Here is a 72,089-nt window from a genome sequence, read left to right on the forward strand (position 1 = left end):
TATGTGTTTAAATCGACGGTTAGGATCTCGTCAACAAGTAATGACAAGGTATTATATGCCGGCAGATTCGATATGACCGTTCGAACCCATACGTGCGAATCAATCATCCATGGAGTACCACCATCGACCCATCAAATAGCTCGGATAACAAGCACCATGGATATAATGGTGGGAAATTCTCGGATGCACGGACACGCAACTCGTACGTGCGTTGCCAACCCATCAAGTAGCTCAGAGGAAAGGCTTCATAGATATCGAAAATTAATGTAGGTCGGTAAGACGAATCTGACAGATGTACCATCAACTGACTGATATGACAACCCATATCGTAGCAGATCAGTTCTGATTACTCCAGGATTGTCAAAGTAGTTGCAACCACCCCTGCAACTGACAAACCATAGAGTAAGTTAACCACTCTGAGTCACCTCAGGGGAAAGCTCAGAAAACGATGATAGAGGCTCCTATAAAGGGAGGGGGACAACTCATGAGTAGGGGTTCTTCTTCTTTTTTCTTTCGAAGATTAAAAGAAAAGATCTAAAAAAGAAATCAATACAATTTTTAACTTGATCGTCGGAGTGGACTCATTTGCAGGTCCGAGCAGGCAACGAAAGGGAGGTAGAGCTTCTCGAAGTAGAGCGAATTTTAGCATCTACAGCATGCAATTCAATTTTATTTTTTTTCTTTTTTGATGAATAGGTGCCACATGTATACCATATTTTATTTTAGGAATGGGATCGCAACTCTTTTTCTTGTAGCTCTCTATAACTATTGTCAACAGTTGAAAGTGTGTCACATTAAGGTGTTTAGTGTGCATTCATTTTCAAACACTTGATTAGAGCCCCCAAAAAAAACATAAGTCTCAGTCCTGTAGTATTCAAGGTTTAGATTCGATTTGAAAATATTTTATATATATATATATATATAATAGGAAAAAGGGGCTTCAACTACGAGTGATTTTTTGCTCACATTGTCACATCAGTGTAACATGTGACCCAAAAAAGTCAAAAATAAATATGGAAAATTTCTCCCTTGCACATATGGATTACTACATCGACAATCTTGTTGGAATAATGAATGATAAATTATAGTTTGAGTTTATCTCAAATTATAGAATTTGGATTCATACGAACAGTCACATGGGTAGTTATAAAACTTGTTCATAACAGTCATGTGGACAAAAAATTGTTATGAGTTGCAATATTTTTTTCAAGAGTTATATACCTCTACAAAAAGGTCGTAGGAATACTTTTTAAGGGCAATGACCATGAAGGACTGTTTATTGAGAATATGTACCGAATAGTCCCCTAACAAACAATACGGGCCATTTAAGTCTTACTTAACAAAATATTAACCTATTAAGAATCTTTCGATAATCCTTTTATGAAAAACACCTGAAATACCCTTTTAAATACAACTTCACAAAGTGGTTTAATCTAAAAACATACCGAGTCAAATAAAAAATTTGACCAATTTATTTGGTTATTAATATTCTGTGAAAAATAAAAAATAAAGTTTTTTATTTATTAAAAGTTATTCATAAATTCAATATAATTTTATTTGACTCATTTAAGTTGACTAGCTAATTTTTGAGTTGAATCAATTTGATGCACATTCAAGTGGAGTTTTAAAATTATGTTTTAACTATTAAAAATTATTTATATATTTTAATACATCTATAAGAGACATAGATCAAATCAGTTTGATGGTCACAATGACCATACTCATCTCCATCATCATCTTTGTTGTAGTCAGCGTCATCATCTATGTGAGTTAATGATTATTAATTTTGGGAAGAGAAAACAAGGATTTATTTATTTATTTATTTATATCTTTTCTTTATTGTTATGCAAGAGATGATCATAATCAAAGGGTTTCTCATTAATTTTAAAACATATGAGTACCTAAAATATTCTCAAATAAACACATTTCTTTAAATCTCATAAAAATTGTCAAAAGGGTAATTACCATATTTTTACTTCAAAAGTCATTTAAGACTAATATTTGATAAAAAGAATATTAAAGTGTCTATATGTTTTTAAAAGGGATTTTTTGGTACATATTTTCAAAAAATAAGTCTTTACTGTTATTGTCCCTATTTTTAATGTACCTTCCCATTGTTTAAATATTGAAGTGGTCTAGTTGCCCAAAAAGGCGCCCGTTGAAAGCGTCGAAATCGCCCTTCCCAAGCATGATTTCTTTCATGTATCACACACTGCACAGTCATAACAGAAACTTTATTTCTGTTGGTTGGATCCAACACCCCATCCTATCACAGGATTATCTTTTTAGGTCATTTCCAATTAGTATGCCCAGTCAATAGGCAATGTCATCAACAAAAAATTTGTGCGGGAGGGGCAATGTCTGCCCCTACTTAGTTTCCCCCGCGTAGACAAAATCCTAGCTCTGCTCCTGTTTGATTTGGTTGGTCGATGGATTTGTGAAAAGTAGGTTTCCTTGGGACTTGGTTTGCTTACTGGTTGTCACATGACATTTATGGTGCAAATGGTCTACTAATGGTAAGCCCTCTTTCTTGTTTCTCCTATTTATCTCGTACCTCTCAACTTTAATGTTTGAATTTGTTTAGTAGGTTGTGTTTGGACTTTCAGCTTTCAAGAATTAGGATCATATGATCAATAGTATTTTTAGTTTGTTCATCACAGGTGCATGTTTGTTCCATGTATTTCATTGTCATTTGTTTTTTTTGTAAATGAGTTCTACTGGAGGTTTTTTGTTATTCTTCCATTGTTGAGGTCCTGCTCTCACTATGTGAAAAAGGCTCATATTTGACGGTCTTAGCCCATCAAATTTTGAGAAATTTGACGGACCCTCCCGTCAAATATGCCGGTCAAATATTCTCTTGTAGAATTTTTTTTTTTTGACGGCCCTGGACTATCAAATTATTGGAGAATGGATTTAAAAAAAAAAAAAAAAATCCATAGAGTATGATCATCAAATTTGGAGGTTTAACAAACAATAGCACGGTCCTCTAATTCACCAATAACAATGAACGAAATAATATAAAATAAAAAAAATCAGAAAAAGAAAAAACAAAAGAAAAATCATAAAACAAGCTCCAAATTAAATTAAATAACCCAAAATTAATATACATGTAAACCTCTTTGTTAAGATCGAAAATTCTGTCGAAGCTACAAATAACTGACAATAATTAAACTAAATAAGACCAAATGATATTGAAATTACTGGATCGGCAACATCTTTGGTGGAGGTCGGTGTTGTTATCGTTGTAGATTGGGGAATGAACCCTTGTGCTTCACGTGCCGTTTTTTCCTTGGTCTTTTTCGCCCTTTCCAACACATCCTCCTGCATGTAGCATTTCATTAATTATTTTTCCTATATTGCATCCATCGATAAGTAAAAACCATTCAAAGGGGAATCTGAAGACTAGACTGTATAAGAACAAAGCCTTCAATGCCAAATTAGTAGACTAACGTTCAAAAATATGCCTTAAATAGGAGTGTCCCTATTTTTGTCTTCTGCAACTGTTTTGAGTGTTTGCTTTGGTCCTTAACTCATAATCTCTTTATACCACAACAACAACAACAACAACTACAACAAAGACTGTTGTCTGCACCGTCGGTCCTATTTTCAACAACAATGGTTGTAGCTCCTCATAAACAACTGCAAACAAGTTTATACAAGCAAGAGAAAGGTTTGCCTTTCCCTACTACTAGGCTTCCCTACATCTTGGCGTGTGGTTTTCTATTTTGATTTGGTGAATTATAAAGAGTCCTAACTGGAACCATAAGGTCCCCTCCACTTGATATGTTTGGGACTGTAACTTCCATTGTTACTTTCTTTCTTGTAATAAAAAATTCAATGAAGTCTGCTTTATGGGTTCGGTAAAAGCTGATGTGATATTCTCAGTCCTTATCTTTTTCTTGTTTTGATGGCAGTATCATACAAATCACTGAATAGTGAGTACTCAGTACTCACTCATTTATGTCTCTTTTTTTTTTTCCTCTGTTTTGGGTTTTCTTGGTGACAACATTTTCCATGGCACGTTTGGAAGTATCCTCCTGTTTGTTTGTTAAGAGTTGAGACCAAAAAGAATCACCCATCTCAGATTTCAGTATAAGTGCTTCTATGGAATTATTTCTATTTGAATCACTCCAAACTTATTAGCAACCATATTTTACTCTTTTCTCACGCTTATTAACCTAACAGAACCTTCATGTAGTTTGGAATCATCAATGTAAAAGCCAATTTGCAGTAATTCACATGAATCTAAGTTTTATAGAAAACTAAATGAAGTTGGTGTAAAACAACCAAGGAAGTCTAACAATAACAATAACAATGTGTTGATTCATCAAATAATAAGTTGTGAGGAACAGAGACAGATTTAGCAAAAAGAACAAAATTATATTAGATAGAGAAACTCATAATGAAATAGTACTAGTAACGAATTAGATTTAATTCTTACTACCTGAAGGTGCATGGGTAACTCGAGGCTTTATCGCACGGAAAGTATCAAGGCGAAATCCAGCTAGCTCAATATGCTAAAGCATGCTCTCTACAATTTAACTCCAAATACACCTAGTCATTGGAGAACAAGAAATTAGATGATTAGATCTGTTCTTGGGACTGCACCATAAATTTATAACTAGGAATCATATTTTACTTAGCAAACTACACCCACAATCTTGTATATAAAGGTTCCCACTTTATGGAGCATAATTGGACATCTTAGGCTAAATTATGTCAATATACAGGATATATTTACATGGTTTTTACACAGATTTGCTGTGGCCAGATTGACCACACCAAAAAAAGCTCCAACCCAAAAACGTTTAACATATCAAAAGTGGTTTTCAAGTAGAACAATATGGGTCGTTCATTTAACCATCAACTTTGAGTCCTTTTTTCATAGGGTTCGAACATTCCAATAGGCTGATTTTTTGTAATTAAGTGATCCTTAAAAACTCAAAGGCCTCAATGAAGATTTTTAATCTGCACTTTATTTGTTACACTTGGATGTGTAACTGTTTACCAATTCCCTAATAAGTAAATAAATAGTCCAAGTATTATGCAAATGTGTGGAAATGTTAAATTGTTTTGTAGAAATCTTAAATTGTTGGAGAACAAGTGTGGATAACAGCTATGAAGTAACAGAATAACTTTTAACAGATATATCCAATTCAGCAGCAGTATACCTCTGCAAAATTTTGCCGAAGTGCAAGCAACTTCCCTTCTTCACTTCCATCAAAAACCAATTTTTGCTTTATCAATTCTGAAGCAGAGTTCCTGTACAAAATATTTTGATTGAGAAGAGATTTAACGATAGATATTTGGATTTTTTTTAATTGAGTAAATGTAAGATGCTCTCAGAACCCAAACCTAAGATCTATCAACCAAAACACATAGTACATGTGATGGACATGCAGAGAAATGGAACCCATTACCAAAATAGGTTCCATGTTCAAGATTTGTTCTAGGCAACTTGGATGGATGGGTGTATGGGTGGTGTGTATGAAGAGATGCATATATTCAGAATGGTCCAACCAAATGGGTATTAAAACAGAAGGAATTAAAGGATAAACACAGATTTTGTACTATTTTAATAGCCAACTTGCATACCTTCCCTTCGGATTTGTTCCTTTACGGAACCAGAGGAGAATATTGCTGCATCAACTTCGTTCACTGTATCATTTTTAATCTCTCTACCAGCTCCCAGCACAACTTCTTTGTTAGTTCAGCCATTTCTACAATACATTTCATGAGAAGAAACATTGTTAGATATTTACCCAAAGAAATCCCTCTCTTAAACACAAAGTGACTAGGTAAGGATGTATATACCTTTCGGGTGGAAACCACAAAATCAGATGTCATCACCATATTGTTGGTCATCAGATGCATGTCTACCCTCTCCAGCTATTTGATCACCATCTGAGCCTTCTCCCCTTCCTCCACCCATCTCTTCAAACTCTACTGCGTGCTGGTTCCCACCATAAGGCCGATTTCTCCACCCTTGTTCTTGGCCCATGGATTGCCCATGCGAGAATTGATGCTCATTGTCGTCTGCACCAAGGCAAATAGACCACACATTCATTAAGATAGCTAGAAAAATTAAAATAGTGATGTCTTCCATGTTATAATTAGTATATGAAGGATATACAAAAATTTAACGAAACCTGCTTCCCCATGCAGCTAATTAGGTTTGGAAAAATGAATCTTATTTCACCATTTATCTCTATTGGGCAATATAATCTGTCAAGGCATGACTTCTTTTCATATTATCTTAGTCCACATCTTTTATATACTTGAAAACTACAATAACTCTACATAAATTACATGTGTCTGACACACGAAGTGATTTCCAGCAATTAGACAACAGACTTCGCACTTCAAATAATATACATAAGAGCATGTATTAGGCTTTATAACTCCAGCGTCAACAGTTAAACAATTTCTTTAATAAAGACTGTACTAAGACAGAATGTGGGACGATTTGAGAAAGAAAACTGACGAATCTGTTTCCAGATGTCTGATTTAACTTGAAGCAATATCAAGTACAAAGACATATCTTTTCTTTCCTTTTTTTTTTCCTTTTCCTTGGTCTCGAGATTAATTGATATAACACAATTCATAAAAAGACAATATGGATTTTAACCTTGGAGATAACAGAAGATGCAAAGGACAACATAAAGCAGAAGGGTCTTATATATATTTATTACCACTTTCACCATCAGACACATCTGCAAGCCTTGCAATCGTATCAATCAACGCTTGTTCATGCTCCTGCCATTACAATCAATCAAGTTTGCTTTGCAAATAAAGTATGCAAGATTCATAATATTGTAAAATGTATTGTGGTTCTTACTTTCAGTGCTTTCTTTGCCTTCTCAATCTCAAGAGGATCAGGATGACTTGCACCAAAGACTCTCTACCTGCTCAAAATCAACAAAAAGAAAATAAGAAAAACACTCAAAATGTTTGCAGTTCATAAATGGGCTCAAGTTGCTCAAATATACCTCCTTGATTAGAGTATCCATGTGAAGTAATTCGATATCATCCGAAACCTTCTTCCCAATGCCATTCTGTGATGATGGGAATTCTTTCTTGGACTGACCCTTTGTAGCCCCCCTTCCTCTTCCTGTACCCGGAGCAGCACCTCCATGGCTAACAGACTTCTTAATCCCATGACCTTGTCCACCACGGCCCCCTCGATGAGAGATTCATAGATCAACACCTTCCCATTGAATGTCTTCAGGAGAAATCTACCATAAATTTGTAAAATCAGTCACAAGTGGACGTACCACAATTTGAAAATATAAGTATTGATCCCCCAAACAAATGTCTAGTGAGTGCTATACTAGAAGCTAGGAAATGATCAGCCCCAGCATATCTCTATGCATGAAATAGAGCAAGACATTCCAGGTTATAGTCTACAAAGGCTGCTGTTATATTTTAACGAAGTCCGTAGTTTCCCATCAAAGATCCTACAAATATTAAGATATCCGATAACAATGATTCACTGTCAAGGAGAAAACTTTAGGTGAACCACATGAAGATAAAACCTTGAGTAAGATATATCACCCACGTATATGATCCCTTAACTCATCATCTGAAATCTTGGTTCTTGCATAACCAAAAATGTGAAATTCACTTAGGACCCACATACATAATAAATTTAACTAATAAAGTATGTGGGACCCACATACATAACATAAGGTGGGCCCCATTACATAAATGTCCACTAAGAAATTCAAAAAAGACTTCCTAGGGGCTGTTTTGTATGAACAGAATTCTAACACAGTCAATGGCCTGGGTTTTGGCCCAGTCCAACTCATCATGGGCTGGTTTTTGGTAGTGTTACTTGTCCCGTTTAGTTATTGGGATGGGCTAGGTCTGACTCATGTTGATGGCCAAGCTCAGGCTTGGGAGCTAGGCTGGTCGAGCAACTAATGTTAATGCCGATTCCTAATTTTATTGTCTAATGCCAATGCATTTGCCTAATGTCATTCCTTAAAGCCTAAGGAAATAGGAAAGAAACAGAAATAAGGAAAGACAAAAATCAACTTCCAAAGAATTCACTACTTCAACACTTACACAATAACATTCACAACTACTTCAACACCTACAATTTGTGAGTCTAAGGTCTCCTCAAAATACAAATTTGAACTTGAATAATAACTTCTTTATACTAGAAGGTATGAAGAAAAATGATTCTTCTCTTGTTTTGTCACCCATTAAAGTTACTCCCCTACACATCAGGGTTAGAGATAGATCTCAAAAAAAATATCTTAATGTGGCCTAGTATGGGAAGTAACTTGGTAGTTCTCTTGAATTTAAAACTTAAAGATAGAAAAGTCCTAATGAACCAGTTATGGGGGACCATTAATTGTCCCAAACCTACTCAAGTCAGAATCTGCAGAAACCATTCATTGATAGATAAATCGATCACCATGTGCTAAGCCATTACCTCTCTTGGTTGAATCATAGAAAGTATATGCTCAAAGTCGTCAACAGATTCACTATAAGATTTCCTCGCTGAGCTTTCTCTAGATGTTACCTCACCAACCCCAAATATTGATGAAATGGCCCAAACTTTATTTAGTTTGAAGAATAAAAATCAGCTGAACTTAATTCCTATCGATTCAAACATATAATATATAACTTGAAGAATAAAGTACAAAAATAAAAAAAAGCAAGCAGATTCAAACCCTGAGGCCACTCTGTTGCTAGCCTTTCCTTCAGTGTTGCAACAGTAGTTGATGGGGCATAGCTACCATGACTGATATCTGTACCATCATAGATACGGAATTTAAGTTCGATACTCTCCCGTCTATCTTCCATTATATCTATTATTCTCAATCACCGAGATTTTAGATCCTTCCAAAACCACAAGAAGACTCTCCCTGTCGCCTAAAGAAACATCAACAAATCTCAAATTAAATTCTTGAAAATTTTCGTTTGCCAAAATCTAGAAATTAATTTCCCAAATTTATACCTTTTCACACATTTGGACATCAAATCCTTACTAAAACCTATAATCCAATAATGAATCTGCCATCTCCAAGACTCCTAAAACCAAAGCTTCGATCTAAAGAGAATCAAAACGAAAACAAAACAATCAAACAAGAATTTTGAAATTCTTTCTGATTCAAACTAACTACGAAAGTTAGATCTGCGAGAATCTTTCTGTTATGTGCCAAGAAATTTATTATCTTGTATCAAGATTTGATGCATCTTGATGTATTTTATTTTAATTATTTCTATTAGTTAAGGAGTCTTAGGTAATGGGTAAGGGTAGTTACGAATTGTGTAGGAGTTATGGAGTTATGGAGTTATGGAGGTATGGAGTTATGGTTATGGGGGTAGTTACTTGAATAAATAGGAGAGTGGGTAGTTTGGATAAGTGGGTAGTTATTGTAGTAATTCTTTGTATTTAAATTCATTATTAAACTAATGAAAGATATGCAGAGAAATTATTATTAAGATCCTATTGGATTTTTGGAGATTCACCATCTCGAATTGGTGGCCTAGGAGGTCCGATCTCCCTCGAACGAGATCAATCTCAATCTCTTTCTTCTTTTTATTATTTTTCTGATCCGATTTAAGTGGGTACGTAACACTTTCCTATTTTTAATTTCTTTGTAAATTACATCGATCAAATACAACTCCATAAAAGAAAAACGAGATAGAGAGGTCGATCGATCAAGAGAGCGAATGAAAAACGAGGTCGATCGATCGAGAGAACCACTATGAGAAAGCGAGAGACCGTTAGAGGCGATCGATCGATCGATTGAAAACTGAGAGAGAGAGAGAGACCGTGAGAGAGGCGATCAATCGATGAGAGGCACAGAAATAGTGAGAGAGTGAGGTTATAATTTGGGTTTTAAAAAGTGGTCCATGGGCCGCGGATTTTGGGTTTTAAAATTCGACGGGCCAGGCCCAACAAATTTTTTAATGCAAATTTTAGATTTCCACGTAGTGTCTCCTTTGAGAGGGTCATATAAAAAAAAAAAAAATAATTACTAAAATATCATCTTACATAACAGGGTACTAAAAATATCATTATGCCTTTAATGATTGTTCATGTTGTTGATGGGAATAATTATATTTGATAAGATGTTAACTGTAATGCTTTGTATTTAATTTAATTTCAATGTAGGATTGTATGTAATATTTGCACAACTGATTAAATCTTAGGAGATTGATTAAGATTGAGTTGTTTCATATAGGGGTGTACATTTTTGCCAAATGAAGTTGGCTTATGAATAAAGCACATCACATAGGACACCCCCCACCACTATCATTGTTCTATGCAATGTTTTAAAAATAAGATCGAACCAGTGAGTTTATCGAGTCTTATCAGATTTTGTAATAAAATCGATTTGATTAATTATTAGACTGTAATTTTTGTAAGTCCTCTCTTATTAGAATATAAAACAGTAGGTAGCATGCCCAATCGCACATTTATTATGCAAAACAGGATTTCTGTCCTTGTAATAAACATAATCCACGGTGTAAGATCTCTTTGGGAAGATCCAACGGTGGAGAACATTCCCTTCTAAACCCAACACGACCGTCTGAACTCATTCAAACTCCCAATAATCACCCCTCTCCATCTGAACTCATTTGCTTTACAGTGGAAAACACTTCCCACTAAAATAAAAAAAAAAACTATCTAAAACTACCTCCATCTCTCTCTCTTTTAATTGCCCACCTCTTCACACACGCTCATATCCTCATCATCTTTCCCTAAACCTATTCAACTCGCAAAATATCTGTTCCTACCCCTCCTATGTATCACCCGTGCTCTCAGATCGTTGGACTGTTTTACAAAATCTCTGTTTATTTAGATGCCTTTGTGTGCGTGTTCGTGTTCGTGTGTCTTTTATTTTCCCAACAAATAACTAGGCAAAAGAGGTCCTTTAATGGAAGATCTTCTAATTTCAAGGGAACTAAAAGGCTTCAAAGAAAGCAAAACCAAGAGTACCCATGATTTTTTAACTCGGTATCGCGTCTGTTCAGCTCCGATATCGAGCTGACTCGGATGATACGTCTCGTCTCGTTCCACATTGAGACAATAGTTTTTAACTATTTAAAAAATCTGAAAAAATTCAGAAATGATTCCTATTAAAAAATGAACCCAAAAAAATATATAATTAAAAAAAATCAATTTGAGAGTGAAAGAATAGAGAGTTGAGGCTTTAACTCATTTGTCTCGGTTAACTCGGATGATATTTTGAAAATCTCTTCCGATACATCTCATTTAACTCGTGAATTAATCATTTTTTAGACTGTCTCATTTGTATTGTCAAAGATATTGGAAAATATCATTCAAGACGACTCGTTTATCTCACGATATGCAGTCATCTCAAAATACTTTATGAGTTGATCTCGTTCAACTCTAATACCGAGTTAACTCAAGTGGTACGTCTCGGTCTCAGACGAGTTTAAAAACCGTGAGAGTACCCAATTGCCTAGATCTGCTCCACAAGAAATATGACTTTTACTTCTACTTTTTTACTTTTTTTTTTTTTTTCTTTTTCTTTTTTTTGAAATTTTGGAAAAAATTTAACCCAAACACCTACCGTTTTCATTATTTTGAAATATTTTGTAATTTATCGAAGAAAACAATCGTACTTTAGTCGTACTCAAAGATGATGAAATTTCTGCTGGGCCTAATTCATGTTATTGGGCTAGGACTGAAGTAACCCATTGTCTGTTTTAATCGTACCATGCAATCAGCTTGGACTGATCCGAACCGACCTTATAACCACCTCAATCACACGACCATCTGTGTAAGATTTTTTTCTGGCCTCCGAATAATTTTGCAAGATCCAAAAGACCACACTGACCTAGGAAATCTGTGTTTTTTTCCTTTCATCTCAAATGTATGTGTGATGGAGGTTAGTAAAAGTCTGGTTGTAGTTATTATTTGTTTTGCTAAGCAAGCAAAAGATTTTATATTAGAAATATTCATAATGTCAAACTGATGTTTATGTGATAGCCATAGACATGTTTCCTTGAGATATGAGTAAAAAGTATTTACGATTATGTGCGCACCTCCACGTAAAAAATGTGAGAATCGTAGTAAATCCCAATGTCACCCCAGCATTACTCTTTGAACCGTGATAATACAACTAGGGGTGGCAATGGGTTGGGTCAAGTTGTGTTCGTGTCGTGTTGAGGAAAAGGTATTATGAAATTTTACCAAACCCAAATCTAACCTATTTAATAATTGTTTCAAAATCTTAAAACCCAAATCCAACCCATTTATAAATTGGTATACCTGTCCCAAACCACATATATAACCTATTTAATAAAATTATAATCTTTATTGAAAAAAATAAATTCAATTTCCACCATAAAAAATAAAATATCATTATCTAAAATAAAATCACACAACCGTAAATAAAATTCAATGGTGAAAAGTAATTTTCTTTTGAATTTTTTTTTTCAAAGTTCGTAGAATATTCTTGTTTACAATTATGTGACATCAAATAATGTTTTTGGATGCCATAAGGTGGTCAGAAAACGTAAGGAAAGTGTTTTTCAATATTATTATTATTATTAACTAAGTAAACTGTATTTCACTATCACATTAGACATACTAGTCTTACTTGGTAAAATCTTAAATCTTACTAAGGTTCATTTTGCTCAATGTATTTTGTCAATATTAGAAATCAAATATTACATACCTCTAGATTTTAATGAAAAAAAATGAAGTAAAAAATTATAAATATAAATAAATAACTTATTAGGAAAACTGTTTTTTTCTTTCTCAAACTAAAGCTTAACCATATATTAATTTAAAAATATCTTAAAGCACCATTTATATTTTATAGAATTTGATTAAAAAAAATTATGAAAAAATTCCAAGAAATTTTAGAAAGAAACGAGTAGTTTAAAAAATTATTAAGTAATTGTTAATATATTTAAAATTACACGTTAATGACAGAATAACTAAACATATCTAAACGAGTTAGGCGGGTTGGTGCCCGGAACCCAAACCCAAACCCAACCCATTTAATAATCGTGTTAGACAGGTTGATACTATTCTGACCCAAACGCAATTAGGCTTGAATCAAACCCATTAATTTTGTGTCGTTTTCGAGTTGTGTTGAGATTGCCACCCTTAAATATGATGCTCTCCTCTAACAAAAGCCACCCTACGCCCCTATGACAAAATCGTAGATCATTTGCCTTGGGATACACCAAAAAAACATTTATAATTCTACATATCCCAAGGCAAATGATTTACAATTCTTTAATGGGGGCATTTGTAAAAAGGGGGCGTCATATTATCATGATGCTTACTCTTTATATTAATGCATCAATGGTAATCCCTTATAAAACAATCAAAAGAAGAGTTAGGATCTGGTATTCCGTTTCTATAATAAAGCTAAGGTGTCTACATGTCTTGTTAGAGTTTGAAACACTTAGGGCTCTTAACCCAGCCTTGTACGCAGCCCAATGCGTTTGAAATCCAATATACATCTGTCACGTGGACACCTAACATTGCTCTAGGAATGTGACTATGTTCTATATCACGACTCTAAAAAACTCAGGAACCAATACGGTGTCTCGTTCCTATAAAATATGTTAGCTGTCTAAATGGCACGCTTTAATTTGTCTTTAAAACACCTTGGGCTACTAGCAGGGCAAGAGCTAGTAAGAAGCTGGTGGGGGCAATTGCCCCCACAGAACTTTGAGATACCCCTATATTTTCAACTAATTACAAGCCTCATTTGTCCCTACTCCCTCACCTCTCTCCCCATTTGCCCCCCACACCCTCACCTCCCTCCAATTTTTGCCCTCCCACCCCTCAATTTTTTTGTTGATGACTGTACCTCTTGACGAGCCTTCTCATATATTAATTGGAAATGACCTAAATATAATTTTCTTCAACTTCTAACTGAAAACACCTGAATTTCTCCTTAAAATCATTCATCTTCAAGTTCTTCAACTATACAACTAAACATAATTTGGCCCCACTACAAGAAAATCCTAGCTCCGCCTTGACTACTAGTCAAGCCGTTCACGCAACTCAATGTATTCAAATTCTAACTAAAATATGTTACATAGACACTTAACATTATTATAGAAATGGGACACTGTTCTGGATCATCACTCATAGTAGAAAAGCTGATCACTTTGATTCAATTGTTAAGTTTCAGTCTAATTAACTACAACGGATAAGTTGTTGGACTAGCATTCATGGATATTGGACGAACGCGTGCAGCCTGCAACGGATGCATGAACGTGAGCAAAAGTTTGCCTTGTCTGGGTTCATTTTCCAAAACATTAGTGGTCCCAAATATAGTACATAGGCTAGTATAGGTTTCTAGCGAACTATGAACTGATTGGTTTCACATTTACACAAATTAAAACCAAAACAGAAAATGCGTCTAAAACAATTGAGAGTTACTATTGGCACCCAACTTTTAGTTATTACACCTCAAGTATAAAAAAATAAAAATAAATAAGTAAATACTTGAGAATAAGTAAAATTGGGGTGCTAATAGAAACTCTTTTTATTGGTGCTAGATTTATACTTTTTGGATTTAAAAGTTTACACGAGCCTAACCATAATTCTTTTCCCAATGATAATGGCTATATTAAGATAACTATTGTATTTAGATAAGGGAGAATCTGGTAATTATGATCTAAGGAAGATTTTGATTCAGTTTTAGAAGTAGGGGGTTTCTTTTCTATTTAAAGGTGTAAAACTAATGTAAGAATGGAGAGAATGAGAGATGTGAAAAAGTTATGTAACATGAAATTGATTATGGTTGAATTGCCCTCCGAACCTATGGATGTAGGCGTTTTCGCTGAATCACGTAAAATATCGTGCTCCTCTTCTCCACTTTTATGTTATATTATTCAAACCAAGGCAGATCGTGCATTTTTGCATCCACAATTATCATCATCAGATTATTTCCCTTTTTCCCTGTTATAAATGAGTTTTATTGAATTAAATCCAAATACATTAGTCCTAGTATGATTTACATATAAATTCAAGAAAATTCCCTAAAAAGTCAAGAAAACATTGAGGAATAAAATTATGTTTTTTTATTATTTTTTTTTTTACCAAAACCCACCATCTTCGATCTCATAGAATTCCTATCTTATTCTTTTACTGGAATGTTGAAGAAAAAGAAATTTTGGGTGAGGGAAAAATGTTATCATATTCTACTATTAATAGATAAATCACCGATTAATTCATTGACTAAATCCGCTAGTTCTTTTTCCAGAGAATTTGTAACTTTGATGCTACCAACCTACCATTTATGTTTCATAAATCATTGATGATAAGATCTACCTAATATTTTATAATTATAAACATGAATGCATGCAATTAGCATAAAATATAATTATAATTTCTCAACATGGATAATAAAAAAATGTTTCATTTTTGTTCACAAAATATATTTCCACCTCATGACTACTTAATAATTCTAATATAAAAAATAATCAAACATAAATTTGAAGGGGGAAACATGTGATGATATCGATCCCAACTTCTAGAATAAAAAATAGACGAGATTACGAGAAGATGAATTTAAAAATAAAAATGTGTGAAAGTAAATCTTTTCTCCTGTGCATCATTCATGTTCTACTATTTCTTGAATAATTGTACCTTAAATTGAGAAAGTTCGATAGCCCCATGACTTTGCTTGGTCTCTCTGTCTTAAGAACGAACATAATTTTTCACCAAACCATCTCAAACGATGCAATTCTCAAATAAGAAAAATAAAATAACTAATAATAAAAGTCCTCCGCCCTAGATAGATAGTTTGACGAAAAAGTACGTCCATACTTTTGATTATTTTTCTTAAGGTGGAGAAACCAAGCAAAGTCATGGAGTTTTTGAACTTTCTCAATTTAGGATACAATTATGCAAGAAATAGTAGAACATGAATGACGTACAAGAGAAAAGATTTACTTTCACATTTTTATTTTTATTTTTTAAATTCACTTTCTCGTAATCTCTCATCTATGTTTTATTCTACCTAATCTTTTATGTTTGATAAATCATTGATGATAAGATTTACCTAATCGTTTATAATTATAAACATGAATGCATGCAATTAACATAAAATATAACTATAATTTCTCAACATGGATAATAAAAAAATGTTTCATTTTTGTTCACAAAATGTATTGTTGTCTCATGACTATTTAATAATTCTAATATAAAAAATAATCAAACATAAATTTGAATGGGGAAACATGTGATGATGTCGATCCCAACTTCTAGAATAAAACATAGATGAGATTGCGAGAAGGTGAATTTAAAATATTAAAAAATGTGAAAGTAAATCTTTTCTCTAGTATGTCATTCACGTTCTACTATTTTTGGCATAATTGGACCCTAAATTAAGAAAGTTCAAAAGCCCCATGACTTTGCCTGGTCTCTCTGCCTTTAGGAAAAAGAAGCAAAAGTATAGACATAATTCTTCACCAAACCATCTCAAATGATGCAATTCTCAAATAAGAAAAATAAAAGAATTAATAATAAAAGTTCTCTGCCCTGAGTGGATAGTTTGGCAAAGAATTATGTCCATACTTTTGATTCCTTTTTCTTAAGGCAGAGAGAGCAGGCAAAGTCGTGGAGCTTTTGAACTTTCTCAATTTATGATACAATTATGCAAGAAATAGTAGAACATGAATGATGTACAAGAGAAAAGATTTACTTTCACGTTTTTTTATTCTAATTCACCTTCTCGTAATCTCCGTCTATGTTTTATTCTACCTAATCATTTATGTTTGATAAATCATTGATGATAAGATTTCCTAATCTTTTATAATTATAAACATGAATGCATGCAACTAACATAAAATATAACTATAATTTCTCAACATGGATAATAAAAAAATGTTTCATTTTTGTTCGTAAAATGTATTTCTGCCTCATGGCTATTTAATAATTCTAATATAAATAATAATCAAAAATAAATTTGAATGGGAAAATGTGTCATGATGTCGATCCCGACTTATAGAATAAATATAGATGAGATTACAAGAAGGTGAATTAAAAAAAGAAAATGTGAAAGTAAATATTTTCTCCTATACGTCATTCATGTTCTACTATTTCATGCATAAGTGTACCCTATATAGATTGAGAAAGTTCAAACACCCATGACTTTGCCTGGTCTCTCCGCCTTAAGAAAGAAGAAGCAAAAGTATGGACATAATTCTTCACCAAACCATCTCAAACAATGCAATTCTCAAATTAGAAAAATAAAAGAACTAATAATAAAAGTCATCCGCCCTGGGTGGATAGTTTGGCGAATAATTGTCCATACTTTTGATTTTTTTTTTTTCTTAAGGCAGAGAGACCAGGCAAACTCGTGGAGCTTTTGAACTTTCACAATTTAGGATATAATTGTGCATGAAATAGTAGAACATGAATGACATATAAGAGAAAAGATTTGCTTTCACATTTTTTTTTTTTTTTTTAATTCACCTTCTCGTAATCTCTCGTCTATGTTTTTATTTTAGAAGTTGGGATCAACATCATGACATGTTTTCCCCATTCAAATTTATGTTTGATTAATATTAGAATTATTAAGTAGTCATGAGGCGAAAATACATTTTGTGAACAAAAATGAAACATTTTTTTATTATCCATGTTAAGAAAATATAGTTATATTTTATGTTAATTGCATGAATTCATGTTTATAATTATAAAAGATTAGGTAGATCTTATCATCAATGATTTATCAAACATGAATGGTAGGTTGGTAGCACCAAAGTTACAAATTCTCTAATTTTTTTTTTTTAATTCATAAAATTCTCTGACAAAAGAATTAGTCGATTAAATTAATGAATTAATCGATGATTTATCTATTAATCGTAAAATATGATAATATTTTTGCATCACCCTAAAATTTCATTTTCTTCAACATTCCAATCTAAGAATAAGATAGGAATTTTAAGGAGATTGAAGATGGTGGATTTTGATGAAAAAAAAAAGGGAAAACATCATTTTATCTCTCGCACATGCCACTTAAGCCACAAATCAAGGGATTGATCTCAAAAACATACCTTTTTTAAAATTCCATTGATTTATGCCTTACGTGGCATGTGTTGAGGTGTGGGAGGAGTGTTTCAATCCTCCACCCCCGTGCATATAAGCTGGACTCTTATACCATAATAGGTTCCACACCAAAAGTTTTAACGGAAAAAACTTTGAAGCGGGCAGCACGCTCCAAAATTTTGAAGGAACCCTTTTCACTGTATTAATACACAAGGCATTTTTAAGGAGGTAATTCAAATTTTAATAAAAATGTAGGGATATATAATAAATTTAAGAAGCCATGTGCCTTGTAACAGGAGGTTCCTTCAAAATTTGAAGTGGGTTGTCTGCTTCAAAGTCGGACTCAATGTTAACTTGTGTAAAAATATAATGAAGAGAAAAAGATAAATCCATGCCACGTGAAACATTTCATCTAAATTCTAGTGGGCAACCAACCGACAAATTGCACTTGCATTCACCCCTTTAAAATATAATTGAGGAAATTAAATTGTAATTTATTTTGTTTTAAGAGATTTAATTTAATCATTAGGTCTCTTCTAAAATAATTGAAGAAATTTAAAAACACCCCCTACAAAATTGATTATATTAAATTTAATTATCTACCTTTAAATGCTAGATTAGGCTTATCTCTTGATTCAAAGTCAGTGTCCCATTTTTGTTAATGAATTAAGAATATAATTTTTATTTTATTCAATTAATCAAAAAAGATGTTGACTTTTTGTCAAGGATAAACCTAATCTTATTTTACAGGAGGTAAATCTAATATCACCAATTTTTGTAGAGGTATTACTAATATTTTCAATAATTAATTGTTGAAAAGTATCACCACTTTAAAATCATTTAATCGATATGACTAAAGCTTTGGTACAAGGTAAAGTAAAACAATGAGAAAAAGATTCTTCGTAAGCAGTGTGGAATACGGTAAATATATGATATGGGAAAAATTCGAGTTCCATTTAATTTTGGATTGCAAAAATTTGATCAAAAATTTAATAAATGAAAAATATGCGATATATACATTATACGTCTCATTTCAAAATTTTGATATTATGACAATAATATTAATAATGAGGGTGATGATGAAATTGGTGAAGGTGATGATGATGGTAATAATGATGGTGGTGATAATTGAGGTAGTAAGATTATTATTTTATTGATTTATAAAAATAAAAGTCAAGGAATAAATTATCAATTTGAAAAATTAAGATAGTATTATAAATAAAAATAAAAGGGTATGTCATTATTATTTTTTTAAATGAAAAAGAACATGTGTCACCTAAAAGTAAGATTCGTCCAAAATTTTAAAACATGACCACTTCAAAGTTGGACTTGTGTTATGACTTACAAATTTGTACTTTACAATATCGGCTGAAGGTTTGCTAAGATGATAAGGAGCCATTGAGTTTGCTCCCCAAGTCGTGTCTTCGAATCTCTACATGTCCCTCCACATAAATGTGACTACTTAGATGCTGTAATACGTGACAGGGTGTTAAATAGTGCGTGCGGTCCTAGGTAGATTAGTCTCACCAAAGGTGAGGATACTCCCTGGGTTACAAAAAAAAAATTGTACTTTCGAACATACAAGTTACAGTAGCATTTTTGTTTCAACCAAATTTTATAAGAATTAGTAAAAATTGTAAAATTCATTATTAAAAAAAATGTGTTTTATTCTTTTATAACTTAAGATATGAGAATTATCCATAATAGCTCAATAATTCAAAGAATAACACCTTTGAAGAAAAAAAAATTCAAGAAATAGCTAACATGACTTGGGACCAATAACATATGCAGCTACAACTATCGGCCACTATATCATCACTATTTCATACTCAAATTATTTTTCTCCAAAACTCTAAATTCTTCCCAAATCATTCTCATCATATATTTCAGTTTGTTCATATCTGCAAACGATTATTATTTATATAGATTTTTTACGTTTACAATGCAAAGGGATTCTACATGTTCCATAGAAAACATCCTATTACTGGTTCTCATATTAGTTAGGATTCCCATTAAGTGATTTTATTAATGGGAGTCTTTGGTTGTCCTAAACAAATACACTTTAAATCGTCTCTATTAAACTAATCATCTTTAAACTTTTCAACCTTACTATAACTTAAAAAGCAAGTGATTGATTAGTGGAGAAAAAATTGGGAGAAAATTTCAGAGGAGTTTAAGAGATAGGATTTCTCTCTTTTTAATATACATGGCGCCATGCTATTGGTTCATCAGTTTAGCACACACATTTCGAAACAGTAAATCTTTGTTACCATTAAGTCGATCCGGTGCTCTGCCCCTGCCCAGTGAGCATGATTGGGTTTATCGAACCTACAAAAACAAGGGCCTATATGTCAAATCTAAAATGGAAAAAAAAAAATCATTTAAAAAGGAAAAAATGATTTATATTAAAGAATCTTCGTAGTAAAAATTAAACCCATGAAATTGATTAGCAGATTTTTGAAACCATCAGCTTCAACCTCTTGAAAAACACCCTTTTTAATCCAAACCCTGTTTAAGTTTTTTCAAAGATCTTATTTTCATCGTGAGTTAGGAAGCTTTGCGTGAGAGAGACCTTAAGGTTGATAAAAAGGGTAGTTGAAGATGGTTTGGAGGATTAAAAAATGTAAGGGAATTATACCAGAGATTGAAGATAAGGGAATTTTAACGAATTAACTATTTTAATTTGACTAATCGGCTCCTAGCATTTGACTTGACTTGGATTGTCGGGTATTTTAGTTGTAAAATGAGTAAGACTAGCCTTACTAACTCAGTAGCATTTCAAATCTTACTAAGGGTCGTTGAGCTCAACTTGAGGCATCCATAAGCATGATTCGATGGCATAGGGATAGTGTAGAGGAAAAAATTCTATGAACAAAAAAAAAAAAACTTAGAAAGGATATTTGTCAATGTTAAATTTTAATTTTAAATTTGGAGTTCAATAGAAGTTTAGTAGCCATCCATTTTTACAAAAATTTATTTTTTTAAATATTTTTCTTTGGATCTGAGTTTTTCCATGAAATCTAAAAGGCTGTGGTGTTGGATTGCCAATTTGGTAATCCATTTGAGCTCACCGACCCTAAGTAAGATTTCACAAATTAGGTTAGTAAGGAAAATGTTTTTCTTTCAAATTTGCAGTCAAGAGTAACTCATTAATGGAGAGAGAGAGAGAGAGAGAGAGAGAGAGTAAAAACACTCAAATTTTTTAATCCAGATCCTATACTCCCAGGTCCTCCTTCCACACCTCGGTACATCCCACGTAAGCCACAATCCAAGGAAATGATAAAAATGAGATATTTTAGACTTTAATTTATGTGATTATGACTTCAATTTGATTATGGTTTCCATGGCATGTATTGAGGTGTGGGAGGAAGGTCTCAATTTGAATTTAATTAGTTTAGAAATCAAAACAAAGAGTAAACTCTAAAACTAGAAGTTGAGCAATCCCCTCTAATTAAATGACATTTTGATTAAAAATGAGACATTCATTTTGATTGTGTGCACAGAACTATAGATGTGTTTCCTCGAGATATGCATATGATACACTCAAGGAAAATTGATGGTCCTCTGCAAACGATCACATTGGGAGTCATATATACATGGGAAAGCGTTCGGAGGATCTAAAAAGAGTCAAATATTGTGTCAAACATTTTTCAAAATCGGGGTTAGAAGTTTCAAAATGCGCTAATTTTTTGTAAATCACTTTGATGGGGTTAGAAGTTTCGGAATGAGCTGATTTTTTATTAGATTGATCTCCTCTGGCTGATTTTTGGTAAGGATGCTCTCCTCATCATAAAGATCATCCTCACAAAAAATCAGCCCATTCCAAAACTTCTAACCCATACATTGAAAAAATGATTGGCTCTCTTTAGGGCCTCTCAAGGCCACCCTATGTATATATATTCGAGACTATGCAGCAGGTCTCCCTTGAAATTAAATTGAGCTCAATCAGTATAATCAATCGAGTTTGGAGTCAACTGAACGAGTTCTAAAAGCACCAGCAAAACGAAAATACAAATGGATTATCTATGATCTATACCGAAATCTAACAGTTTTATTGACTTAAACAAGAAGAAAAGAAGAGAACCAAATCATATCATAGAAGATTGGTCTCCTCAAGATCCAACATCAAAAGAAGAAAACACGTGACAAAAGATCAGTACCTCTCTACAACATGCACATCACACACACATAATAAGTAGTAATAGAAAGAAAGAAAACCTTCTTCTCCTCTTTCTAATCTGAATTACACAGCTCAATGGTAACCCCACCAATTGTCACCTCTCCACGTCGAGGAACAAAACTCACCACCAAATTTTCGGATGTATCGGCATCAACATCCTCCACCAAGAGCGTTATACCCAGCTTTAGATCATATTTGATGGTAGTGATGGATGATTTCTTGTGGTGCACATGTGGGACCTTCACATAGCTCCCAGCTAACTCCCCGAGATCCTCAGTTGCAAACTTGTCCTCAATCGGTTTAGAGATGTACACATCGAACCTTGCTGGCTCAACGTGGTCAAGTACGATGTCGTCGATGTACAGGACCTCTATTGCATCTTCTTTCTCGTCTTTGGAGCGAGAAATTTTGGGTCGTCGGACTAAGACACGTATGGTTTTATCAAGGACCTTAGGATCTTTTCCAAATTCCTCCACCTGAATCAACGAGTACTTCCCTACTTTTTCCATTTTTTTATTAGCTTTCTTTTTCTTCATGTAGGTTTTACGACTGTCTGGCCATTCTAGCTTCTCAGTTTTGTAGGTATACCCGAGATCATGAGGATCCAGACAATCTTTCACCTGTCATTAATTGATAACTCATAAATATTATTTGCAAAAAATGCATTGCACCGATTTCATACAACTCTTTCTTTTAGTACTATAATCTACTATTTAAGATCCATTTATTAATCAGCAAAAAAACAATAGGAGAAAATGTGAAAAAGACATATTTTATAGAAGTTGCTAACATAGTAAACCAAAGTAAATAGTTTTTCCTTTTTAATGATAATATATTAATTTGATGATTGTGGATTTGAAAAAAAAAATTATATATTATGAAAGAGTCGCAATCCAGAGTAGTGTCCCGTTCCCATAACAATATGCCGTGGCGACGTGGCACATTTTGGTTGAAGATTAAACACATCAGGCTGCCTACCACGTAGAAGGGTTAGGGAATGCAATTTTGGAAACTAACAAAGACAACTCATTCTTATTGGTCCATATGTATTGAAAGGAATGTAAAAATTAAAAAAATTAAAAAAAAAAAAAACATTTAGGTTCCCTTCAACACGTTTGAATGGGAGTGTGCTATCTCCGATGGGTTCCATCTCCAAGTTATTGGTCCCCAAAATCGCACATGAAGTTAGGAGTCCAATGTGTTTTTATTACTCCTACCAAAACGGGACACCTTACTTGATCCTGTTTCTTATGAAAAATATCAGCCTTAACCCTAACGTTTACCTCTCCATCAAACTAACAGTTGGGATGCTAGTATTTAGCAGCGTATGTTTGATAGAGAGCCTCAACCGTGGGTTGGACTAGAAAAGTCCATTTGTTGTCATCTCACCCATAAGACCTTACCAACTTCATTATTGCTGGCACCTCTCACGAAGGAAAATGTTGGACTGACTGCGCTACACACTACGTTTCACACTGCTGGTGTGAATCTGTGCATGGAACCATACATGCTTTTCCTTGAGATACGAGCAAAAAGCATCTATGGTTCTGTGCACACCTCCACCACAGCGGAATCTGTAATGCAGTCACTCCAACACGGCTCACATACAGCTCCCACCCTGAATGTAACACTTTTGGGTGCCTCAGGTGGGATAATTAATCATCAATTAGATTTTAATATATGGGAGCCAGTTTAAAAGCTGTAGTCTTACTAGGGCTTCTAGGCACGCCATGTGCAGGGAAAACAGATGATTGCCAGTTATTCCACATGGGTAACCGGCAATTTTTCCTATAGGGGTGACGTGTCCAAGGTCTTAGTATAAAACTGGGAGTCACAATGCATGTCAGTCAAGCTGACCCTACTCCTGCCGGTTTTTAAAATCATTAACTAGAAATTAATCACCAATAAATATAACTTGATTCATCTAGAATATAATAGACTCACCTTACACTTGACCACCTTCCGGTTCTCATCGTAGAAGATGAATGAGGTCTCGAGCCAATCATCATCCTTGAACTCAATCTTACCACCTCGTAATGAATGGTAGACGTCCCACATCCGATCCACATTGGCATGGTGACCGAAGAAGATAGTGTCTCGCGCTGCAGTGTAGAAGTTACCCATGTCATAGTAAGGTTTCACAGTTGGACCAGTCCACATATGGTGTACATTGTGAAGATTCTCCAAACTACCAGAAGCCTGACTTGGTACCGCCTCACCAGCAACAATAGGTTTCCCCATAAATAGAGAAGGACAAGGCACACCCTCCTTAAACATGTTGTAAAGGTATCTCAAGTTGTTCATAATAACATCTTTTTCTTGATCAGGAGTAGGGTTTGGTTGGCCAAAGCTGTATTGGTAGTCCAGCAATGCATCATAATGGTTATGATCTCGATTATCATCGTACAAAGGCGACGATTTATTCAAGTATATCTTAGGCATGTTCATGCCTTCAGGAGTGTCCCAATCCCAGAAAGGAAGAGCAAAGGTAGGATCACCGATGAGTTTTCCGAGGATTCTCTCCCAAAAGTAGAGATAATATCGATGCCACGGAAGGAAAAGCCAGCTTCCGTGGACTTGCAGGATAACCGGTGGGTTGGTCCCCACCTGATTATAGGCACCATTGCAGTAGGTGCAGTGAATGGTGGCTTGTTGCATGTAGTTTAGACTTTAGGATTTTTCTTGCTCCAAAGTCCTTACAACGTTCGAATAGAAAAATGTTGGAGTGCCTTTATAATTCCCATCATTTCGCACATTCCTAACGTGGATATGTGTATGAAACCGTAGATACCTTTCATCGAGATACGAAGGGAAAAGCATCTACGGTTATCTGTTCGTCTCCACGTCAGCAATGTGAACAAGGATGTAAATTTTAAATCCCTCCAAGACGAATTCTAGAAGACCTTTCCAACCACGTTGAGTAACTAAAATAAATAAATAAATAAGAACTATTTAGACTTTGGTAGATAAGATTTAGCAACAAACGTAAAAGAACAACATTGGAAGACTTCCCTAACCCAAACAGATTTGATGATTTGCATCAAACATACCTTCCCAGGGTTGGGAAAATCATTCCATCTAATTTTTTAGAAACACTGAGGAGTATCCTTCCAAATCCTTTGATGGAAACCTTGGTCAATAAAAGTTGAGGCCGAAACACTAAATTGCCTTTTGATATTTAATAAATATATTTTTAAATATATAAATAATATTAAGTAATTATCTATATAATAAAAATAATGGGGATTTTTCTTTCTTTCTTTTGTTAAAATTATCTTTTATATTTTTCATTGTAGTAAGAGATTCCACTAAAAGTTATTTATAATCTAAAATCTTACACATGAAACTTTGAGGTGTCTATGAAGGAATCTTTATTTTTTTTTAAGCTCTAAATTTCAACGTGGGTTGGGATTTGGATGTAATGAATTTTGATTTTTTTTTTAAACTATTAATTTCCTATTAGTTAATCTCGGTCTAAGAGATCTTCATTAACATCTATTTTAACAAGGAGGTAAGAACTTATTAAAAAATCAGAGTAAGTCTAGCCTTACTAACTTAGTAAGATCTAAAATCTCACTAAAGGTCATTGAGCTCATCTTGCAGCATCAAAAACATGATCCAATGCCACATGGATGTAGAGGATAGAACTATAAGAACTTTGATAATAATAAATAATAAGAAAAAAGAAGAAGTTATTTTCACCATTGAATATTCATTGTAAATTTGAGAGTTCGACGGAAGTTCAATACATGTCCATTTTCAAAACCTTAGATCAAATTCAAAAAGAAATTTTTTTTGAATTTATTTTTAGATATAAGTTTTTCCATAAAATCTAGAGGGATTGAGGTGTTGGATTGCCAATTTGATAATCCATTTGAGCTCAACTTCTCTTAGTAAGATTTGAAATTTTACTAAGTTGGTAAGAAAATTCTTTTCAGGATTGATCTATTACAACTCTCTTTGTCTCTCATTTTGATTTCTTAGCTTTTGTTCTTAAATCGTCTTCCACTGATTTCGGATTCATTATTTTAAACTTTTGACCTGGGATTTGTTGTATCAGCCTCTGCGTTTTGTATCAAACAACTTTTTTTTGAGTAAGTTTGATTTGATCCTTGTTTTTAGATGGATGAACTAGAGAGGATTTGTATGGCATAGTTTAATCTAAGTTTGATCTATCTATATGGAAATTTGATGTCTTGTTGATTTAAAAATTTAAGAAAAGTGTTGTTTCTGTTTGTGGTAATGGGAAAATCTTAGGCCCTTTATGGTTGTTGAGATTTTTTTTTCAAAAAATATTTTTTTTCTTCAAATAATAAAACTCTTGAGTATTTTCTACTAATCAGGGCCAACCTAGAAATTATCCAAGAGTCTTCTAGGTGGAACCTTAGATTCTTTGAATAATTATTGGGAATTTTTTTGTAGTTGATCTATTAGCTAGTTTTAAGAACATATCAATTGAATCCCCGTAGGAATTAGTTTTATACTTCATTTTCATTATCTAATTCTTTGATTTACTATTGAATTATTAACCTGTTTAGTGGTATTGGTTGTCAACTTAGGCTAGTTTTATGTAATTTCACAAAGTTGCGATGAATCCTCAAGAGGATTGAACCAAATTGCCAATTAGTGATTTCTTTTTTTTTTTTTGTAATTTAATAATTTTTTATTTCAAACTGAACCAAAAAGAAAGTGGATTGAGGTAATGAGAATTAATGGATATGATCACACTTGAATTAACAAAAAGACATGGTTTTAGACAAAATTGAAAGAAACTTTGATGATAATGACGATCATACAAGACATTAGCCCCCCTTATGTATAACAACATGCTCTAAATATTCTATGCTCGTACTTCATTTCTTACATAGGCAATTGTAATTTACTTGGGTTGTTATGGTTAGATTATGTTGCTTGGAAGATCAAATATTATCCATAACCATTCTTCCCCTTGCTATTATAGTGAGATTTCTTAAACTTTGCACCTCATGAATTATCGTTGTAGGAAGGTTTCATTGAATAAAAATAGGAGAAAAGGCTGCCAATATTTCCCTTGACAATCTAAGTAAGCTCATGTCCTCTATTTTTATTATATTTATAATGTTTTATTTATTCTTTACTTGTTTGATAGTCTTAATGCACTCATCTGTTACTAGCAGAGGATGGATTATTCTAATCACAGAGAGCATTAGCACATTGTGATTATTCTAATCATAGAGTATTACCCCATGTTAGAACCACCATAATGGATAAAAATAGTTTAGATAGTTTAATGGTAGTGGCACTGAGATCATAAAAAAGTTGAACGTGACTCGTAAACAGTGTTTGTTGCATCACATTGGAAGCTGTGTGTTGATGAGGTTGAGGTAATTTTTTGCTGGAGTTTTAGTTCTGACCCCTTGATCTAACTTTGGCTAAACAATCCTTCAATTTTTTGTTTGTTGAAGAAGTTTTTATGAGAATTTTTTTTTTTTTTTCTTTGTTTGTTTTTGATAAGTAAGCTTTAAGGTTTGCAAGGTGTGCATCTCAATAATTCAGACTGTAGATATACTTGCTCGAGAATGGCTTACCGTCATTTTCACGCATGAGATCTGACGTACAGTATGGACCTATGTTTTCTTTTTTATCCTTTTTATTTATTTATAAATGTATATGAAAAATAAAGTATAAACTCCTATTTTCAATGTCGTCTTCATAGAGTGGTTGAACAATTTTATTTAGATTGGACAAGGGTTTTATTTTAGTTTGAAATTGATTACTTGATTGTTCTTTCATCTTGGTTTTATTAGTTTTGATTAGTTTTGCTGTTGTTTGTAGTCTACCTTTTGAGACCTTTCTTAAAGCTTGATTGATTATCTATATGCTTGTTTTAATTGTTATTTAATTATGGAGTTGACTTGTGCTGCTACTTCAAGTTCATTTTGAAACGTCAATTTTTAGTGGTTGGGGGGATGCTCTTGGGTATTTAAATTAGGCGTGGCAATGGGTGGGATTTTAGACATTCCATCTCTCTAGTAGTTGGGTTTGACTATTTTTCCATATTGGTGTCTTAGAAGCACTTACGGGCTTGTCTTGATCAAGGCCATTATGAAAAAAATCATGTTTCAACTAACTAAGTTGGCTGGTTTTTTTACTTTCTTCGTGCATCCACAAAAAAGTGGGCCAAACTTTCCACAGAAATGTCTATGATAGGATTGGAATGATCATATTTGGTGGAAGGAGGGAGGGAGGGGGGGGGGGGAGGGAGTATTATTTTTCTAGCTTGTATTATATATAAAGTTCTTTAATATGAGATTTTAGCATTACTTAATTTGATTTTAGCATTACTTAATTTGAATATAGGTATCTAATTGGATTTAAATACGGAGACCAGTGATATTTTTTTTTTCTTTTTTCCGGATTTGAATTCATGTAATTCATTTTACTTATAAAAAAAACTACAGCATGTTTGGTGAACTAAATCATTATTTTTCTATTGAAGTATCAGTTCATAGTGTAATGAAACTTATCTCTCTTTTGTTGTTTTAAGTTTACTATAGCACATTTAGTGATACTTTATAAATATGGCTAGCCTCAGGTATCTTCTGTTAGTATCAATCTTGCAATAGAGACAACACTTGTATTGCCTGTATCTGAAGCCAAGGCTACACCGAATTAAGAGAGAGAATTGCAAAGCACTTGACGAATTGTGGATTTAAATCTTTCAAGGTCAGACTTTTGTACGATATTAACATTTTTATGACCATCCATCCTTAACACATTAATATGTGCCTTAGTTGGCTACACTTTTTATTTTTGTGGTTGTGATTTATGTTCTTCGTAGCCTCTAATTATAATATGAATAGAACTTTCGAAATTATTATGGACAAAAAAAAAAAAAAAATCAGCTTAATGTAATTTCTAGTAGTTGGATTCGACTATTTTTCCATATCAGTGTCTTAGAAGCACTTACGGGCTTGTCTTGATCAAGGCCATCATATTAGAGGTTCTGCACAACACCATCTTATTTTGAATCACAACACATCTCATACACTGGATGCCACCACCAATATCAGTAACTAGGGAAGGTTGGCAGCCAATGTAACATTATGGCACCACCACCAATCTCAAAAACTCTTGGTTTATTAATCTTATAGTTTCTCATTGTTCTCAGCACCTAATATAACATCAATTAGATGTTGTTTAATGGCAACTAGGTCAATTCAATCTTGTTGTAACCTTATCAAAATTGCAGTCAAAGCTCTTTCAATAGAGATTACTATATCCATATAAAATTTGTAGTCAAAGCTCTTTCAGTTGCTATGATCACCATATCCACACATAGTTAAGTAGTCATAACAGCCCATTTGAAAAACTGCCATCTATGATAACACCCCACTCCCACCAATATCAGACCACTGCCCAACAATCCCACCTTTGCATATTCTTCTTTACCATAAAGTCAGGAAGAGCTTTACCACTCTACACACCCACACAACATTTCAACTTATCCAACTCACAAGAACTCCTCTTTTGTATACTATTTTATTTTAACATTATAAACAATTCATTTTATGTGAATCTAGTATAAAATGATATTTTGAGAAAAATATACATTTGTATGCATGAAAAATATAAATTTTTCATCTCATTCAACATAAATTTTCACAAATGCTTTCAATTGTAATTTTATTATCTTTTTGGTTTTTCCACTCATCCATCTCAATATCCTCATCTTTGCCATGTTCAATCTATTTACATTGTTTCTTCTTGACAAGCAACATTTTTATATTGTCCAAGTCATCAAGTTAACTTGCTGAATATTTAGCATAGGTAAGTAGCTTTAAATTGTGATAAAAATTTTGTAAGAAATACAAAATAAACCTACTCCAATGAACAATATTCAGATCCAACCAAAACTTAACCATCTCACATGCTAGAGGACAGCACAGCTAGTTACCAAATTAATTTAATCATGTACAAGGGCAGATGCAAGGAATTTGCTTCATACTGTAGGCAGTCCACCAGCCATGCATATTGGCTGATTTGGTAATGTCCATGACACCACGAGTTTTTTTTGTCATCCTTGTGTTTCCCTTTATAAACAACTCTTTATAAAGAAACATGATAATTCAAAGCATATATATTACTGGCATAAAAATTTACAGCATACTTCAAAGCATATAAAGATTTAAAGACTTCTACAATAAGTATACTTCAAAGCAAATATACCACACAATGGTATGCTAGAGCAACTAATAAAGTTCTTCATATAACAAATTATATTAATACTTAATTTATCACCCATCACTGTCAATATAACAAAATTGTTTAATATCTTGTTTTGTGCATTTCGGGGTAAAGATACGTATTTGTTATCACAAATAAGAAAGTGTTAACTTACGCAAGTTGAATTATCTAATGAAGAAAAAAGAACTTAAAAACCTTAAATTCTTGACAATAGACTCTTAACATATAACTATAATATATTAATGCTTCATGGTGATGAGGTGTATCTGAAATTCCTCTGACATAGCTCTTCTCCATTCTTGATGTTTAACAGCAACTGTGATAGAGAAGGAAGTTGTGTGGTTGATGTACAAGGTGAAAAGACATGATGTAGATGATTATTGGGTGATGTGTTGGTTTGTAGACTCGTGAGCATATTCATTGTTGGCTATTGCATAGTCATCTACTAACCATAGATCCAACTGAAAATTACTTAACAATTGTAGAAAACCCAATCTTTCTTCTTCTATTCTCCTTGTAAAATTCCTCTTTTCTGGAGCTGAAAAAAGGGTTTTGAGGACATCAGTTGGTTTGTAGAGATGATTTCTTGGAGATAAGAGGGTTAGGTGGCCTTGTGATTCAATTGGAATCTTGGGTCAGCAAATAAATGCTGCAAAGTGCAATATCAGGGACACCCATATCTGGAAATTTTGCTTCACTCAAGATCAGGTTGTTGTCAGGTAGTTTGCTCAAGACTTCATCTTTAGTACTCAGCAAAAAATTAGTCTTTTTTTAGTTTTAGTTTTATTAACAGAGATGATACTTTTATGCTTATTTCAATATTCTCATTTTAGACTTTGTTTTGATGGGTTTGATCTTGTTTTCTAATTCCTATCTATTTTAGTGGTATGTTCATGTATCTATGACATAGGTTTTAGCTATGGAAGTCTTTATTGGAATGGGAATGTGATATTCTTTTGCTCTTGATCCCTTCTGTGAGAATAAATAATGGGTATTTATATTTTTATTGAAATGGGTATGATAAATTTTTGCTCTCGATCCCTTTTGTGAGAATAAATGATGGGTTTTTGTATATTTTATTTGGTGTACGCGTAAGTTTACAGCTCCATCTATCTAGACTTGGCCTCATGCGTCGGTTGGGTTGTCCCCATTTCTCTCTTTCATAGAAGAAACTCTCTTTCCATTCCACATTGCACAATTGACTCCCCAATCCTATATTATATATAATAATTTTTTTTTTAAAAAAAAAGCGTATAGCAGCGGATTTTAATATCCGCCGCTATATGTGTTATATTTTTTTTTTAAAAAAATTGACCTATTGCAACGGATCTTAATATCCGCCGCTATATGTATTATATTCTATTTATTAAAAAATTGACCTATTACAGCGGATCTTAATATCCGCTGCTATATGTATTATATTTTATTTGTTAAAAATTTGACCTATTGCAACGGATATTAATATCCGCCGCTAAAGGTACTACTTGCAACAGCGGAATACATTATCCGTTGCTATACTTAGCGACGGAGGAAACTACAACGGATCTTTGGTTCCGCTGCTCATCGCCGCAATAGCTTTTACCGACGGAAAAATTACCTTGTAGCGGCGGAAAAATCCGCCGCTGTAGATCAAAAATGTTGTGGTGGTGGCACTAATAATAAAAAAAAAAAGAGGGATGGCGCTGTAAAAAATCATAAATTATAACTTAAACGCACCATGCAATCTCGACCGTCCGATTCAACAATATCCAACGGTCGGATTTCTTTTGTTAAAACGACTGATAAAACAGAGGCATCCAAACGCCTCCCATACTATAAATACTAAATATATACCCATCAAGTATCCATTAAAATAGATATAATTTCTTTAATAAGAGCAGATAAGTACCTGATAAAAGAGACAATTATTTTTTATTGAGAAAAAAATCTAACTTATAATTTCTGACAACACGATTATCAGATAAGTAGTTTTGTTACTTTATCAAAGGGTGGGGTCTCTTATTCCTCAGCTTACTCAAAATGGAAAAAAATTGACAAGAAAATTGGAGAATTATGATATATAGAGTATTTGTTTGTACTTGAAAATTTGAAGGAATGAAGAATAAGAATGGCTGTTTATGTATAAAAAAAAAAAAAAACCTATATGATCTTTATATTTTAATTTCAATTGACGAGCATTTACTTCAAGACACCTCTTGGTAAATACTTAATTAATATAATTATAGATATAATGAATTTACTAGTCAAGTAAACATTAGATATTCAAGGAGGCCTGATTCTTTTGACGCCCCTAAGATGGTTACCCAAAATCAGATCTAAAAATGACTAGGTCCACGATGATGGAGCCCAAAACCTACTAATTAGTTTCAGGTAAGTTAGGACTTTGGGTTCTGTAAAACTCCTTATGTGTATCATATTATTAGTTAGCTTAGAATTGATGAGTTTCATAACATGAAAAAAAATTCTATATTTGATGGCCCAAGCCATTGAATTTCAGAATATTTTCCTACTTTATCAAGTTGGCCACGTGAATAAACCTTACTTTATTTATCCTTCTATGATGACTATCTTAGTAAGATTTCAAATCTTACTAAGAGTCGTTGGGCTCTCATGAATTATCAAATTAACAATCTAATAGCAGAATCTTTCATGTTTCATGGAAAAGTGCAGATTAAAAATATAAAAAAAATAAAAAATCAAACTTTTTAGACTTAATTGTAAGTATTGAAAATGGATTGCTGCTAAACTCTAAATTTTAAAATTAAAATTGAAAGGTGAAAATTAACTGTTTTTTTGAAATTTAATTTTTGGAATTCTTAGAATTTTGTCCTTTATAATCTTGTGACATCAGTTTATGTTTTTGTATGATACAAATTAATTCCGTTGGAATCCACTCCAAGTAATGTTAAATAACAGATTAACCACATAAATTTGGATTGTATGACCTGGATCCCCATTCCAGGGTTTGATCCGTAACAAACTTGATAAAATGAGGTTTGGTGGGTTCGTAGAGTTGTTTTAATAAAAATGCAACAGTTGGATCTGCCCGGTAAATTTCTCTTTTAAATAGGATTTACGTCGACCACGTGCCTTAATAATGGAGCCAGCTTGACTCTTTCCTTATCTCTATATAAACCATCACGTTCCCAAAATACACTCACAATACTCAGTACTCCCTCTCGTTCAAAACCCCCAATATTATTGAAACAATGTCATCTTTCCCTCTGTTGGCCTTACCCACCACCATCATCCCCTCAACTACTCCTGAAAATCGTCTAAGAAAGAGAGCAAAAAAGGATCGTGTAGGCTGCAAACGCATAGCTTATAATACAACAAGCTGTGATCTTAAACAAAGAAAAGAAGGAGAAAACCGATATGGGACGACGATAGACAGAAGAAATGTTCTTCTTGGTTTGGGTGGGTTGTATGGTGCCATAACCAGTACTATTGGTACCCAAGAAGGAGGCAACATGACAGCCATTGCCGAGCCAGTGCAACCACCTGACATAACTAAGTGCAATCTTATACCACCTGGCGAGAATGATCCACTGTTCAAGGAGTGTTGCCCCCCTTATAGCAAAATTCCCGGCGTTACAATCAAGGATTTCGTACCCCCAAGCAAAGATGAGTCATTACGTGTAAGAAAACCAGCTCACATGTTAACCAAAGAGGAGTTAGACAAGTTTAAAGAAGCCATAGCTAAAATGAAGGCTCTCGCACCTGATGATCCGTGGAACTTCTACCAGCAGGCCAAAATGCACTGCACATTCTGTGATGATGCTTATAAGCAGGTAAACTCATCGGAGGCTCTGCAAGTCCATGGAAACTGGCTGTTTGCCCCATGGCATCGATACTACATCTACTTCTGGGAGAGGAAACTAGGTAAACTCATCGGTGATCCAACTTTCACGATTCCTTACTGGAATTATGATACAGCCAAAGGCATGTATATGCCAGAGATATACTTGGATAAATGCTCTCCTTTGTACAACTATAATCGCAACCAAAATCACAGTCATTTACTGCTGGATTACCAGTATGATATTAAAGAAGGAGACATTGGCGGAGACATTGATGAGGTGATCGCATGCAATTATAGTTATTTGGCAAACAAAGTGTATGATAGAGAAGCAATAGCCCAACCCTCCCTTTTCATGGGAATACCTGTGAAGGCTGGAGGATCAGACTCCACATACGGTAGTTTGGAGAGTCTACACAACACAGTACACAGTTGGACAGGCACAGATAAGGAGCCTTACTATGACATGGGCGTCCTCTACACAGCTGCACGTGACCCTATTTTCTTTGGAGTCCATGCAAATGTGGATCGAATGTGGAACATTTTCAGTCGTATGAGAAATCAAAATAAAAAGTCTAAAAATTACATTCCTGAATTCAACGACCGTGATTGGCTCGATGCTGCTTTCATCTTCTATGACGAGAACTGCAATGTGGTTAAGGTTAAGGTTTGTCTCTCTCTCTCTCTCTCTCTCTCTCGTTTGTGTTTGACTCTTCGAGCTTTTTACTGTCCAACAAAGGGTAAAGGGTAAGAAGTAAGGCTACCCTTACTAACTTATAACATTTTAAATCTTATTAAGGATTGTTGAGCTCACCTTGTGACTTCCAAAAATATGATCCGATCCCACAAGGATGTAGAAGAAGAATTTTATGAAGTTGTCTACAAAATAAATGACGATTTACGGTTGTTGAACTTGTTTTGATGGGATTAGAAGTTTTAGAATGAGCTGATTTTTGAGGATGATCTTGTGATAGAGATCATCCTCACAAAAATTTAGCTCATTCTGAAACTTTTAACGGCAAAAACAATTCGGCTATGGCGTGGGTTGCTTTTATTAATTCGTTGGGGTGCTTTTATAACTACCCTTATTTTTATTTCCTTTTAAAAAAAATATAAAATAAAATATAGGTAAAGGACTGTCTCACACCGGAACAACTCCGATACACCTACTACGATCTGAAGACCCCCCTACCCAAGAAGTTCATACGTAAGATACCAGCTAAAAGAGCGGCTGAAGCACTGAAACGCTCCTCAGGTTCCGAATTTGGATCAAAGCCACGATTTCTCACTGAGCCCATTCGAGCTGTTGTTTCGAGGCAAAAGATATCTCGTAGCATGTCTGAGAAAGATAAAGAAGTTGAGGTTCTCCTCATCGAAGGCATCGAGTATCAAAAAGGGAAACCTGCAAGAGTTGACATTTATGTCACGGCCAAGGGTAATGTTGGTGACATTGGAGAACTAGCTGGTAGCTTTATAAATGTTCCGCACGGACACCATAAGGAAGAAACCTCACAGGCGAGCCTTGAGTTGGGTATAACGACTTTGCTGGAAGATATTGACGCCCAAGGCTCGGAAGAATTGATCGTGACATTATTGCCTCGATCGGGAGACATAACTGTGGGAGGGGTTCGTGTGAAGCTGGTCCCTATTAAAGATGATGGTGATATTGGTTATGAGCTGGAAGGTGGACTTGTTGAAGCTTACTGAGACCAACTCATCATATAGATCTCAGTTTTCTTCTATGTTTGTATACTGAGACATCTATCTATCTATTATCTAAATAAAGATGTCGTTTGGTTTCTCTATGTTATCAGGTTTCCTTGACACATCGTTTTGGTTTGGATTTGTAGGCAAGTATTGATTCGAATTTGGAATCAATGTTTTAGAAACCAAACCAATAATTAAATCTATTTTGCTCAATTGGTTGGACCGGGTCCTATTCCGTCGAACCAATTTTGTTTGTTACACGGGTCCTTTGTTTTCTCATAACATCTTCATAAAATATTCATGATGAATAAATAAAATATACGATTTAAAAAATTAAATTTCACTTTGTAAATCGACAATAGTACTAAATACTAACATATTTTGTAAACAAATATTGATGAACAACCTCCATGAAATCTAAGTAAAATATAAACAAAAATTTTAAAATTCTTGATGATGAAATTAACAAAATAAATAATTAATAAACAAAATATTTGAAAATTTTCTTTTTCCTCAAATCTTTCATTTTCTGTGAAGTTTCGTAGTATTTCAATGTTTTATCTTTATTTTATGAAAAATAAAAAATCCTAAAAAATATTTTGATTTAATTAAGGATATTTTTTTTAGTTATTTGAAGATCCATAATATTTGGTTGAGTAAATTGATAGATTTTATTTTTTAGAATTTTAATTATGGTTGGTTTCTATATTTATTTGGTGCTCAAAATTCTTGATTGATATATATTTTTTTGTTAGAAATTTTATTTATAGTAGATTTTTATAATTATTTGATACTAACAAATCTAGATTTTATTTGTTAGAATTTTGGTTATGGTAGGTTTTTATATTTATTTGGCATTAAAAATCCAAACATGTAAATTACGGATTAGATTTTCAGATTTTATAATTTTGCAAGAGAGAGAATTACTAGAAACTTTTCAATTTTTCAAGAACCAGTTCTTGGAAACCGATGGTTGGTTAAACCGCCGGTTTTCAGAATTGAACTGATTTTTATAGGAAATCCCCCGACGAACTGTCGGTCCAATTCAAATTTTAAAATACTGATTGGAATCATATATGTAGGGGCTTAAAGGATTTGATGATTTGCATCGAACATACCTTCCCAGGGTTGGGAAAATTATTCCATCTAATTTTTAGAAGCACTGAAAACCAAATCCTTTGATAAGGCTTGTATTCTCTGAAAACCAGGGACGGGTCAATACAAGTTGAGGCCGAAACACTAAATTGCCTTTTTGATATTTAATATATATATTTTTAAATATATAAATGATATTAAGTAATTATCTATATAATAAAAATAATGAGGATTTTTCTTTCTTTCTTTTGTTAAAATTATCTTTTATATTTTTCATGGTAGTAAGAGATTCCACTAAAAGTTATTTATAATCTAAAATCTTACAAAATTTTAATTAAAGTATGATTTATCATAGCATTATCATACACATGAAACTTTGAGGTGTCTATGAAGGAATCTTTAATTTTTTTTTAACCTCTAAATTTCAACGTGGGTTGGGATTTGGATGTAATGAATTTTGATTTTTTTTTTTTTTTAACTATTAATTTCCTATTAGTTAATCTCGGTCTAAGAGATCTTCATTAACATCTATTTTAACAAGGAGGTAAGAACTTATTAAAAAATCAGAGTAAGTCTAGTCTTACTAACTTAGTAAGATCTAAAATCTCACTAAAGGTCATTGAGCTCATCTTGCGGCATCAAAAACATGATCCAATGCCACATGGATGTAGAGGATAGAACTGTAAGAACTTTGATAATAATAATAATAATAATAAAGAAGTTATTTTCACCATTGAATATTCATTGTAAATTTGAGAGTTCGACGGAAGTTCAATACACGTCCATTTTCAAAACCTTAGATCAAATCCAAAAAGAATTTTTTTTTTTTTAATTTGTTTTTAGATATAAGTTTTTCCATGAAATCTAGAGGGATTGAGGTGTTAGATTGCCAATTTGATAATCCATTTGAACTCAACTTCTCTTAGTAAGATTTGAAATCTTACGAAGTTGGTAAGAAAATTCTTTTCCTAAAAATAACAATGGGTGGTAGGTGGGACGCAGTTTTACGTTAACAAATTTTTGTTGAGGCTTTGGGCAAGGGTATATCAAGAATCCTTAAACAATTGCCTAAGTGACCTTTTTCTTCAGCCTGCCCTGTAGATAACCCTTGATTAACTTAAGATGACCCAAATACAACCTTCTTCTATTACCAAGAATCCATCTTTGTCAATCTCTTTGGCGTTAGTATTGTTCATGAATTAATTTTATTTTAAATTCACAAGAGAGGGATAATTTAAAAAGCCTTTATTTATCTTCATCCTTTCAAATTAGAAGCTATATTGTATAGAAATTTGAGTTGTTATTAAATCGTGTCAACAGCAAATAACAATCCCGTAATGCAATTAAGGTTGAATTCAGGCTTTTCTTTTCTTTTCTTGTCGGTATGGAAAAACTTGAAGATAAAAGGCAATTTCAATTATTTTATACTAGGTATGGGCAACAAGGTTGGGTATATCCTAAGTGATTCGATAATTATAAAAAAAAATATAAATAAAAAAAACACAAGTGGGTACTCTCGCTAATAATTTAATGGTTGTTTAATTTATTTAGCTTTGAAGACTGGGGAGTGATGTCCACGTTTCACCAACTTATTGAAACAAGTTTAATATCACGTGCTTATCTTTTGATTAACTAGCTGTCAAATATCCACCATTTTTTGTATTTTATTACACAATTTCACTTTCTGTGAATTGATAGGCGAAAGAGTGGTCCAAAAAATAGTATATATTTGATAATCATACATTATAAAACCCATTTGCCATTTAATAATACTCTCTTCCCACGCTCACGATATCCTCGTGTATTAATTATGCTTTCAACCACAAACATGAATTATTTGCAATAAGTGTACCCATTGCTTGGAGGAGGGAGCAGATCCTCATCCCATTTTTCTTAAGAGTTATGATCCACAACAACAGTGTCCCATTCCTTAACATAGGGATGGTGTCTACGTGGCCTGTTTTAGTAAGAATTTAAGACGCATTGGACTCTTAACTAAGCCGTTCTGCCATATGGCATGCAGTTCAATTTTTTTTCTTTTTCGAGAAATAAGTGCCACATACATACTATATTTTGTTTTAGGAATGGGATCGTGGCTCTTTTTCTTGTAGCTCTCTATAACTATTGTCAACGGTTGAAAGTGTGCCACATCATTAAGATGATTACCATTCAATCAATTAAATTTATATTTTTTTTCAAATCGTAACTAAACCTTGAGTGCTAGAGGACTGAGTTGTTATTTTTTTTTTCAATATGATGTTCTATGGAGTGTTGGACAAGAGAATAGGAAAAAGGTCTACAATTATGAGTGATTTTTTGCTCACATCCTTGTGATATGTGATTCAAAATAGTCAAAAATCAATATGAAAAATTTCTCCCTTGCACAAATGGATTATCACATCAACAATCTTGTTGGAATAATGAATGATAAATTTTAAGTTGGTTTTGTCTCAATTATAAAATCTGGGTTCATACCAACAGTCATTTGGGTAGTTACAAAACTTGTTCATAACAGTCATGTGGATAGAAAATCATTATGAGTTGCGATAATTTTTCCAAGAGTTATGTACCTCTACAAAGAGGTGTAAATATATATTTTTCATCATAACAGTCACGTGGATAGAAAATTGTTAAGAGTTGGAAAATGTTGCAATACCTTTTCCAAGAGTTTTGTACCTCTACAAAGAGGTGTATTAAATGTATCTCTTTCAAGAAATGTATATCTCTCCAAAAAGAAAATTAATATTTTTTAAATAAATAATATTTATATGTAAATATATAGCATCGGGTTTAGGTTGAATCAGGTTGCCCGTAACTTCAACCCGAATTCAATTCGAATTGAGATTTCCTAACCCAGGCTCAATTCATTTTCCATATAACCTAACCCATGCTCGCCCATCAATCAGGTTGAGTTTGGGCTAGCCCACCCAAGTTGCAGCCCTAACTGCAAATATACATATACATGGAAATCGAAGTTTGGACATACTACAAACAACTACGGACACCCCCCTTCAAAATGGATTTGCGTCCCAAATAAAACATGATGATTCATATTTCATACATATATTATTTAGTAATATCGAACTCAAGTTTTTGTAGCGTCACATTTTACACTACTTTATCCGTTCCACACTTGGATAAAGGAGAAGAGGCATTCATTTTTGTAAATAATTTGATAAAAGAAGAATTATGAAATTTAAAGAAAAATACCAAAGTGATATGGGATAAATTAATTGAACGTTTTAAAAGAATAGTGAAAAAATAATTAAAAATATTATGTGTACATGTGGCATCATCCCATTTAATTATCAGCTCAGAACAATATTTTATTAACAACGAATCTAGACTCTTGGATGAGGATCTATTTGCATCGTATAACTTAGTTCTTGAATCAAGGATTTGGATTTTGATAACCTAATGATTGGTAAAATAACCATTCCTAAATCTAATACGAATCTGATTTGATAATATATGCATGTGTATATATATAGGGTTATCAATGGGTCAATTTCAGTTTCTACCCCTTTTCCAGTTTCGATTATCAAATTAATGGAATTAAACTTCTGTTCTGTCAAAAAATTTCTCCTTAAATGGTTTTGATTAATCTTGAGCTATCGGATTTTATTGTTTTGGTTCTAAGAGATCTGATTCTACTCAGTTCCAATATATAAAAAAAAGTTTCAGAACCACACGTTTTTTCGGGTTGGGAGCAAGTTACCCAAACAGCACGTTCAATTGATAGCATTTTTTGGGGTTTCTCATCTTGATACATCCCATTTTTTTTGTACTTTTTCTTTCTTTTTTTCTTGTTTTTATAAAATTCACTCCAAACCTTATCTACTCCTTTGATGATAAAGGAAAATTGTACCCTCAAACAAAGAAATTCTTTTACAAAGAAATTGATCCGATATTTCACATAATCTCGGATCAACCAGTCAAGTGAATCCATGTATATTGACAGCATCCGGTCCAATTTAAAAAAATTATCCTCTTTGGGTTTCATGCAACCCGTTGTCCAATACTTAACTGAATTTAAAAATTAAAAAAAAAGAGACACTCAAAATACGTTCAATTGATATGGAATGCTCATAGAACAAAAAAATTTTCCTTGTGAGTCGTGATGAAGGCACTTGGTAAATCATACACAGTAGACGTGGAAAAGTCGCATAATTATAGAGTTTTTTTTTTTTGGGATACACAAGGAAAACGATCTATGGTTCTGTTCCCTTGGCATGTCAATCACGTACAAACTGCGTATGATTTACAGTGTGCATTCATCATTATTCTTTTCCTTTTGAATCTTGAGGGGGAAAAAAAATCTGTGGTTCTGTACAATTCCACATCAATTGAGTGTTTGGTTTTTTTTAGTCAGTTTAGCAATCCATATTGACTTTTCTGAGCATCAACTGGTGGAATGATATTCTTAGGGATTCTCTCAGTAAATGAATCCCTAGAAAATCTATACCAAGACTTAGAGATAATCCTTTTAAAAATAAGTAAAGATAAAATTCAATAGCCCAACCGAACCTTTAAATTGGATGTAAATGATTAAAAAAGGGACTTTTCTATCCTCAAATCACGTTTGTCGAACATGAAAGCTGACATGACATGGGAGAAAAAACACAGATTTCCTAGAGATTAGTAATAATTTTAAAGCTTATTACAATTTGCCAGGGATCCGTTACTATTATGATTATCATGCCATTTGACCTCTTGTTCAATAAGAACATGTAGTTTGTTGAAGATTAACTGTTATCTAGGTGCCCAGATATATACTATTATTATTATCTGAATGCCAGCTTTGAATGATCATGGACAAATAATTAGAATAGACAAAGAGCTCTCCATAACTTTTTTAAAAAGAAAAATTTAAAAGTATAATTTGTTAGGGATATGAAACCATTAACTCGTCTTATCTCCTTTTATCTTTAAACTAAGTTGAAGATATCATATCTTATTGGTTACCTATGTCATTGTTGTCATGCTTTTAAAATTTGTCCGAGACCATAACATCTAAATTCGAGTTTCACGTGAGAGAAAGCAAGATTGAAAACCATAGTTTTTTACCTAGAGAGCTGATTTTTTAACTCAAATCAATAGAATAACTCCAAAACTCACTGACGTGGCAAGTGCAAAAATCATGGATTATTTTCCTCAGGATACACAACTACTCATGTTTTATGAGGATTGCAATTGCATATCTTGAGGGGAGAATCTACAGTTCTTGCACATGTCACATTAGTGAGTTTTTGAGTTAGAAAATCATTACACTTTTACCTACAAGGATTGACGGTAAAAACACACACCAGAGAAAAAACAAAACAATGTGATTAAATCAATTTACCATATGACTGTAGGCATTAAAAATTTAAAGAGATTTTGCAAATTTCTAAATTATCAAAAAGTCCTTAAAATCATATTTAGGCCTATGTATTTTTATTAAGGACCCAATGACTGACCTTCTAAAGATTGGATCTTGGGTTGTCATAGATAAAGCTTATGTTCCAAAATAAATCTAAGTGATCCACATATTAAGTATTTGGTCCTACAATGAAAAAAGGAGTTTGGCCCACAACAATCAATAGAATCTTCTAAATCAGATTTGGACGAATTTGACTTTTAGACAAATCAATCAAAACCCTTTAAGTTTGGGCATAATTGAAAAGTTAAAATTCTCTTTAAATTTATAAATATCAAAACATTTTTCATTTGAAAAGGATTTGGATCACTTTCTCTATAAATAAAAAAAACAGAAGATTTCTCTTTAAAGAAGAAGAAGCCCTCAACCCCTCCTTTAGAAATAAAGGAAAGCTCTTTAAGAGACTCGAACTCTGATTAAATAGAAAATTAGGTCAAAAGTCTTTTTCCAAAAGTCAAGAAATACTTCTCAGCCAATAAAGCACAAGGCCCGAAGAGAAGAAATCCATAGAAACCTCTACAAAAATCAAGCACAAACAAAATCATTGTTAAAGCAATCTTGTTCAGCCAATCATGCGTGAAATCCAGAGAAAAGAAAACTACGCACGTCATCTTTTTTTTTGTACTTGACTATTAATCAGAAGAAAACATTGAGATTTATCCTCTCATTTTTATCAAATCAATAAAATCATTTGTGGTCTTATTTCACGAATCTCAAGGTAAATCTATGAAATTTATTGTCAATAGTAACCAATGGCTAAATGTCACGAATCACTATCATCTTTACTACTATAATGAGAGGGGTGGAGTAGGAGTAGTGGGATTGCAATTTGGGTCATTTGGAGTGTAAACCCAGGCTCAATCCAAGTAATAGTTCCCTCAACCTGATATCAACTCAAGCCAACCATTGGGCTTAAGTTCACTAAGGGTATGTTTAATTGCACATGGAAAATAGGGTGGAAAATCAATTTTTCATGAAAAATGATATTTTTCAAGTGTTTGATTGCACATGGAAATGAAAATTCATTTTTCACCTCAATCAAAAAGTCCATCAAAACATGGATTTCACTTTTCCACTCATATGGGTAGGAAAGTGAAATCCATGTTTGGGAAAGTGAAATCCACCCATATTTTCCATCTCCAATTTTTTTACACTCATATCTTCTTCTTCACCACCACCACTACCACCACCATTACACTAACCTCGCCATCGTCACCATCACCATCGTCGTTGCCTTTACCGTCGCCGTCGCTATCACCATCACCGTCATCACCATCTCCGACCAAATTTCTTCTCTCTCTCTTCTTCTTCTTCTCCATCCCTCACCTCCGTCACCACCTCCACCACCATGTTCTCTCCTCATCTTCTTCCTCATTTACCTCCGTCGTCATCGTCATCGTCACCGCCACCACCACCGTCGCCACCGCCGCCACCGCCACTTGTCTTCTTCCTCTCCCCCTTCTCTCAACTTTCTTTCTCCTCCTCCTCCTCTCTTTCTTTTTCTTTTTTCTCATTTAATTTTTCCATGATTTTATCCAAGTAAAATCAACCAATAGAATTTGATTTTCCAACCTTAACTATTTTCCATCACAATTTTTCCATGGATTTCAAATTCCATGGAAAGTCACTTTCCATGCAATCAAACATACCCTAACTAAAATCTTTTAAAATTGGGTTGAGCTCAGGTTAGCCACAATTCAATAATTTTGGGTGATTTGGTCAGGTTGGCTTATTGAATAACCCTAATATTATTTCGATTATCAAATAAATTTTATAACTTAAAGATATGCAACATCAAAAAGAAAATCACTAGTAAATAAAATCGCATACAACCTTCAAATCCATCATCAAGAGAATATTTAGACAAACTATACAAAACCAAAACCTAAATTAATAATATCCAATTCTCCACAAGCCATAATAATAAAATGGAATACAAAAGCTAAATTAAAAAAAAATTCTATAACTAATATTAAAATATTTTATGTATTAGTGCATAGCATTGGGTGCAAGTTGAGTTGGGCCGGCCAAACCCTCAACCTGAATTGAGTTTGGCTTGAAATATTCTAACCTAGCTCAACCCATTTTCTACATAACTTGGCCCAGTATCACCCATAAATTGGGTTGAGTTTGGTTTAGCCATCCCAAGTGGTTGGACACCAAAAATTTGAGTTACCATAAATACCTCTACTTTTATAGTTAAATTTAGAGTTTTGTTATGTGTCCTAAAGGCACACGTTAAAGTGCAATAAATACACCATAAGAATAAGCATCTGGGGGTATTTTGATAAATTAAAAAAAAAAAAAAAAAAACTATTTTTTGAGGATATTTTCAATACAAAATTCAATTTCTCATTGAAAAAGAGAAGTCAAGAAAATTGCTACAACTCAAGATTTGGATGTGTGTTGGAAGAGTGGTAGCAAAAAAAATGAAGGTTTCTTGGTGAGGAAGAAGAAAGAGACGAAAATTTTTAGAAGGTATGGACGTATCAGTATCTATTTTATATTTTTATTTTTTATTTTTTTAATAGTCCTTATACTTGGCAAATCGTTTTCCAATGGGGGTAAGAAAATGATTTGCCACCCAAGACGGCAAATCATAGCTTGTGGGCAAATTCTCTTTCCAATGAATTTGTAATTTTTGTTGCATCAAATCCCCCTGGTCCATGGCAAATCCTTTTCCTTATCATTTTCCTCACAAACAAACAAATGTACTCTTAAATTTAATATAGTTGATAAAATAACAAGAAAATTGGAGTCGTTTTTTACTCACAGTACTCACAAAATCCTCAATGCTTGCCACATCAAACATATGAGGGTAGTTTTGTAACTAATAAGGGTATTTCTGTAAATTAGGAATGCCATTCAATACACATGGGTACATGTGATCGGTGGATCTCAAGTTTCTGTGAGCAATTGCAAATTATAAAAATATCATTTTTAAGTATGTAATGTAATCTTTAAAAACCTGTAAATCAATATTTTAAATTATAAATGAGTTCTTTTGAAAAATGTGCAATGAGTCACCTTGCAAGGTAATAAAATAAATAAAAATAAATTAATAATAACGTGGAGTGCCATTAAAATATATAATTTACAATATCTTCTTAGGAGAAATCGTTGATTGGGGGTGTTTCCCCCTAACAAATAAATATTATAAGGGAAAAAAAAAATTCCAAGAACCATGTGATCAAATATGTTGAATATGCAACCGACCTGTCACATCTGGATCATAAAATACGAATCGATTGGGACGTACAATTGAATTTTTAATAGGAGTTTTTAAACGGGGTATGTCTACCAAACAAAGATCAAAGGGACAAATTAGATTCCAAGAACAACGTGATTAAACAAATTGAGTACACGACAAACCAAAAGATGACAAGTGTCACTATCACAAAAAGATGAAAGGATTCGCTATAATATAATAATGGTTTAGAAGTAGAGAGATTTACTGGGCAGACCTCACTCTTGCCTTTTTATTATAAAAATTCCCTTGGAGTTCTGACAACTCCAAGAGATCTTTGTTTTATGAAATTTGTTACTCATCAAACCTCACTTTTCCAACTTTGTTATCCAACAAATATTTTAGTCGGATCCATGTCATCTTACACTTTTAAATGTCCATTCTACCTTCATTTTTCAAGAGTGTGTCTATTGACACTCCAACTTTTACGTTTTACACCCACATTTCTTAAATCATTTATCACACTCCAATTAACTATCAAACAACACCACGCAAAATTACACACAGAAACAAATTTAACATTTGTTTACAATAAGGATGAAGCCCATATAAAATTCTAAATCTAAGTCATAGAAGTCCTTAGAAAATAAAGATTGTTTCTATTGGCACTCTATCTTTTATTTATTCTCAATCATTGAATTTTTGTTTTATTTGAATTGGGGTGTCATAAGGAGAAGTTTGGTGCTCTATTTCAACACACTCAAAATTACACATTAAAACAAATTTAACATTTGTTTACAATTAGGATCAAGCCATATAAAAATATAAATCTAAGATATAGAAGCCCAAAAAAATATGAAGAGTTTCTATTGGCACCCTAACTTTTACTTATTCTCAATCATTAAATATGTATTTTATTTTACTTGGAATGCAATAAATAGAAGTTGGGTACTCTATTTCAACACTAATGATAAGGCATGAAAAGAAGTCTAAAATCAAAAATTGAAAGTAAACATAAAATTACTTCAAGTCTTCCTAAGCATTAATTAGGGTTTTAACTTGGGCAAGCAAAACTCAAACCCAATGAGTTGAACCCGACCTTGGGTCATGTTTGGACATATAGTTGGCTTGGGTTCAGCCCCGGGTTTGAACAACAAAAACAATGTTAGACTGAAATCGGGTTGGGCACGGGCATAGGTGTCGGCCAATCTGATTTGCCCAAATCCAAACTTAATATGATTATAATTTAAAAATATTTCTTATCTTGATTTCTTTCACTTGTAAATCATATTTCAATATATATGCTTTTGTTTATCTATATATCCAAATTAATGTGTGATTATTTTCATTAGATAAATAATCATCTTTGTTATTAATGCTTTATTTTAAGTGTAATTTTATATTGTCATACATTGATTATATTACAACTTTAAATATTTTTATTTTCTTACAAATTGTGATTATTAATAAAAATAATTGTTTTAGATAATCTTATTATTTTTCTTCTCTCTTTAAATTGGCTTATAATTTTATGTATATAAATTTTGAAGCACATTTTTTATGATAAAAATTATAAATTTTACGTTGTTTTAATTTACACGCCACTTATCTTCATATAAACCCTTATTGGTAGTAAATTACCTAGTATTAATGAAGAATGTATTAATCCGACTTGGGTCAGATTAGGGTTGAGCATTTCATGTCCGAGGTCGAGATGGGCAAGGGTGCAGGTTGGTGTTTGTCAAGTTAGGGTTGAACGTGTGTTGATCCCTAACTTGTCCGAGTTGCAGTCCTAGCATTAATCATTAGATGTAAACATAAATTTGAACAAAAAATACCAGTGTGGAAAACTACATCTTCTCCATTTTGTTTACACTCAAAAATGCATCTACTCCTACTTGTTAACACCCTAAAAATACGACCTTCCCTTGTATGTCTTTACCCAAAAATTATATTTTCCCTATCTATTTTTATTCAAAAAAAAAAAAAAAAAAACATCTTTTTCCATGCCTTATCATTAGTGTTGAATAGAGTACCCAACTTCTACTTATTGCACACTAATTAAAATAAAATAAAAATTCAATGATTGAGAATAAGTAAAAGTTGGGGTGCTAATAGAAACTCTCTATATTTTCATAGGACTTCCATGGCTTAGATTTAGAATTTTATATGGGCTTGATCCTTATTGTAAACAAATTTTAAATTTGTTTCAATGTGTAATTTTGAGTGGTGTTATTTAATAATTAATTGGAGTGTGAAAAATAATTTAAGAAATGTGGGTGTAATAAGTAACAGTTGAAGTGCTAATAGCCACTCTCTAGATTTTACCCTGGCGTGTCAGGCGGAAGGAGAGTGCAGAGTGTTCGATATAGAAAAGTGAGGGTAGAATGGACATTTAAAAGTATATGATGACGTGGATCCGATTGAAAGGTTTGTTGGGTAACGAACTTGAAAACGTGAGGTTTGGTGAGTAACAGCTCTAAAAGGAGTATTTGTAATAAAAAGACAATAAAAGGAGTTTTTGTAATAAAAAGACAACAGTGAGGTCTGCCCAATAAATCTCACTTAGAATTATCTTACATTTGGTTTTGATTGTGGCGCTTGTATTTATTTATTTATAATGGAGTGTCTCTTAAAATATTAACTGTGATTTAGAGATATCCCTCTGCATTTTGGTAATTATCACACATACCCCTAGTTTTTCCAAGTGATGACATGCTTTGTTTGGCCTAGGTTTTGTCTTTAGACGAGATTGATGTGCCCTTGTCTTCAACTTCTTGCCAAAAATCTTTGATATATTTTTTTCATAAAGTTTTGTCATTTTTCAATATGGTAATAAAAAATCCTTGGTGTTCTCCAAAGAATCCATCATATTCAACCACTTCAACATTTGTGAGAAATTATTTTTAATCTATTTATCTTCGCTCCCAATCCATCTATTTTAATTTCTTGTAGAAAATCCTTGATTTTTCTATCCAAAATCATTCATTATGTTTTATTTAATTTTTCAAGAATTCCATCTCATTCTTGAGATTCGCAGGTGGAATTTTCAGGTTAAAGATAAAGGTAAAAGATTTTACCACCAAAAAATTGAAGATGATTGATTTTGAGTAATACATCCTTATACTTCTCCAAAACTTCTATTTTATCTTTTAAATTTAAAGATTGAAGACGATAAAATCTTAAGATTGAAGATTGAGTATATATAAAAATTTTACCCTAAAGTTGAAGATGACATATATGGAGAAATCAAGCATTGTTCTACTAGAGGTTGAAGGAGGGTATTTAGTTCATTTATTTTTACTCTCTCAACCGATACCGGGGGGGCATGTTCTTCATTTGAAAACATGGGTACCTCTTATATTGTTCAAATCGTCGAGGGGTATATCTTAATTACCAAAATATTTAATTACTTGTACAGAGGTTACCGGTTTGAATTCTAAAACGATTTAATGAATAATGTAACAAAATATGTCAACTTTGGCATAGAAGTTCGTGCAAATATTTGAATTTGAGATGAGATTAAAGCAAAGAGTTCAAACTTTTGAGGATTTCTTTTTGCCAATGAGATTATGATTGCTTTTGAGTCATGATTTGATGTGGCATCAACAATGTATGATCAATATTAACTTTTTAAAAAGAAAAGTCGTGATAATGTTGTTAGATTAATGTGAGATTTATCTTAATGTTTGAATAAAAATAAAAATAAAAGTAAAAGTAAAAGTAAAAGTAAAATGACTAATTGACTTAAATCTTTACTATTATAAATTATAACGAGAGAAGGCTGAATAATAGTGGCTAGACGTCAAAATTTGTATTTCACAAATACCCCCATATTTACATTTAAACATATTCTAATCATTGGCATTTTAGTTAAAAATTAAGAAAATACATTGATAAATTTTTAAAATTATAAAAACATCCTTTTTAATATGTAATCTCCAAAAATCCATTAATTACTATTTTAAATTACAAAAAGTAAGCCCTTTGATTCAAGTGCATTTGCATGTGCCACCTTCTAATCATTCATTGTGGTGTTAAAAGTATTGGACCTATCAAATTTCTCATGTCATCTCTTCTTTTCATCAAATTCAAAGGGAGGGATAAAAGCCACCACTAATGCAGTTTATACAAAACTTCATTAAACCTTGTTGGAAAACTGGGAAAAATTTTACTCACCGAAAAGTCAATCATACGCACCCGGTTGTATTTAGGCATTCCCAATGTACAAAACTATCATTGTAAGATTTCGTGCAATTGATCATTAGGGATTGGAATTATTTAAAATCCTAAATTAACTTTTTTATGAGAAAATAATCGCTTAAAAAGCCGAAGAAAAAAAAAAAAGAGGAGACAGGAAGATAATCAATGTATATAGAATAGTTTTGAGGCTTTGAGATCACTTGGCTGCCTATTCCAATAGAAAAGAAACGTGTAATTGAGTTACGTTGAATCGGTCTTCAGTGTCCAATTTGCCTAGAATTATATGTTTTATCAAAGTTGACAATTGATCCTGAGGCACAAAAGAAATATTATTTATCTTTGAGTTTATATTTTCCCCAAAACACTGAAAACGTGATTGATAATAGGTCGTCAAGAAAGTTTGACCAAGGATGCAATGATTTGAATGTAAATTTTTGTAATAGATAAAATTCTATAACAACCTTCAACGTTTTTTAAATTTTATAAGTATTACCCACATACCGTCAAAAACTATATTGTTAGCACATTTTAGGCATTATGATAAGACCCTATTTTTTTTTTTTTATAATTGTTTATGAGATAGAGTTATTTCTTTATGAGATGAAGTCATTTTCCATTGAAAAAGTCGATTCTTTCACACTTTAGGTTGATTTATATATAAAAAAAAAATGTTTCTATACTTTAAAGATCTTTATGCGAAATCAATGTTTTAAAAATCGGATCGGTTGTTGATCCGTATAACTGACCGGGTTTATCTAAATTGGTTCAATCGATGGGTCAAATAAATTGAATCTAAAATGAAATATTAAGTTATTTTTGTTTCTTCCCCAAATCAGATTATTTCAACTTAAAAACGTGATCTAATGTTTAAATGATAATTTTCCACTGTTGGCCTTGAATTTGAAATTTAAGAGTTTAATCGTGGTCCATTTTTCAAAGCATGGATAAAAAAATATATATTTGCTTCATTTTAAATGTTAGCATTAATTTTAGAGGGTTGCTGTGTTATTTGCCAACGTGGCAATCCATGTGAGTTCAACAATTATAATCTTATTAAATTAGATCATTTTCTATTAGTTTATTAGAGAAGACCTTATGTAAAGGGAACATGTAATTAATTTCTAAACGTTAGAGAAATCTCAACTATTCACCAAATCATGGAGGGATATGTTAAAAAATCACCCAAATATTGGATAGGTCCTTTCACCGATTCGGATGAGTAATTGGTCAAACCAGTTGGACCGGACGGTCCAATTGGGTTTTCTTTATTGACTCGACCAATAGAAGCTGTCGGATTTGGGTCGATTGGATTAGATCCGATTTTTACAAACTGTGCAAAATGTTAAATTTACTAAAACAATGTGAACAATTATCCATCATATAACTTAAAAAGTTATTTTTTTATTTAATTTAAATATTAAACAAATTAATATTAGGTTCGGTTCTTGTTGAAAGTTGAAAGTGATCATTTTGGTAATTGACTTTAAATCCATTCATTTAAAGTCTTATACACATATAATTTTTTTTTTCAATATTTTTTTTAGATGGATCAGCTAGTTATAACCTGACCTAACTCCAATTATAGATGCTATTGAATCTCTTTATAATTATTTTGCATAAATATATCTTCTATTATTCTTTACATTTTTTTTTATTATATGTTTTACTGTTGAATTTTGATAAAATAACGCATTTTTTGGCGCACACCTTGACGCACCTTGGCATGTTTACTTACAACCCAACAGTCTTTGACATGTGGCGTGAATGACATCAGCAATAGAGAGAAAGCTTCTCTCTTGCCCGCATGTCCTTTACCCACAAATTTAGTTTTTAAGATTTCAAATCATAAAAATGGTTGTTGGGCCCACATTGATAATCCAACAACACAACCTTCTAAATTTCATGAAAATATTCATATTAAAAAAATATATATTTAAATTATTTTTTGAGTTTGATCCAAGGTGTTGAAAACAGACAGCTACCAAATTTACAAACAGCTACCAAACACCCAAATTTAAAAATAAATTTCAATGATGAAAAATAACATTTTTTTTTTTTTTTTTTTTTTTTAAGTTTATATAATTTTATCCTCTACAACCACATTTCGTGGGATTATGTTTTTGAATGTCACAAGATGATCAGATAAGAAAGTTTCTTTTTTTCACTATGGGTAGGAGAGAAAAAAACCATCAAGAGATTGCGTCAAAAAGGCGTTATATTATCAGCATTCTTTACCATAAACCTTTAAAAGTGTTACTTCACTATCATAATGCATATGTATATATGTGGTTATTATAGTTTAACCATTAGCAATATTTATGATAATAAATTTGTAGCCTCCCTTGATCGGTCTTTTCCACATGCTATTGAGGGAAAAAATTCTCATCCACGATTGAATGTGTGATGAAAATTTAGTTCTTTGATCATCATGTATCGTACCACCTCCAAAAGTGAATATCCACCTGTGGAGGTACAAATCCCTCAGCCACGCAATAAGGCATCTGGATCGGATCATGGGTCGGTAGATCGGGTAATCAGGATGTGATTGCTCGAGTACCAGTGATGATCGGGTAAAATCTGGAGAAATAACTACCCAAGGAGGATAATGTGCTGAGATCCCAGAGTTCTCAGGATTCGAGCGTGATATCATGGGAAAATCCTTGATTTCAAGGGATTAGGCATTGACTTCTTCAAAGGAATAAAAGGAAAGCGAAAAGGGAGGAAAGGAAAAATTCTATAAAAAGGAGGAGGCCCCATATGAAAGGTACGCATTTTTCTTCTTCTTTTCTAAATAAAATCAGAGAGAAAAGAGAGGTTTTCTTTTGTTTTGAGCTAACTTTGGCATCGGAGATTCTTCTTAATAGGGAAGAAGGTCAAATCGAAGGGAGGACAACCAGGTCAAGACCCAGCGTCAACTTGGAAACGAGCCAATCAAAAGGCCGCTACACCACCCATTAGTAAACTTTGATTTTCATGGATCACTTATTCAATTTGTATCACTATATCTTTCTAATGCATTGAAATATTTAGAATAGTGCAAAGCAAACTATAATTTATTTATCGAATATTAAAAGTATGAATTAATTTATTCCAATGATCAAAACTTAGGTAACTCGTATATCTATTAAATTTTCTATTTGCATATCAACATCAAATGTAATATAACACATGACATCATGGGCTGATTTATAGTGGGAATAGTGAGAGCACCTGCCCACTAGAATTTTCAAAGTCTAAGGATTTAGGAGTTATTGCGACAGATTAAACAAAGGTGGATAAAAAAATTCGTCATTATTGCATCCACATAAAAAAATAAAAAAAATTGACTCTTAGTTACCCTCATAAAAAAATTTCTATTCTTAGCTACCTCAACGTGGGAAAAATCCTGACTAAGCCACTCTATGACATATATTAAATTACCAATTACTCTTATATAATCTAATTGAGAAACAATTCTCCTGTCATTCTTAGATAATTTTGCATTAACTGGGAAAGGAATATTAATAAGTTTCTCATTAAAGTAGTTACAATTCTTTAATACATTTCCAAAAAACTGGGATTGAGTTTAAATCAATTCATTATCATGTTTACATTGGAATTTCTTAGTTCTGTAATAAATAAATAAATAAACCTCAAATTTTTTTTTGTCTATTTAATAATTGCTAAATATGTTCATTTATATAAAGATAGTTAATTACACTTTGTTTATTGTTAAATTTATAATATGTTCATTAGTACTAAATTCAAATATAACCTCTATGAGGATTTGAAGTCGTCACCATTCTTTTTTTTATTTATAAAAAGGTGTGAATGGTCACTCAAAGTATATTTAAAAAAAAAAGTCATTTTGACATCTTAATGACTTTTGTACGGATTAAGACACCAATCTACCTAAGATCTAGGTAAGAGTTCTGTTAGAGAGAAAAAAATGTGTTAGGAACCCCTCTTTCTCTCCATAAAGTGATGATAACCTCGAAAAACATTGATCATTTTTTATGGAAAGAGTAAAAATAATATAAACAAGTGGCCAACCACTTGTACCCTTAGAAGTTACTCTCAGCTCGAATTATAGGGATCATCTCATTGAAAGAGATGATCCTTATCGAAATCTAGCTTTAGGAACATGATTTTTAAAATTGTTGACTAATGATTATGGGTCCATTCTCATAGGTTGAGAATGGTCAAATTATTGATTACCTCAAAACATATTGAGTAAGGTGTTTGCAAATTGTGTTTAGAGGCTTAAAATCATTTTCTTTTTCAAGTGGTAACAACTCCTACACTTTCGACCTAATCAAAGTCCGATCTGTGAAGATAGCAGAGGGTGAACACAACATCTTAGAGGTTTTCTAAATAAAATTAAAGAAGTGAATGGAGGTAGAAGATGGAAATGGAGAGGGGAAAGAGGGGGGATGTGGTAACTTTATCTAACCTACCTTAAGGTCATGATTTCTTCTTTTCTTCCTCCTTTCATTCTTCTTCTTTTTAAGTCCTTAGTAGAATTATGTCAGTTTTCTTTTAAAGGGGAGTTGAGTAGATAGAAGTTGAGACTTTTTGAGTTTTTAAGAATTTGAAAGCATGAATCCTTTTTGAAAGGTAAAAAGGATATTTATAAGATGTTTGGGGTTACTTTTAGGGTTAGAAATGTCAAAGGAGAAACATTAAAAGGTAATGACATGATGTGTAGGTATGTGAGAGATGTTATTTTGATGTTGGGGAGTGGTATATATGGAAGGTAATATAGATGAATCACTTTTGACCCAAGTGGGCTGGATCTTTCAACCCCTATGGATTGAGTGCTAGGTGGGGTTAAGGGGTGTGGGTGTTAGTTGAGAGAATGGTTGTGTAAGGAGGGGCAATTGTGGATATTTTAGGATGGGAGAGGAGATGGTGACATGTGTCCAATGGTATGAGGTAAGTGGTTTAGGTGAGTTGATTAAGAAAATTGGGGTATGAGGGGTATGAAGCTGGCTTTATAAAGTATTTTGAGGAGAATGTGATGGGGTTAGATTATGTCATGAGGTGTGGGTTATGGTATGGATTGTGTAGGTTTTAGACGTGATGATAAGATTATGTAGAATGATTTTGGGAGGTGGGTTGTCATGATGACAAGTGTCCCCCTTAATGATTAAGGATTGCATGGATTTTGAATGGTGGTGATCATGAGTATATGTATGGATTTTAGGTTGGGCTTGATTGGGTTGAGTTTTTGACTTGATAAGGGCTTAGGTTTTAAAATTAGCTTGAGTCTGGGGTTTAGGCTAAAGTTGAGTTGCATTGGTTTAGGATTAAGTTAGGTTAAGATATTGGCTAGGGTCAGACTTGTTTTAGAATGAGACTAAACTAAGATTTAGTCGATTGAAGATTGGTGGACCTTACATGGGCTTAAAATGTACTCGAGTTTTGGGTTTAAGGGGTGAAATGTTGAGAAGGTGGTGGGTTTAGAAGTCTTTATTGTGAATCCAACAGATCTTTAAGGGTTTTAAGATCTTTTGATTTGATTAAAATGTCCATTTTCGGAGATTTGGATTTTTTAGGCTTGTTGATGGATTTTGGTAGAAAAAATCGATTTTTTGGGATCCTTTCGAGTGTGGGCCATTCAAATTGGAGTGTCTACAATAATGATATCATCAAAATTTTCATTCTATTGTTTGTGTATTTGTTTTAAACCGTATACAGTAAGTTTACACCAATTACTACTTTGACCGAAAATTGATGTTTTCGTAAATGAATTAGCAAAATTTCACATTTAATTCATCAACAAAAAGAAATGTTGACTTTTGATCAAGTGGTTAATCTAATCTTGCATTTGGCAAGGGTAAACCTAATAAAGTAAATTTCACAGGGTATTACGAAAATTTCCAGATAAATTTCCTACTTTGTATTGTTTTGGGCCTTGAATCTTCTACAAGTTACAATTACCTCACAGGTTCACACCTCGGTCTCTTCGACTATTTTAATTGTGATTCTGTACACCAGGAAGATAGTTAGCTATCAACCTCCAATCTAACACTTGCAAATTAAGAATGAGCCTATGAGGCCTATATTTAGAGTTAGGTCCACCTAAAATTTGGCCAATTAATACGTTGTGTGCCACATGGTGCACAAAGAAGATGTATATTTAGGTTTTCTTTCCATCTAATAGGGGTGGGAGTAGGTATATTAGGCCGGGTTGAGGAAGGTATTATGAAAATTTATCAAACACAATCTCGACCCATTTAATAATTATGTCAAAAATTAAAATCCAAACTTGACACATTTATTAGATAGATAACTTGACCGACCCTTGTAACATATTTAATAAAATTCTGATTATAATTTTAAAAAAAAATTATATTTTCAACATCAAAAATACAATATCATCCCTAAAATAAAATCACACAATCATATATCAATATCTACCAACATAAATCAAGTATCATAAGACACAAACTGAATTTCATCACCTAAAATGCATCACAACCTATTAAAGAGGATAGAAAAGAAGAAAAATAAAATGGGTAGTTATTTGAAAAATATCTTAAAACATTCTCTTAATTTTATAAAATAAAATAAAAAATGTATTAAGAAAAACTTCTACAAAATTTTAGCAATTTTTTTTTCCTTTTTTAAACTAAAGTAATTGTTGATATTTGAGATACTTCTTATGTTTCATGATTTAAAATGACATGTTAATGGCATAATAAATAAACATGTCAAAACGAGATAAGGGGGTTGGCGTCCCTAACTCAGACTTGACCCATGTAGAGCAACTTCAACACAAATCTCTACTCTCTTTTTTCTCTATATTGGCATCTTCTCTGATTTTAGAGAAGATACTCTCCTTGAAACTAAATTGAACTACCCTCTAAATCACTATTCATGTCTCTAATTCACAATTCACATAATTAGGAAATAATAACGTTGTTATTAGCAAACCCAACTTTAACTTAAATATAAAAGATCATATAAAATAATTTAAAATTAATTTTAATAGAAATTAATTTTTTTTTATTTGTTTAGATTTCTATTGATTGAACTTGTTTGGACATTAAAATATTGAATAATAATAATTGAAAATAAGTAGTGGACAAAAATTATATTTAAAAAAAAAATTTGAAGTCAAGAATGGCATTTATGTAAAAAAAAGTAGGGATACAATTGGTATTTACATGTGATGAATAGTAAAATAGAGACCATCTCTAAATTTTTGCTTCATCACCAAATCTAGATATGTGAATAGTGAAATAGAGGGTTTGTCAGAAATATAGAAATCGGTTGTAGTTAGGTTTGAAGGTCTTTATCTCTATACTTAGAGACATAGAGACTAGTTGGAATTGCTCTTATTCAAGGTAAGAAATAAGATTTCAAGGAAACCCTTCTAAAACACTATTCATTATTTCAAATAAGAAGGGGAGAGAGAAAATTTGAAGCTCCACCTCTATCACTATTCACCTTTTCCAATAAACCTATTGCATCCCTTTTTTGTGTAAATGTCAATTTTAGCTTCTTCTTTTCATGTAACATGATTTAAATACCACTTTTATCCCTTACTAGTCTTAAAGTCTTTTCATTTAATATTTTAAAAAACAAACCAAATCGATCAATCTCGAGGAAATTTGTCACAAATTATGTTTGATTGTGAACCACCAATTTTGCAAGATTTTCTTGTTTATGCAATAAGTAAAAGTTGGAGTGCCAATAGGAACTCTCTTTTTTTTTCTTATAATTGGAGTGTAATAAGTTAAAGTTGGAGTGCCAATGACAGCACTCTTTTTATTTTACATTTTTTTAATTTTTTAATGTGATTTAATATTGTTTTAGAGTAGTGACTAGTGATTTGGAGGTGGAGACCGATTGGAGTTGAAAAGTGGGGAAGATGCTAATTTAAAGGCAACTTTTGAAGCGCTAAGTTGGAGTTGCTCTTAATAATCATGTTAGACGAGTGGACACTACCAAAATAAAGAAGCTCACATTATTTGCATCTACTTTTTTGCTCATCTCACTCACTTTCCTGTTTTCACCCTACTTTTACTTACCATCTCCTACAAAATGTGATCCCTTCTTCTTCTCTCTCTCTCTTATTCAATTAGGGCTTCAATAAAGATTTTGTGGTATAAAAAGTAATATCATAAGCATCCTATCAAATCTATCTAAAATGATTCAGTTGATTCCTACAATATCTCAATCGATAGGTTCCCACCGATTCATAATGAAAGTTTTCAATAACTTTCTACCTACCAAAAAGTTAGTCTATTGTATTTAAAAATATATATATTCTTTTTTTTTTTAGTGGATAAGGTTTGTAATTTAGAAAATTACTTTTAAGACGGTGGGACGAGCAAAAAAGATAATGAGATGAGAATTAAGGCCTTTGTCTACTTTAAAAGAAAAGAAAAAAAAAAGGGTAAAAGCTTGCCAACCGCGCGGACCAACGAGCTAGGTAACCAAATGAAGAAAAGTTTAGGAAAAGAAATGAAAAACGTTACTACATGGAAATTGGCTACCTGTGTAAATAGTGTGGAGGTTCATTATAGAAATAGGAGATAACAAACAAAACAAGAAGAAAATCTTGTTAGAGCCCAAACTCGTTTTAGTGTTTAATTGAGAGAATGAGAAGGGTCCTTCCAAGGACCTAATAATTGTTGACGATTAAGATTGTTCAATCAAGTTCACATTCACATTGCCTAGCAATCGAAACTGGTAATGATTTTTCTGCAAAATTATAAAAATTTGTAAGTTTTAGAAAAACCATCTTAGCTGTTTGTTGTTATGTTCGTTAGAAACCTCATATTAGCAAATCAAATGAGTTAATAATATTCTCATAGAAAATTGGGTTGTTTAGGTCTAAATCCTCAGTTAGATTATTACCCATTGGCCCTTTTTGTTGGGAATGTATCTTTGTTCACAGACCATCGCCAGGGGCGGATTTAGAGTGGGGCCACTTGCCCCCACAAGAGTTTTCAAATTTTATGGATTAATGTGCTATTGCAACAGATTTTAGTGGTGGATAAAGAAATTTACCACTATTGCCCCCACAAATTTTTTTTTCCACTCTTAGTTGCCCCTACAACTATTTTTTTTTTCACTTTAATTGTCCCCACAAATTTTTTTCTACTCTTGGTTGCCACCACATGAGCAAAATCCTGGCTCCGCCCCCATCACAGTGTAGACTCCAACACTTGAGCTGAAGTAGTAAGATTCGGTTTGATTTCAACAACCAAAGCCCATAAAAATAATACTTAATAGTGTTAAAGTCACATGAAATATAGAACATCAATAAAAGTCGCCTGGCATAGAGACTTCTAAAGGCAATGATAAGCCCTTCCTTTATTAAGCTTATATAAAATCAGTGCCATGCCATGACACACTGGTCGTCACTTTGAGTTATTAACTTGAACAAAAGTTGAACCATGCTTGCTTCAATGTGATCACAAGTATTCTGATATTGGTTTACATATCAAGCATACTAAATAGTTTATTAGTGCTAAGGATCTGTTTCTATTTCTTGCACTAACTCTTTGGTCAAATTGTCGGCATGATCATCATGTCCACCAGTAAAGGTATAGACCCGGAATGCTAGCTGAAAAGCCCTCCAAAGCATCTTAGCACACATCTTCATTTGGGCGTCGGTCTTGGACCCTGGTTCTACATTGGTTGTTGCTGCTCTCTTTTCTTGAGACAACTAACAAATGTTGCTGTTAGAGTTTGTCTATAATTTTTTTTTTCTTATTATGTATGTTGGCTCCTCAATTTATTATGAGTGAAACTTTCTGAGTTGTCTAATAGTGCAAAAGCTATTGGTTATAAATAGGTCTTTAAGACAAAAAAATATATTCATTAGGCAACATTGAGAGATACAAGGGAAAACTCGTTGTTAAGGGATTCACTCAGAAAGAAGGAATCGATTACACGGATACCTTTTTTCCTGTATCTAAGAAAGATTCCTTGTATGTTATTTTGGTATTAGTAGCCAATTTTGACTTAGAGTTAAAACAAATGGATGTAAAAACAACGTTTCTTAATGGATATTTAGAGGAGGAGGTTTACATGAAACAACCTGAAGGATTCCTCTCTAGTGATAGTGAGCAATTAGTTTGCAAGTTCAAGAAATCCATTTACCATTTAAAACAAGCATCCCGCCAATAGTATTTAAAATTTCATAATGTAATTTCTACATTTGGTTTTGTAAAAATTATTATGGATCAATGTATATACCAGAAGGTTAGAGGGAGTAAAATTTATTTTCTTGTTTTATATGTGGATGACATTTTGCTAACAATCAATGATAAGGGTTTGCTGCATAAGGTGAAACAATTCCTTTATAAAAACTTTGATATGAAGGATATGGGTGAGGCATCTTATGTCATTGGTATTACGATTTATAAAGACAGATTTCGAGGTATCTTAGGTCTGTCGCAGGAAACCTATATCAATAAGATTTTAGAGAGATTTCGGATGAAGGATTATTCACCAAGTGTTGGTCCTATTGTAAAAGGTGATAGGATCAATTTGAACTAATGCCTGAAGAATGACCTTGAGAGGAAACAAATAAAAAAAATTCCATACGTTTATATTGTTGGAAGCCTAATGTATATTCAAGTCTGCACAAGACCTGATATTACATTTGTTGTGGGAATGTTGGGACGATATCAGAATAATCCAAGTTTAAACCATTGGAGAGCTACAAAGAAAGTGATGAGGTACCTTTAAAGAACTAAAAACTACATCCTTATGTATAGATGGATAAACAATTTGGAAGTAATTGGCTACTCAGATTCTGACTTTGTTGACTATGTTGATTCACACAAATCAACGTCAAGATACATTTTTATGATGGTCGGTGGAGCTGTATCATGGAGAAGTGTCAAGCAAATCTTGACTGCCACTTCCACTATGAAAGTCGAGTTCGTTTCTTGTTTTAAGGCTACTTCGCATGGTGTATGGCTTAAAATTTTCATATCTAGACTTAGAATTATAGATTTTATCTCTAGGCCATTAAGAATGTATTAAGACAATTCAGCTGCTATTTTCATGGTTAAAAACAACAAAAGTAGAAGTCAAAGTAAACACATCAACATTAAGTATTTAGCCATAAGGGAACGTGTTAAAGAAAAGAAAGTGATCATTGAACACGTTAGCACTGAATTGATGATCGATGATCCTTTGACTAAGGGCATGCCATCGTTGAAATTTAAAGATCATGTAGTTAATATGGGACTTGGTTTCATTATGTAGTTTTTCATTGTATGTACAATATTATTTAATGAAACTTTTATAATTATGATGTTTTCTTATATTTATGTGCGTCTTAATTTATTTTAAGAAACCTCATTTGTGTAGAATCAGAATAAACATAGGGTTTATTCATTAAGACATGTTACTACATAAAGTATAATATTAAAAAATAAATACATTGTAATACATGAAAGGTAATACTCGTCATTAGGGGGCTTATCATCATGATTCATGTATTTATTTCTTAATACAGATTATCGTTGGGTTTGAAATAAGACATTTATACTATCGACCAAGTGGGAGAATGTTAGCCCCGATTTTCACGGCAGATCTAAAACCCCTATTTTTCGGAGTTCTTGAAGTGGTCCACTTTGTCTTCAACACGTTCCTTGTAGTTAGAAAACGTGACCCACAAACAGATCCGAGTGTGGTAACTAACCAAGACGTGAACGAGTGCTTGATGGAAGCCTCGATCAAAATTGGTTATATTTAACTCTGTTTGGTCTCCAAAACTCCTCACTCTTTCAATCTCTCCTTTTGTCTACACCATCTATTAAAGTGAATCTGAGTTTTGGAAGTGTAAATTGAGACAGAAAAAATGCAGTGGAACAGTGTGAAAATCAATGGCTAGAGGTATGTTTTTTATATAATTTTTGGGTATTTTCAGCTTACGATTCTCCTTAAGTTTTTATTTCCGCAATTTTGAAAATCGACTTTCAATTTTTCTAACATCCCATACCATAATTACAATAATATTAAGAGACATGGATCATTGTCACTGTTATAGATAAAACATTTCTAATTTCCAACAATACAGGTGAGATGGGAGGCAAAAAACAGTCTTCGTATATATCAACATAGGTTTCTTTGCAATCCACGATTGTGGGGAATAAGCATGAATGTCTTTACCTTCTCAAAGGTTTGTTAAGCTGGCATTGTGAGTCAAAATATTGTTGGACTGCTTCCCTTGATGCACATGACTGACATGTAGGGCTGTCAATGGATCAGGCTAGGTTCGAGAGAAATTTAATGGATCAATTCTAATTGGTTATCAGAAATCGTAGCCCAAACGCCCATCTAATGGTTTGTTGGGCCAAATTAACAAATTGTTTGGACCACGCCCAACAAAACAAATCGGGGTTGGGCTGCAAAGGAAAATTAAAGGTATGGGAGGTTTTGGGGAAGGGTGTTCAGAGAATCAAACTCAGGTCCTCGTGCAACCAAAGCAAGTCATACCAGCCAACGGGTCTAACTCCTAGGCCCAAACCTGTTTTAACCCATTTACTAAACTGGTCTAGTATCAAATAGCATGTTTGCATAGTAAAACAATCTGCGGTGGCTCTCATGGATCTTTAATCTCCTTCAGTAATGAGAGCACCTGATTCTTTGCTTAGAAGCTTCTCCATATTTCCTCGGTTGAAGGTTTTGGATCCTCTACAGGTCCATGTCTTCAAAGCATCGTAATGGATTGCACGAGTAGCCACATCACAAAATTTTCAAAATAATTACTATTGTTCCAAATAGCCTATAAATTCATAATGTAGATGTACCAAAAAATTGAATCCCATAAAAAAATTCAGGTATCCATATTCAAATATCTAACGAATATTTACTTCCAATTTGATTAAGTGTAGGCATCAAAATTTTAATAAGGGCCTACAACTTTCATAAATTAGAAGAAAGCCAACGAGAGTCAAAATTGGTCAAAACTGAGCCCATTGATAGGTCTTACAACTTGAGTTTTGGGCTTTCACAGATGAAATTCTTGGTCCACTAAATCCAAGCGATCCACCTTAAATATCAAGCTTATACACCTAATAAATGGGTTAGCTAATAATTGAATATAAAAAAAAAAAAACCACCAAAAATCCAACAATGAGATACCATTTAAATCAATTATGTAAAATCCATTTAAACTACGGGTATAGTTGGACGGACATTCCTCCATTGATTCTATAAATATTAAATATCAAAGCCTAGGCCATTTGGAATGATCCTGAATCACTTTCTCTCAAAAGATACAAACTCCCTCTCGAGAGAAGAAGAAAGATGTAGAAAGGCAAAAAATTCTATGGTACGCTCTTTGTCCACGGCCACACAGTGCAGTGTCCAACGAAGTTAGTTCAGCATTTTCAATGGAAATCCCACCCATTTTTCATGGAATATAATTGTCCCTATCAAACATTTAAGCCCCTACATATATGATTCCAAACAGTATTTTAAAATTTGAATCCGACCTACAGTTCGTCTGGGTCCAACCGGATTTCCTATAAAAATCAGTTTGGTTCTTAATGAACTGTTACTTAAGTTAAAATTGTAGGTTTTGAAAACCGGCGGTCCAACCAACCATTGGCTTCCAAGAACCGGTTCTTGAAAAATTGAAAGTTTTCTAGTAATTCTCTCTCTTGCAAAATTAGAAAATCTGGAAAATCTAATCGGTAATTTACATGTTTAGATTTTTAATGCCAAATAAATATAGAAACCTACTATAACTAAATTCTAACAAATAAAATCTAGATTTGTTAGTACCAAATAATTATAGAAATATACTATAACTAAAATTTCTAACAAATAAAATATATATCAATCTAGAATTTTGAGCACCAAATAAATATAGAAACATACTATAATTAAAATTCTAACAAATAAAACCTATCAATTTTCTAAACCAAATATTATGGATCTTCAAATAACTAAAAAAAAATATCCTTAATTTAATCAAAACTCTAACATTTTTTGGATTTTTTATTTTTCATAAAATAAAGATAGAACATTGAAATACTTCGAAACTTGGAAAAAGAAAATTTTCAAATATTTTGTTTCTTAATTATTTATTTTGTTGATTTCATCATCAAGAATTTAAATAAAAAAAAAATTATTTATATTTTACTTTGATTTCATGGAGGTTGTTCATCAATGTTTGTTTGCAAAATACTTATCCAAAAAAAAAAAAAAATGTTTGTTTGCAAAATATGTTACTGTTTAGTATTCTTGTAGATTTACAAAGTGAAATTTAGTTTTTTAAATCTTATATATTTATTTATTCATATCATGAATATTTTATGGAGAGGTTATATAACAAAATTGGTTCGACCGAATTGAATCTTAGTCGGACCCAGTCCAACCAGTTGAGCAAAATTTCGGTTTGATTATCGGTTTGGTTTTTAAAACATTGATTCCAATTTCTAATCAATACTTGCCTACAAATCCAAACCTAAACGATGTGGCAAAGGTTAACATTGGTGTTTTACAACACAAACAGGAAACCTGATAACATAGAGAAACCACATGACATCTTTATTTAGATAATAGATAGATAGATGTCTCAATCTACAAACATAGAAGAAAACTGAGATCTATATGATGAATTGGTCTCAGTAAGCTTCAACTAGTCAACCTCCAGCTCATAACCAACCTCCAGCTCATGACATCTTTATTTAGATAATAGATAGATAGATGTCTCAATATACAAACATAGAAGAAAACTGAGATCTATATAATGAGTTGGTCTCAGTAAGCTTCAACTAGTCAACCTCCAGCTCATAACCAATATCCCCATCATCTTTAATAGGGAACAGTTCCACACGAACCCCTCCCACAGTTATGTCTCCCGATCGAGGCATCAATGTCACGATCAATTCTTTCGAGCCTTCGGCGTTAATATCTTCCAGCAAAGTCGTTATACCCAACTCAAGGCTTGCCTGGGAGGGTTCTCCCTTATGGTGTCCGTGCGGAACATTTACAAAGCTACCAGCTAGTTCTCCAATGTCACCATCACCACCCTTGGCCGTGACATAAATGTCAAATCTTGCAGGTTTCCCTTTTTGATGCTCGATGCCTTCGATGAGAAGAACCTCAACTTCTTTTTCTTTATCGGACTTGCTACGAGATATCTTTTGCCTCGAAACAATGGCTCGAATGGGCTCAGTGAGAAATCGTGGATTTGATCCAAATTCGGAAACTGAGGAGCGTTTCAGTGCTTCAGCCGTTCTTTCATTTCTTATCTTACATTTGAACTTCTTGCCTCTTTCAATGTCCAATAGGATCTTCGAATCGTAGTAGGTGTATCGGAGTTGTTTCGTTGTGAGACAGTCCTTTACCTATATTTAATTTTATTTTATATTTTAAAAAAAAAAAAATTGAGTAAGTATTTCTTTTCCTTTTTTTTTTTTTTTTGTCTTGGAAACATTTCATACATTGCCCATAAAAAAAAAGGAAATAAAAATAAGTGTAATTATAAAACAAAAGCAGCCCACGCCATAGCCGTAATGTTTTGTGGTTAAAAGTTTCTGAATGAGGTATTTTTTGTGAGGATGATCTCTATCATAAAAAAATCAGCCCCTTTTAAAATTTCTGATCTCATCAAAACAAGTTCAAGAATCGAAAATCGTCATTTATTTTGTAAACATCTTCATAGAATTTCTTCCTCTACATCCTTGTGGCATCGGATCATATTTTTGGAAGTCACAAGGTGAGCTTAACAATCCTTAGTAAGATTTAAAATGTTATTAAGTTAGTAAGGGTAGCCTTACTTCTTACCCTTTGTTGGACAGTAAAAAGTTCGAAGAGTCAAACACATACGAGAGAGAGAGAGAGAGAGACAAACCTTAACCTTAACCACATTGCGGTTTTCGTCATAGAAGATGAAAGCAGCATCGAGCCAATCACGGTCGTTGAATTCAGGAATGTAATTTTTAGACTCTTTTTTTCGGTTTCTCATACGACTGAAAATGTTCCACATTCGATCCACATTTGCATGGTGACCAAAGAAAATAGGGTCACGTGCAGCTGTGTAGAAATCGCCCATATCATAGTAAGGTGCCTTACATGTGCCTGTCCACATGTGTATTGTGTTGTGTAGACTCTCCAAAGTACCTGATGAGTGTTTGTGTTCCTGTTCTCTAGCCCTCAGAGGTTTTCCCATGAAAATGGAGGGTTGGGCTATTGCTTGTCTATCATACATTTTTTCCAAATGAAGCAAATTGCATTTGATTACCTCATTAATGTCTCCGGAAATATCTCCCTCTTTAATATCATACTGGTAATCCAGCAGTAAATGAGTGTGATTTTCGTTGCGATTATAGTTGTACAAAGGAGAGCATTTATCCAAGTATATCTCTGGCATATACATGCCTTCGGCTTTATCATAATTCCAATAAGGAATCGTGAAAGTTGGATCACCGATGAGTTTACCGAGTATCCTCTCCCAGAAGTAGATGTAGTATCGATGCCATGGGAGAAACAGCCAGCTTCCATGGATTTGCAGAGGAACCTCTGAGTTTACCTGATTATAAGCATCATCACAGAAGGTGCAGTGAATTTTGGCCTGTTGGTAGAAGTTCCACGGATCATCAGGTGCAAGAGCCTTCATTTTAGCTATGGCTTCTTTAAACTTGTTTAACTCCTCTTCGGTTAACATGTGAGCTGGTTTTCTTACACGTAATGGCTCATGTCTGCTTGGGGGTACGAAATCCTTGATTGTAACGTCGGGAATTTTGCTATAAGGGGGGCAACACTCCTTGAACAGTGGATCATCCTCGCCAGGTGGTATAAGATTACATTTAGTTATGTCAGGTGGTTGCACTGGCTCAGCAATGGCTGTCATGTTGCCTCCTTCTAGGGTACCAATAGTACTCGCTGTGGCACCATACAACCCACCCAAACCAAGAAGAAGATTTCTTCTGTCTATCGTCGTCCCATATCGGTTTTCTCCTTCTTTTCTTTGTTTAAAATCACAGCTTGTTGTATTATAAGCTATGCGTTTGCCGCCTACAGGATCCTTTTTTGCTCTACTTCTTAGACGATTTTCAGGAATAGTTGAGGGGATGATAGTGGTGGCCAAGGCCAACAGAGAGACAGATGACATTGTTTCAATAATATTGGAGGTTTTGAGCGAGAGGGAGTACTGAGTATTGTGTGTGTATGTTGGGACGTGATGGTTTATATAGAGATGGAGAAAGAGTCAAGCTGCCTCCATTATTAAGCCACGTGGGGTGTACATGGATTGTGACGAAATCTACAAAAGACGTCAGCCCTTTAGATGTTATGACGTAAATCATATTTAAAAGAGGGAAAATGTTGATATGACAATAAGGGTAGTTTAGACTTTAGCACTTTTCTAGCTCCAAAGTTTATACCACGTTCGACACGAAAAATACTGGAGTGAATCGTTTCACACATTCCTGACGTGGATATGTGTATGGAACCATGGATACTTTTCATCGAGATACGAATGAAAAGTATATTTGTCTCCACGTCAGCAATATGAACAACGATGTAAATTTTAAATTACTCGAGGACGAATTCTAAAAGACCTTTCCAACCACGTTGAGTAACTAAAATAAATATATAAACAAGAAGAATTATCTAGACTTTGGAAGATAAGATTTAGCAACAAATATAAAAGAAAAACATTGGAAAACTTCGCTAACCCTGACCAGATTTGATGATTTGTATCAAACATGCCTTCCCAGGGTTGGGTTGGGTAAATAATTCCATCTAATTTTTTAGAAATCGTAAGGAGTATCCTCCCAAATCCTTTGATGGAAACCTTGGCACCTTGTTTTAAGGCTAGCATTCTCTGAAAACCAGGGCCAGGTCAATATAAGTTGAGGCCGAAACTCTAAATTGGCCTTTTTGATACTTAATATATATATTTTTAAATATATTAATATAAATAATATTAAGTAATTATCTATATAATAAAAGTAATGGGGATTTTTCTCTCTTTCTTTTGTTAAAATTATCTTTAATTTTTTTTTTTTTTTTATGGTGGTAAGAGATTCCACTAAAAATTATTTGTACCCTAATATCTTACAAAATTTTAATTAAAGTATGATTTATCAATAGCATTACCATACACATGAAATTTGGAAGTGTCTATGAAGGAATCTTTAATTTTTTTTAACCTCTAAGTTTCAACGTGAATGGAGATTTGGATCTAACGAATTTTGATGTTTTTTTGAAACTATTAATTTCTTATTAGTTAATCTGGGTCTAGGAGGTCTTCATTAACATCTATTTTAATAAGGACGCAAGAACTTATTAAAAAATCAGAGTAAGTCAAACCTTACTAACTTAGTAAAATCTAAAATCTCACTAAGGCTCATTAAACTTACCTTGTGGCATCCAAAAACATGATTCAATGCCACATGGATGAAAAGGACAGGACTTTAAGAACTTTGATAAAAAATAAAAATAAAAAAGAAGTTATTTTCACCATTGAATATTCATTTTAAATTTGAGAGTTCGGCGGAAGTTCAGTAAACGTCTATTTTCAACACCTTGGATCAAATCCAAAAAGAAATTATTTTTTTAAATTTGCTTTTAGATATGAGTTTTTCCATGAATTTTAAATGGATGTGGTGTTGGATTGCCAATTCGGTAATCCATTTGAGCTCAACTTCTCTTAGTAAGAAAATTCTTCTCCTAAAAATAACAATAAGTGGTAGGTGGGATGCAGTTTTACTTTAAAGAATTTTTGTTGAGGCTTTGGGTAAGGGTATTTCAAAATAAATAGAAAGAAAAACTTAACATAGGATTTCTATGAACAACTTTTATATATATATATATATATTATTGTTAGGTGGGACACAGTTTTACTTTAAAGAATTTTTGTTAAGGCTTTGGGTAAGGGTATTTCAAAATAAATAGAAAGAAAAACTTAACGTAGGCTTTCTATGAACAACTTATATATATATATATATATATATATATTTTTTTTTTTTTTTTTTTTTTTTGAGTGGAGGGTTTTCTGTAAGTATGGGACCTTAGACAATTGCCTAAGTGGCATTTTCTTCAACCGACCTTGTAGATAACCCCTGATTAACTTAAGATGACCGAAATACAATCTTCTTCTATTACCGGGAATCCATATTTATCAACCTCTTTGGCACTAGTATCGTTCATGAATTAATTTTATTTCAAAGTCACAAAAGAGGGATAATTTAAAAAGTCTTTATTTATTTTCATCCTTTCAAATTAGAAACTATATTGTATAGAAATTAGAGTTGTTATTAAATTGTGTCAACAGCAAATAACAATCCCGTAACGCAATTAAAGTTGAATTCAGGCTTTTCTTTTTTTTTCTTGTCGGTATGGAAAGAGTTGAAGATAAGGCAATTTCAATTAGTTAATATTAGGTACGTGCAATAAGGTTGGGTATCTTAAAATTAAATACTGGGTACTCTCGCTAGTAATTTAATGGTTGTTTCATTTATTTAGTTTTGAAGCCTGGGGAGCCAAATTCCATGTACTTGTTGAAACAACTTTAATATCACGTACTTATGATTTTCCTTTTATTAACAAACTAGCTGTCAAATATATTATAAATCTGCCATTGGTGTCTACGTGGAGTGTTTTGGTTGGAATTTAAGACGCATTGGGTTCTTAGCCAAGCCGTTTTGCTATGTTACACGCAATTCAATTTTTTTTTCTTTTTTAATGAATAGGTGCCACATTCATACCATATTCTGGTTTAGGAATGGGATTGCAACTCTTTTTCTTGTAGCTCTGTATAACTATTGTCAACGGTTGAAAGTGTGTCACATCATTAAGGTGTTTAGTGTGCATTCATATTTTCAAAAGCTTGATAAGGGCCTAAAAATAAACATAACTTGTTATAATATATATATATATATATTATATATATGGGTCAGGTTCAAAGGACAACCATTTCAACACACATATAGACAACGTGTTTTGTCTTATATGGGCAAAAATGTTTGAAATGAACTGATTTTTTGTGAGGACGATCTCTGTGATGAGGGGATCATCCTGGCAAAAAATCATCTCATTCCAAAACTTGTAACCCCATCAAAATTGATTTACAAAAATTGGACGGTCTATAATTTTTCAACAAAAATTGGACGATCTAGAAGTTTCATAATGAACTGATTTTTGGCAAGGATGATCTCCTCATCACAGAGATCATCCTTACAAAAAATCAGTCCGTCTATATGTGTGTTGAAATGATTGTCCTTTGAACCTGACCCTATATATATATATAGGGAGCGGTTCGACAGCCCTAAAGTTTGTCAAGTTTGGTGTCAAACATTTTTTGTAAATCACTTTTGATGGGGTTAGAAATTTTGGAATAAGCTGATTTTTTGTGAGGATGATCTCTATGGTGAAGAGATCATCCTCACAAAAAATCAGCTCATTTTGAAACTTCTAACCCTAGTTTACAAGTTGAAGAATCGTGGACCGTCCAATTTTTGTAAATCACTTTTGATGGGATTAGAAATTTTGGAATAGGCTGATTTTTGGTGAGGATGATCTCCTCATCATAGAGGTCATCCTCACAAAAAATCAGCTCATTTCAAAGCTTCTAACCCATATTTTGAAAAATGTTTGGCACCAAACTTGGCAAACTTAGGACTGCTGAATCATCCCCATATATATATATATAGGATCCCGTTCAGCAACAAACATTTTGGCAAAACATTTTTCAAAACATGGGTTAGAGGTTTTGGAATGGGCTGATTTTTGGTGAGGATGATCTCTTAGAGATCATCCTCACCAAAAATCAGCCCATTCCAAAACCTCTAACCCTAGTTTACAAGTTGAAAAATTGTGGACTGTCCATTTTTAGTAAATCTTTTTTGATGGGGTTAGAAGTTTTGAAATGGGATGATTTTTGGTGATGATGATCTCCTCACTGTAGAGATCATCATCACCAAAATCAGCCCATTCAAAAACCTTTAACCTATGTTTTGAAAAATGTTTTGTCAAAATGTTTATTGCTGAACATTTCCCATATATATATATATATATATATATATATATATATATAGGGTCTCGTTCAGCATCAAGCATTTTGACAAACATTTTGGCAAAACATTTTTCAAAACATGGGTTAGAGGTTTTGGAATGGGCTGATTTTTGGTGAGGATGATCTCTACGGTGATGAGATCATCCTCACCAAAAATCAGCCCATTTCAAAACTTCTAGCCCCAGTTTACAAGTTGAAAAATCGTGGACCATTAAAAGTTTTGAAATGGGCTAATTTTTGGGGAGGATGATCTCTACGGTTAGAAGATCATCCTCACCAAAATTCAACTCATTCCAAAACTTCTAACCCCATGTTTACAAGTTGAAAATTTGTGAACCGTCCATTTTTTATAAACCATTTGTGATGGAGTTATAAATTTTGGAATGGACTGAGCAAAAATTAGCCTATTCCAAAACTTCTAACTCATGTAAGATAAAACATGTTGGGCAAATTGTTGGGTAAATGATTCAGTGCCGAACAGGACTTATATATATATGGGTCAGGTTCAAGGGACATATGAGAAAACATATGTAAAAACAATGTAACATTAATAAATTTTCAAAATATGGGTTAGAAATTTCGAATTGAACTAATTTTTTGTGAGGATGATCTCTATGATGGGAAGATCATCCGGAAACAAAAAAATCAGTCCAATATGAAAGTTCTAACCCCATTAAAAGTGATTTAGAATGTGGACCATTGATTTTTTTATAAATAATTTGTAAATCACTTTTGATGGATTTAGAAATTTCTGATTGAGTTGATTTTTTGTGAGGGTGATCTTCTCATCATAGTGACATCCTTGCAAAAAATCAGCTCAATCCAAACCTCTAACCCATATTTTGAAAACCATTGTTTTTTCATATGTTTTTACGTACAGCCCTTGAACCGCCCCTATATATATATATATATATATGTGTGTGTGTGTGTATATATATTGTTTCTTCAAATTGAATAAACATAAGTTGTTATTTTTTTTTTTTCAATATGATGTTCTATGGAGTGTTAGACAAGAGAATAGGAAAAATAGGCTACAATTGCGAGTGATTTTTTGTTCACATCGTCACATCCGTGTGACATTTGACTTAAAAAAGTCAAAAATAAATATGGAAATTTCTCTCTTGCACGCATGGATTACCACATTAACGATCTTGTTGGAATAATGAATGATAAATTATAGTTTGGGTTTTTCTCAAATTATAGAATTTAGATTTATACCAACAATTACATGGGTAGTTACAAAACTTGTTCAAAATAGTTGAGTGGACATA

At 32.9% G+C, this 72,089-nt stretch overlaps 3 protein-coding genes and 1 long non-coding RNA gene across 5 annotated transcripts; 1 reads left to right on the top strand and 3 right to left on the bottom strand.

Moving 5' to 3' along the window:
* Positions 1 to 3,062: 3,062 nt before the first annotated feature.
* Positions 3,063 to 9,141, bottom strand: LOC147411334 (uncharacterized). Of its 2 annotated transcripts, XR_015179826.1 has the most exons (10): positions 8,969 to 9,141; positions 8,682 to 8,883; positions 6,990 to 7,235; positions 6,839 to 6,905; positions 6,693 to 6,756; positions 5,815 to 6,036; positions 5,596 to 5,720; positions 5,172 to 5,262; positions 4,445 to 4,554; positions 3,063 to 3,321 (listed from the first exon to the last, which is right to left on the bottom strand). It is a non-coding gene; the product is annotated as an uncharacterized LOC147411334 (long non-coding RNA). The 2 variants fall into 2 exon arrangements; XR_015179827.1 differs by lacking the exons at positions 8,682 to 8,883; positions 8,969 to 9,141 and adding an exon at positions 8,441 to 8,592.
* A 12,894-nt stretch (positions 9,142 to 22,035) lies between these two features.
* Positions 22,036 to 24,851, bottom strand: LOC147411335 (polyphenol oxidase, chloroplastic-like). Its single transcript, XM_086447474.1, has 2 exons — positions 24,138 to 24,851; positions 22,036 to 22,813 (listed from the first exon to the last, which is right to left on the bottom strand). Exons 1-2 carry the CDS (start codon positions 24,849 to 24,851, stop codon positions 22,247 to 22,249), a joined length of 1,281 nt encoding a protein of 426 aa, XP_086303600.1. The 3' UTR covers positions 22,036 to 22,246.
* Positions 24,852 to 33,594: 8,743 nt separating this feature from the next.
* LOC147411336 (polyphenol oxidase, chloroplastic-like) lies at positions 33,595 to 36,017 on the top strand. The gene is made up of 2 exons (XM_086447487.1): positions 33,595 to 34,885; positions 35,347 to 36,017. The coding sequence occupies exons 1-2, from the start codon at positions 33,629 to 33,631 to the stop codon at positions 35,923 to 35,925; spliced, it is 1,836 nt and encodes a 611-aa protein (XP_086303613.1). The 5' UTR covers positions 33,595 to 33,628; the 3' UTR covers positions 35,926 to 36,017.
* A 28,407-nt stretch (positions 36,018 to 64,424) lies between these two features.
* LOC147411337 (polyphenol oxidase, chloroplastic-like) lies at positions 64,425 to 66,946 on the bottom strand. Its single transcript, XM_086447499.1, has 2 exons — positions 65,653 to 66,946; positions 64,425 to 65,146 (listed from the first exon to the last, which is right to left on the bottom strand). The coding sequence occupies exons 1-2, from the start codon at positions 66,910 to 66,912 to the stop codon at positions 64,571 to 64,573; spliced, it is 1,836 nt and encodes a 611-aa protein (XP_086303625.1). The 5' UTR covers positions 66,913 to 66,946; the 3' UTR covers positions 64,425 to 64,570.
* Positions 66,947 to 72,089: the final 5,143 nt, after the last annotated feature.

The sequence above is a fragment of the Akebia trifoliata genome, chromosome 1 (genome assembly GCF_017979445.1).
Source record: "Akebia trifoliata isolate Shusen 1 chromosome 1, ASM1797944v1, whole genome shotgun sequence".
In the NCBI taxonomy this organism is placed as follows: Eukaryota; Viridiplantae; Streptophyta; class Magnoliopsida; order Ranunculales; family Lardizabalaceae; genus Akebia; species Akebia trifoliata.

Coding starts and splice junctions, on each gene's coding strand:
- LOC147411335 (XM_086447474.1), bottom strand. CDS start 24,851: ATGCAACAAGCCACCATTCACTGCACCTACTGCAATGGTGCCTATAAT. Junction 22,814..24,137: donor GGAAGGTGGTCAAGTGTAAG/GTGAGTCTATTA, acceptor AATTAATGACAG/GTGAAAGATTGTCTGGATCC.
- LOC147411336 (XM_086447487.1), top strand. CDS start 33,629: ATGTCATCTTTCCCTCTGTTGGCCTTACCCACCACCATCATCCCCTCA. Junction 34,886..35,346: donor GCAATGTGGTTAAGGTTAAG/GTTTGTCTCTCT, acceptor AATAAAATATAG/GTAAAGGACTGTCTCACACC.
- LOC147411337 (XM_086447499.1), bottom strand. CDS start 66,912: ATGTCATCTGTCTCTCTGTTGGCCTTGGCCACCACTATCATCCCCTCA. Junction 65,147..65,652: donor GCAATGTGGTTAAGGTTAAG/GTTTGTCTCTCT, acceptor AATTAAATATAG/GTAAAGGACTGTCTCACAAC.